Source organism: Gossypium hirsutum, chromosome D08 (assembly GCF_007990345.1).
Source record: "Gossypium hirsutum isolate 1008001.06 chromosome D08, Gossypium_hirsutum_v2.1, whole genome shotgun sequence".
NCBI classification, from domain to species: Eukaryota; Viridiplantae; Streptophyta; class Magnoliopsida; order Malvales; family Malvaceae; genus Gossypium; species Gossypium hirsutum.
Window position 1 is genome coordinate 8,843,236 of NC_053444.1, and position 72,089 is coordinate 8,915,324.

Here is a 72,089-nt window from a genome sequence, read left to right on the forward strand (position 1 = left end):
TCTTTTGTTTATGGCAGCCTTGACTAAAGGAAACGTAAATTACTTTGGGATAAAAAAGCACTTGTTCCTCTGGTAAGAGATGTAATATTTTTGGTAACTCTATTGATTCGTGTGATTTATAGGACTTGGGATACAGTGGGCCTTCCTACACTTGGCAAAGAGGTGGAACGCTAGTTAGACTTGATCGGGCTTTAGCTAATGATGCTTAGGTGTCAGCTTTTTCGCAGTATTTAGTCTCCCATTTGCCACGTATTAAATTTGATCATAGACCTATTATGCTCAATACAAGAACGGATATTAAGCTGGTTAAAGGGAGACCTTTTAGGTTCTTAGCGGGATGGACGAAGCACAACAATTTTCCCACGTTTGTCAAAGAAAAATTGAACTTTGTAGGGAATATGGCAGACTCTTTCAATTCTTTTACCACTTGTATTAAATATTGGAATAAGAATGTTTATGGTTTCTTGGGTTCTCAAAAACAACATCTCATGAGATTGTTTCATAATATCCAAAAGGCTTTGGACCACTCTGATTCCAATCATCTAGCTCAGAAAGAAATAGAGATTCACGACGAGTTGGAAAATGTGTTAAATCATGAAGAGCTACTTTAGAAGCAAAAGGCTTGTTGTGACTGGCTTCAATTGGGGGATCGAAATACAAAATTATTTCATAGTCATACGCTTCAGAGGAGAAAGTTCAACCGTATCATGGCCTTACATCTTGATAATGGTGAGTGGTGCTTTGATTAGAAATCTCTACAAGCTGAGGCTGTGAAGTTCTTTGAAAAATTATATGGTAAAGATCCGCAGAGCATGAGAGACCTTCCAGTAAATATCTTTCCATGTATTAGTCCTTCGGAGATTGTTTTCTTTTTTTTTTTGGAGGAAGGGGTCACTAATGAAGAAATTTAGAGGGCTTTATTTGACATGGCTCTATTGAAAGCCCCTAAAAGTGATGGATATCATGCACACTTTTTCGAAGTCAGTGGGACACAATTGGTAATGATGTCTGCGAGTGGGTAAATGGGGTTTTCTCTGGGAATCGATGTAACAGCCTAATTTTCAATGGTGTCGAAAATAGTGATTTGAGACCACTAAATCTGACTAGTGAGTCTTAAAAATTAATAAATTAATAATTATGGGTCAAGTGTGAATTTAGAAGAATTTTTGAATTAGTGAATTTTGTGATTTAATGAATTTTTGCGATTTAAAAAGAATTTAATAGGTAAACTGGGTCTAAAACGAGGTTTCGAGACCTCGAATTTATAACCAAGCCATAAATATTTTTAAAAATATTTATGGAGTGTCATTGAGTTAGTATAAAAGTTTCGTTAGAAAACTATAACGTTTGGATAGTCAATTAATTAAAAAGGACTAAATTGAGAATAGTGCAAAATTGTTAAAATTGTGATTAAATAGCTTAAGTGACTAATAAGGAGGGATTTAAAAGGAAATTAGGCCCAAATTATATGGGCTGGACGGTTGGGCAAGAAAAATCAGCAGAAAGTAAGGAGAAATAAGGGCAAAATTGGAAATTTTACAAATTAAATATATAAAACAAAGATAAAAGTGAAAAATCTAGAGATCTCTTCATAATTTATCAGAACAAACGCCATAGGAGGTCTGAAACAAGCTGGTTTTTCATATTTTTACACCATTTGAGTTCAATTCTTGCTTTTTCTTTGAAATTTTCATGTTTTGTGACTTTTACAACTAGGTCCAACTATTGAATTCATTAGTTTTTGATTCCATGGGTGATTTTGTAAGTTACTATGAATAAGTTCTGGAATTTTATGATGAATTAATATATATTTAAAGTTTTAATTTCATTATATTATGATTTATTAAGTGATTTTAGTAGAAAATGATTTTTAGGACCTAATTGTGAAAAAGTTAGGAATTGGGGTTTTGTACTAAAATTCTGAGTATCAAAGGCTGTTAAGTAGTCTAAAATGGTTGGATAAGATGTTAATTGAGAAAATTTTGATCAATTGAAGGGTTAATTGAGTAGGGACCAAATTGTAAAAATTGTAAATTTTGGAGGTAAAAGTGTAATTTCGAAAATTGAAAGGCATAAATTGTGAAGTAAATTAGTATTGAATTAGATGCTAATGAATGGAAAAATTTATATTATAGATCGGGAATCCGAAGATAAACGCGGAAAAGAGAAAGTATCGAACTAGTTTCTGAACTTTTACAACTTCTACAAATCGGCCCAGGTAAGTTCATATGGCTGAATTTTTATGATTAATTGTTAATGTGGAAATGATATATTGTATAAATTCGTATATTGTTACTGAATTATGATTATGGTAAAAATGAGAAGAAGATGAGATTGTTAATTCAAATTAAGGGATACGCAGGATTGAGTACACATGTTTGGCAACCAACGACGAATTGACAGATAAGTCCATGGTGGATCTATGGCAAAGTGTGAAAAGTAGGTATGGTGTTTCGGTGAAGAAAACCATACTGAGTTGTGAAAAGTAGGTATGATGTTTCGGTGAAGAAAACCATACTGAGTTATGAAAAGTAGGTATGGTGTTTCAGTGAAGAAAACCATACTGAGTTGTGAAAAGTAGGTATGGTAATTCCGTGAAGAAAGCCATACTGAGTTATGGCAATGTGAAATATTCAAGCAAATTGTGGCACCGGGCAAACGATGTACTCAATTCCGTAAGACTATCCTTAATTTGACAGGTATTTGTAAGTGCAATTGAAGCTAAATGTCGGAATAGAAGTTGACTTCTAATATTGAGCTCGATTGGATATAATTATTATTTGAGATCGTGGTTGGCAGGAAATGTTGAATTTTTATTTGTTTGTTAATGTTGTTAGTGAAATTCTGGTAAGATTTTATTATGAGCCTGTGAACTTACTAAGCTTTCTGTAAGCTTACTGGTGTGTGTTTACTGTTTCTTGTAGATTGACGTGTATATATATATATTTCAGAGGATCGGATCTACAACAACGATCACACTATCCAGATTTACTCCTGTAGATTTTGTTAAACAACTTTTTGGATTTATATGGCATGTATAGGGAATTGAAGTAAAAAGTATTAGTATGAATGACTAAGTATGCAAAATAAATTTGAATGTTATGGTTGTGTTAGATATCGAAGTATATACATGTTTTTAGTTTGAAATGGTTGATTGGTTGAACTTCATTAGTATTTAAATGAAGTAGTTGAAATACTGGAATTGGTTGTGATTTAAATTTGCAGGGAAGGTTAGATAATTATAAAGGGGTTATATTGATTTTTTTTAAAATTTGCAATGGAACAGTTTTTGGATATATGCATTGAGGTAACTTTGAAAAATCATAAAAAATGGTGGAAATTGAATTAGAATCTGAGTGAGATACTAAATTAAAACTTAATGAGTCTAATTTCACATGAAAGAAATAGAGTAAGAAAAAGAGTTGTATATTTTTAGATATTCGAATTTTAGTGAGACAGGGTCAGAATGGTTTTGAGGTCCCCTGTTCTGACTTTAGAAATTCATTAAAAATTTCATAGAAGGAATTATGAGTTATAATTTATATTTATAGATTCCTTGATGAGTCTATTTTTAGGAGAAATAAGTGGAAGCACCATATGAAGTCTGTACAAAGAGATAATTGAATCTTAGTGACGAGAGGTCAGGATGGTCAGTCATTGAAATAGGGGAGACTTTAACTAATAAACTGTACTAATTGACTAAACCAAAAATTCTGAAAAATTTATGGTGAAAATATATATGAGTCTAGTTTCAGGGAAAATTTACAGATCTAAATTTTGAGTTTCTTAACTTGATTTATAATTAAATAAGTGACTGCTGCACAGGTGGACAGATTTGCTGTAAATAGTGAAATAAATTTTCAAACCAAGTTTTTATGCTCCGAATTAGTAAGATAAGCTAAGTAATGTCTCGTGCTCGACTCTGAAAATGGTCTCGGTTAAGAGGTGTTACAATCGAATTGAACCAGAGTTAAATAATATTGATTATTTTAATCCCTAAAAAAGATTGTCCTAAGGATTTCAATCAGTTTTGACCCATCAGCTTGTGTTTTGTCTTGTATAAAATAGTGATGAAAGTGATCATGAATTGGTTTAAATTGGTTTTCCTTACCTTTATTTCACAGGAACAAATAGGATTCATAGCTGGCAGAAATATCACTGATAACATTATTTTGGCACAGAAAGTCATTCATTCTATGCGTTGTAAACATAATGAGAGGAATTGGATGGCTATTAAGCTGGATTTGGAGAAGGCTTATGATAGAGTCAGTTGGGGTTTTATTGGCGCGTCTTTAGTGGCTGCTGGGATTCTTGAATTTCTTCGAAAAGTGATCATGTCGGCCATATCTTCTTCTTCCATGCAAGTTCTCTATAATAGAGTTCTTACTCAAAAGTTTAAACTGGCTCGAGTGATTCGCCAGGGTTGCCCATTATCGTCATACCTTTTTGTTCTATGCATGGAATGGCTCAATCATATTATTTGTTCAAAAATAAAGATTGGCAGGTGAAGACCAATTCAGCTTTCAAGAATAACTTGCAATTTCGCATTTATTCTTTGTAGATGATTTGGTTATCTTTTGTAAAGCTGAGCTTGATCAAGTCTGACTACTGGAAAGCATTTTGCACATTTGCAAATTTTCGAGCCATAAAATCAGCACTCAGAAAAGTAATATTTATTTTTTTAAGAGGCTTGAAGATGAAATTTGCAATCGAATTACACAAATGTTCAACTTTCAGGAAGTTCAGAACCTTGGTACGTATTTAAGAGTCCCTTTCCTACATGATAGGGTGACTAATAGTACTATGGGTTTTATTGTTGAAAAGGTAAGGCGAAAATTACTCAATTGGGACACGAAGAAGCTATCCATAGCGAAAAGAATAACTTTGGCCTAATTTGTTCTCCTCTCTATCCAAATTATTTTATGCAATTCATGTTGATACCAAAAGGGGTTTGCTCAAAAATCAAGAGATTGGATAGACAGTTTATTTGGGGGTGCACTGATGGCCAGTCAAAAATGTCTTTAGTAGGATGGGACTCAATTTGCCAACCACGATTTTAAGGTGGGCTTAGTTTACGACACTTGACGGATCAAAATAAGTTGTTCTTAATGAAGATTGGTTTTAACTTATTCTTTAAGAATAGCGCTTTAGGGGTTTGTGTCTTTTGGTCAAAATATGGTTTGAAAGAGCAACTTCCAGAATCTATTACTAGAAACAATTGCTCGCATCTTTGGAGGTACTTTCTAAGATATGGCCACTGCTTCGTGAGAATTTAGCTTGGTCCATTGGTGATGGCACAAGCATCCAATGTTGGAAAGATCCTTGGATCCCAAGTATTAGTCCTCTACTTTCACAAATTCCTTCCTTTGCTAACCTTGATTTGGATTGTTTTGTTAGGGATTTGGTTAACTTGGATAGAAGCTGGAATTTGGACCTGTTTTGCATTTAGTTTTCTAAAGAATTGATTAACAGGATTATCAGTATCCCTCCTCCACATCCTAATTCGTGGCCGAACAGGGTGATATGGACTCGCTCAACATCAGGCCCCTTTTTAGTTCGGAGTGCTTTCTGGTCTTTAAAGGAAGAAACTTGGAACTCAAGAGAGAGATATTGGAAGACTACTTGGAAATATCAGGGACCGCAAATAGTGAGATTCTTTCTTTGGCTAGCTTTTAAGTAAAGACTTCTCACCAATTCGGAGCGTACTAGGCAAGGGATTAGGTATAGTAACTCTTACATTGTTTGCGGTCATGAATTTGAAGAAATTATTCACGTTATTCGAGATTGTTCGACAACTAAAGATATGTGGTTGCACATGCTCCCAAATGAACTCTAACAAAAGTTCTTTTCTAACACTTTTCAGATTTGGTTTTCTTCTAAATTTTGTTGTCACTTGAGATTGCAAGATAGTGGGGTCACTTGGTCGTGTCTCTTTGGTTCAATCGCTTAGTGCATTTGGAAGAACATGAACCTATTTATCTATTAGAATGTTTCTTGGTTGGCAATTGAAGTAGTCAAAGTCTCTCTTAGTTGGGATCGTCAATTTGAATTAAATTTCAGTGGAGGCAAGAAGAATCTTTCCAATATGGGGCACGCCACGCATTCTAATGATACGTGGGTTTATCTTTTCACTGATGGTGTTGTGGCCAGATAAACGAGCAACACACCTGCAGGAGGTGTTTTACGAGATCAATTTGGCAATTGGATTTTGGGCTTACTTGGGTAATTTTTCTCTGTTTGAGGCTGAAGTATGGGGTATCCTTGATGGAATTCTTCTTTTATTAGATATAGGATACAGATGGGCCATTATTTTGACTGATGACCTTAAGGTAATTCAGGCTCTATCTAAATTTGGAGTGTAGAATCCAGTTATTACTGTGCTTAGAAGGACCCAACGATTGATGAAAGATGAAGGGCAATAGAAGATATAACACCTCTAACCCGTATCCTTTGTCGGATTAGGGTTACGAAGTGTTACTGATCAATCAAAAACCATTTGAACATAATATCATTAATTGTTATAAACAGATCATAAACCAATCATACATACACATATTGTCCCTAAATCGAGCTCTCGAGGCCCAATAAATACCTTAGAAACAATTTGGGACTAAATTGAAAACATTTGGAAAGTCTAGGAAAAAGTTAGAAAAATTTGGATAAAGGGGTCACACGGCCGTGTGCCTCACTAGGCTGAGACACACGTCCGTGTCTCAGGCCGTGTAACCTTCGAACTAGGGACACACGGCTAGGTCCCAGCCTGTGTCCTCACCCGTGTAACTCACTAACTGGCATACTAAGAAACCTTCAAGAGACACATGGCCGTGTCGCTAGACCGTGTGTCACACGCGGCTAAGTCACACGCCCGTGTCTCAGGTTGTGTGGACCTAAAATTCACATAAAACAATTCATTCCGAACAGCAATTCATGCATAATCACTAGAACAATTTGTGTACACCTACAAGGCATCAAACTATACCTAAACATGCATATATTTTCCATTCCAAAAGTCCTAATTCAACTAACCAATATGATATTCAAAGGCACCTCAAACACACACAAGAACACTTACCTAAACATGCATATTTTACCACCTTTCAATCATCAATTACTAGTCTAAAACTTACCAAACATGCCACAAATTGACCATTATAGTACCCATCCAAAAAATACCATATGAGCTATTCCAAACATGCATCATTTTGGTTAACTTACACAAGTTGTACATACCAAATCATCAACTAAACATTCAACTAAATACCATTACAAGTCCACCTATACATGCCATTATAACATTGGCCAAAACATTCAAAAACTACCAATATTTATGCTGGATAGTGTGATAGATCTCCGATGAGCTTCCAAACCAATCGAGCTTCCAATAATCTATAAAACATAGGAAAGAAATTACGTAAGCACTTAATTCTTAGTAAGTTCGTCAAAGATAAAACATAACTTACCATTTCATTTACATAACAATAAGTATAAGCATAATATAACCTAAACCACAAGCTTGGCCTATACATCATCATCAATACACAAGTTAGTGCATTTATAGATAACTCATTTGAATTAACCATATGATAAATCATTTCTATGTGAAAATACATCATTTGATTCATTCATCCTTTCCATGAGCATATGTATAATTCCATTTGGAAACTTACCATATCAATCCATTTTCTTGCCCATTCAACCATCTAGAATTTCATCAAATACTCGGGAAAGCTCACACAAAGTATGCTTATACACATAACCGTAACCTTTCCTTTACATCGTTGCTCACACAAGCTGTGAAATGGGCCTGCTCACACGAGCTTTGGGTCGAAATGTAAGCTACACAATGTTGCTCACACGAGCTGTGGAGTATCAGCAACAAATGTAGGGCCTCAGCCATCAGTAGGACATTCAAGACTAGCACTCGAAACATGAAATCCCTAATGACATGTCATTTGTATCTTACAAATTCCTTAGGTTCAATCAGGACTCAATAATCGTCATTGCATTGATTTGCTTATACATCAATCAAGTTACATGATAATTAACATAATAACATACATTTAAATAACATGAATATAACAACCGTTCATACGAACTTACCTCGACAATTAGGGCGTAGAATTTAAATGAACTATTCTGAAGCTTTTGCTTTGTCTTGATCTAGGTTCGTACGTGGTTTATCTTGATATGTAAGAAATTGTAGTAGCCCAACCTAAGAACCCTAAAAATGGCTATTTTTGCTTTAGATTTTCGGTGGAAGAAGATGGAATACAATAAAACCATTTTAGTTTTATTTATTTTAGCTTTTAATTTCACATTTACCTTTTTAACCTTTAATTAACATCAAAATTTCATTAATACCTTGTCATGCACTTCCACCATCTCATATAAATAGTCTAATTATCATTCAAGTCCATTAGCTTTCTATTCCATAGTCTTTTAGCCCTTTTAGCTAATAGAACTTTACTTTTACACTTTTTATGATTTATTCCTTTTTTTACTTAATTAATTATGCAAACATTAAAATTTCTTAACAAAATTTTAACACGACCCTAATATAATCCCGTAAGCATTAAAATAATAAAATAATAATTTACTCATTAGATTTGTGGTTCCGAAACCACTGTTCCAATTTCACTAAAAACTGGCTATTACAGAATAAAGATTTTATTACCTTCATTGATGATAGCACAAAATATTACTACGTATATTTGCTTAAGTGCAAAGACGAAGCTATAGAGAAATTTATTCTCTATAAGCAGGAAGTTGAAAATCAACTTAATAAAAAGATTTAAGATGGTAAGAAGTGATAGTGGTGGTGAATATGTTGAACCATTTGATGAATATTGTACACAACGTGACATTATTCATAAAGTAATACCACCATACTCTCCTCAATAAAATGGAGTAGCTGAACAAAAAATCGAACTCTAAAGGAAATGATAAATGCCTTGCTAGAAAGCTCTGGGTTATCACAGAAAATATGGGGGGAAGCTTTTCTATCAACTAATTATTTTTTAAATAAGGTTTCCCGCAAGAAAAGGGACAAGACACCATATGAGTTATGGAAAGGTAGGAAACCATCCAACAATCACTTGAAAGTATGAGGGTGTCTTGCTAACGTAATGTATAATGGTAAGTTAAGATCCTAATATCCAGGTTCAAAGGGACAACCTACTTGTATAGACATGTGAGGTCATTGTGGGGTTATTATCCCAAGTCCTTTCCTATGATGTAAACAGTGACTAAAAATGGGATAGGTTAAGCAATGCTTTTAATGACCGTTGTGTGTTTCGGTGAGCCAAGCAACATAAGTCACTTATGTGAGAGTGAAGTGGGGCCACTTCAAGGAGACTATTGGGGCATATCAAACTCTTATAGAACCAAGAAGATGTTCATGGCCATATGAACATACCCATGAGAACTAAAAACCTTACCATGGAGGTAGTTGTGTGAGGTATATCATTGTTTACACAAACGACAAAATAGTTCAAGGACATCGAGTCTACTAGTCAGCTAGTAAAGTAAATATACTTTCACAATGGAAGGTTCAAGGGTGTATACCTACCTATCCTATGCAACTATCGATCGTAGATTCTATCACCACATCGAGTCAATGTTTTTCATTGAAACTATCAATTTTCATTCATAGGGGGATTGTTGGAAAAATGTAATTTTTTGGAAACTTTGAGGCATATTCTTGATTGGTAAAAGTGGAGAGCTTAATCATAAAATTATGGTTTTATATTCTTCTCCACAAGACCTTTACAACGATATATCATATGCTTAAAATGGTTGAGTGATGAATGAGAAATTGATGCTCAAAGTAAGCTACTTATGAATTATATTGAGGAAAATGAAAAAGCATTAGTCCCACATTGATTGGGAATCAAGTGTGGAACTTGTATATATGTGTAAACCAACTTGGTGGTTATTGAATGACTAAACTAATGTTCTCCCTCTCGTGCAGGGGGTGCTAATCTAATCTATTAAAAGCATAAGTCAATGCTTTAAACTATTCTACCTTGACTAGAAAATTAACCATGCATATGACTTATTTCATTTCTAGTCAAAACCAGTTCTAGTCCAAAATTTATAACATAGAATAAAAAATGTGCAATCATATATAAAACTCATTTAGCTAAGTTTATTTAACAAAAAAAAACCAATATTATTTATATTATATGATCATTTACAAACTTTTATTTTTAACAATAAAAATAATGTCTCATCAATATCATCCAAATTTTAGTTACTAATATCATGTTTTGAATAAACAAATAATTTCATATATTAAGTTAAACATATATCATGTAAAAGAAAGAATGCTTTTGAACCAAAGAGTTTCACTTACAAATTAGATGTAACGAGTTATATTTCAATTCTCCAAAAAAAATTTATAAAGCTTTAATAGATGCCTAGGTGATTCTTTAAAAATATATCACTTTTTAAGTTGAACTTTTTGGTTTCAAGAAACCATTCATCCAATCTTTTAAAAGTATTCATTGGACCTAGTGATGCAACTTTTCGATTGGGAAGGCTTACCCAAATGATCATAATGCTTTTATTGAATAGAAACATGTTCAACTAATTTTTTTTTAAAACAATGTCATCACCATTCAAAATGAAAGTAGTTTTTCGAACCATTAATAGACTCTTTCCCAAACATGCATTTTCATTCCATCTTCTTTCTTTTTTTCTTTCTTGCATGACATATAATATATATTATATAATTTTATACCAATTAGAATCATGCATTTCAAAAAGTCATACATACAATAAACTAGCACTTGATTTTTTTGGTCAAGTAATTGATGCACGAGACACCCACATATTTTGCATAATGTAATTTAATAAAACACATAACAATTGAAATCTAACTATGCAATAAAAGTAAAAAAAAATTGACACACCTTTTCTTGCAAGAAAGATTTTTCTAAATTAAAATTTGACAACATCACTGATCTTCATACAACCACAATTGTTGATGTCCATCTTCATAGTACCATGTTTGTAGTGGCATGTGACTGTGTGGTGAACAGACAAACCTTCTTGAATTTCTCATAAATTGCGAAATTAGAACCATAAAATTGTTTCTAGGAATATAAAAGATTGAAGGAGAATAGAAAGAAACTTAGTTTCTATGTTTTTGGGTATATCCTACAAATGAAATTCCTCTTTTATTTATAGGAGGTCTCATGTATCTTCATAGGGACATAACTACCCAAATGGATAGTCATATCTTTAGCCATAAACATAATTTTCAATAGGTATCTACTAGAATAATTATGACATTAATTAAGTGGTATAACTTTTGGTAAAAAGAGACATAATTGATCACTATGAATAGTGACAACTCTTGCTTAATAACCAAGTGACATTATTTTTTAGATCAATTGCACCTTTTCATTTGTAACTATTGAAATGCTATATATATTTTGAAAATGATCCAACAAAAAGTCGTCTCATATCATCATTTTTCCAATCTCTATAGAGAGTAGAAATAAGAGAGTCGACTTTGTTGCAATTATCCAAGAATATTGGAGGAAGAAGATAATCATGACAAAATTTTCCATTAACAATTGCCAATTTATCTCCACTTCTAACACACCAGTCAAGACCTTTAATTAACAGATCTCTACTGTGGAGTAAACTTTTCCATATCCAAGAATCAGAATCTTTTGAATCAACTAATAGGAACTTTGAATTTTTATAGTATTTCCTGACCAAGGAATTCTCCAGCAGAGGTACCTCCTTTTCTAGGATTCGTCAAGCCTGTCTGGATAACAACGCCTGGTTAAAATGCTTGAATGATCTTAGTCCTGATCCCCCAACATGTTTTGGAGCAAAAAGGTAATCTCTTTTGATGAAATGAATTTTTCTTTTCTCCTCATCATACATCTACTAGAAATTTCTCGTGGCTTTATCAATTGAATCACACAAACTTACAGGAGCTTGCAAACAAGCCATTTGGAAAACAGGCATGTTAGATAAAGTAGACTTAATCAAAGTAAGCCTAACACCCGGTGAAATAAGTTTTGCTTTCCACCCCTATAATTTTCTTTGAACTTTATTAACAGATGAATTGAATAAAGAGCTTCTTTTAGTGAGATGTCTCAAATTAAAACCCAAATAATTCTCAAGCATGTCCTTAATTTAGTTTTAAGGATTTGTTTGAACAGGTTCTTGAAACGAGGATGGAAGTTAAGATTAAGAAAAAGTTCCAATTTTTTAAAGTTGATAAGTGGACCTAAAAATGTACATTACCCAAGAACTATCTTCAAAGTAGCACCTTCCTCTAAGTTAGCCCTGAAGAAAATGAAATTGTCGTCCACAAATAGGAGGTGGGAGATGGGCATACTTTCTCTATTAATTTTAATTCCATGAATGAGGCATTGATTTTCAATTTTCAATAGTGCTTTCGAGAGAATATTATGGCAAAGGATAAAGAGACTCCTTGCCTTACACCTCAAAAAGGAGTGAAAGAATTTGAAAGCACACCGTTAACCAACACCTGAAAGCTGATAGAGTTTAAGCAAGTGAGAATTCTCTCAATCCACCAATTGAGGAATCCTATTACTTTAAGAAGACACTCAATGAAAGTTCAACTGAGCCTATCAAAAGCTTTATTAATATCTAACCAAGAATCTCATTCACTTTTGTCTTTTTTTTTCTTCTAATTGTGTTAACTATCTCAGCCCCAAGAATAACATTATCGCTTAGCTATCGTCCACGAATAAATGCATTTGATAGGGGAGAAACTAAATTGCCAATAAATCTGCAATCTTTTCACCATTAATTTGAAGATGATCTTATAAATGGTGCTACAGAGTGTAGGCATTTTTAACCAAGCGTAGAACACAAAGAAATAACATAGTAGATGGAATAAATTGCTTATACATTCATTCAACTTTGTCATTCCAAAAATTACAATATATAACAAAGGGTGATTACAAGTTTTCAACTAATCCTACCTAATCTTCTAAGAAAAGTAAGCATAAAACTCGTACACAACCTGATTAGGTAAATCTATACCAATCAGGGTCATTTCAATAGTAACTCTGTTTATTCTAACAAGTAATCTTAAGTAAGCAGACTTAGACAAAATATCAACACATGCGAACTTTTCTTGCATCACATCTAGTAGTTTGCCAAATTCTATAACAGCTCGCACTTAGCTTATCTCGCATCTCTAGATGAGCTCGCATTTTGTTTTCGAGCTCGCAACTCTAATTGAGCTCACAAATGTAGAGATCATGGGTTTTTTTAAGCTCGCATCTTCTAATGAGCTCGTAGCTTCGCATATTGAGTTTGCCACTACATGAATGGCCACTTCACAACACTCCTCCTTGGCCATAATGATGCAAACTCCAATATCATCTCTCAGCCTCTTGAACCTTATTCTTCTAAGAGGTTTTGTAAGAATATCAGCAAGTTGAACATCTGAACTACAATGAACTAGCTTAACTTCATCTGACTGCTCGACTTCTCTAACAAAATAATACTTTATCATGAAGTAATTTGTCTTTCCATGGAAGACGAGGTTCCTAACAATTGCAACAACAGATTGATTGTCACAGTGTATCTCTGTTGCTTTCACTTGCTTCAAATTTAAATCAGACATTAAATTTCTTAGCCAAAATGCTTGGCTTACTGTTGCAGCTACTGCGATGTACTCAGTTTCAGCGGTTGATTGTGCAACAATTTCTTACTTCCTTGAGCTCCAACTGAATACTCTCGAACCCAAAGTGAAAAAGTACGCTGAAGTGCTCTTTATATCATCAACAAAACCAGCCTAATCACTGTTTGTGAAACCAATAAACTTTAGCTCATTCTCTTTCACATACTCAATACCATAACTCAAGGTTCCTTTAATATACTTGAGAACTCACTTCGTAGCTTTGTAATAAACCACATTGCAGCAATGCATAAATCTTAAAAGTAGACTAACAACGAACATAATATATGGCCTTGACACTATTAAATAAAGCATTCATCAACCTTTTCAAATTCACCTTGGCTTACAAGCTTTTTTCCTTGGACAATGGGAGTGTTCGCTGGCTTGCAGTTTTCCATGCAAAACCTGTTCAAGATCTTTAAAGCAAAATTTTTTTGGCTGATGAAAATTCCTTGTTCAGATTGAAACACTTCCAAACCAAGGAAATATGTCATGTCTCCTAGATCTGACATCTCAAATTCAGCTCGCATTTGTTTCTTGAACTCTATTAAGTGCTTTTTACAACCCTCAATTACCAGTAAGTCATCAACATATAAGGATACTATCAGTGAAGTCTCATTTTCTTCTTTTTTCACATACAAGGTGGGCTCACTGATGCTCCTCTCAAATCCTAAGCTCACCAGTTGCATTTCAATTCTTTCATACCAGGCTCGCGGAGCCTGTTTGCGGCCATACAAAGCCTTCTTCAACTTGCATACTTTGTGCTCTTCACCATCAGCTACAAATCCTTGTGGTTGTTCAACATATACCTCTTCCTTTAGAATGCCATTGAGGAATGTTGATTTTTCATTAAGCTAATGTATCTTCCGCCCCCTTTGAGCTGCCATGGTTAGTAGCAACCTGATGGTGTCCAATCTAACTATTGGTGCGAAGGTTTCTGCGTAGTCTACCCTATATTGTTGATTCTAACCTTTTGCGACCAGCCTAGCCTTGAGTCTGTTTACTGAACCATCAACATTTAACTTGGTTCAGTAAACTCATTTTACTTTAATAAAATTTTTGTGAATAGGTTTGTGAACCAACTCTCAAGTCTCATTTTCCTTAATCATGGCTAGCTCAGCTTCCATAGCCTCTTTCCAGCCATTCTTTTTTACTGCCTTTTCATAGCTCGTAGGCTCCAGCACAGCAACATCATAGCTTTCAAAAATCTCAGATATAGGCCTGGTGCCTTTGATTGGAAAATCATCGACACTATCACCATCTTGGTGTTGAACTTCATAAGTTCACACATTCAGCTCAATCTGACTCTGTTCAACCATTTCTGCTTTTATAGCTTCCAAATTCCACAAGTCTTCCTCACTGAACTTGACATCTCTACTCTCAAACACTTTACTAGTGAAGGGATAAAAAATCTTATACCCTTTCTTGTAACTATCGTAGCCAACAAAGATACCCGGTTGTGCTTTTATTTCCACTTTATTCCTCTTAAAAGCAGGAATAAGTGCATAGCACAAACATCCAAAAATCTTCAAGTGTGACACCGATGGCTTAAATGTAAACCATCTTTCAAAACGTGTCATATCCTTCACAGCTTTGGTTGGCAATTTGTTGAGCAGATACGCAGAGGTGTTCGCAACTTCAGTCTACAACTTGTTTGGTAGCTTTTTCTCAAACAACAGACATCTTAACAAGTCCATCACAGTTCTATTCTTTCTTTCACATACACCATTTTTTATGGGGTGTATGTGTTTGTTAACTAGTGCTTGATTCCTACATCTTCACAAAACATTTAAAACTTTCCAGAAGTGCACTTATTCCCATTATCAGACCTGAGTATTCTTAGCTTACAACAAGCTTGATTCTCAACTATTGGGAAATGTTCCCATATTGTAGTAAACATGCAACTATTCTCTATTTATTTCAACGATGAATAAATAAATAAAGTTAATTTCACATTTCACTATTATGTCTTTTGTATTTATGTCTTTTTATATTTTGCATACATAGTGAAATTGCGACAAGCAAATATTAGCTTATTAATTGTCCAAAGTTCAAACTGAAGATAAGTGGTACTGTAAAGAACGTTTACATTGCAAGAAAGATAACTTACTTCAGTAGATGTTCTAAATGAGTTTGTAATCCCGTAAAAGAATCAAAGTGATCATTTGATTCAAATACTGAGAAGGATTATTATGTCGTCTACAATTCCAGTTGGGGAGATAGCTAGTCTTGGCTATCGAAGCAGTTGACTCCACGAGTAGAGACATAGATGTATTCATTGGTAGAATGATACATTGGACTAGACCCAAGATGAATTAATTCTAAATATGTTTGTGAATTAATTCATTTGTGATGTTCATGGTGTGATTTAGCTAAATCCTGAGTTAGTCACTGACCATGCGTATGTAACTCATGTGTTTTGATATAAGTAAAGGCTTATGCTCTAAAGATGATCGAGCCCATAACCGGTACGTTGGGTACATAACTTGTGTATGTCATGGCTTTACTAGCAATAGTGGAATTCATAGCTTAATTAAATTGTTAATGATATTCTCTCATTGGCATTATATGAATTGATAAATATGGAACATGGCCACGAGTTGCTTGTTCTCGAATGAGCAATTTATCAAAGTCAGTTGTTAACAGTGACCATATTAATCATTAAGAAGACACAATGGTGACAATGAGATAAAATAAGATTGTATTGAGTGAACGGATTTAACTCAAAGGAATCAAAGATTTCATATGAGGGTAACACACACATGACGAGGTCATTGGACAAATTAATTGGATGAATTGCTTTCGTAAAGAGTATACAATAAAGAGTTTTCAGTCATGGTACATATTATAGACTGACTCTATAATTAAGTAATTTTGAATTATCAGAACGATGCTTCTGGACATAATTGCAATCACTAGATCCTAATTGTATATGTCCGATTAGTCCTTTCACTAGCTCAACAAAAGCTCGATCGGACTACATTTGAATCGGAAAAAACTTCTACGACTTTGGGAATAATTTAATTGAGTCGATTTATTCGATGTAAAATTAAATTGGGCAGTCATAAGAATTATTCAACTAGAGAATTTGATTAAAAAATTTTCTTGAAAAATTAATTTGGAAAATCTAAGTGATTTTTGGAAAAATTAATTTTGATCAAGTAAAAGTAAATTAATCAAATCAATTAAAATTAATTTGATATATTTGAAAGTTAATTTTCAAGTTAGACAATTGGACCAATGGATAATTGAACTTGAAATTTGGACTTGAGATTGTAATTTGGGCTCGAGAGCCAAAAATCGAGACCAAGATCCAAAAACTGGTCGAGTCGGGCTCGATATGTGAAACCAAGCCGACGGTCCAACCGATGGCTAGACTGAACTAGTCGGGTCGTCACTGACCCAAACTGGACCAGCTCGGGGTGTCATAAGGGTGTCGCACCTGCACCACCAGACACGGCGGTGTCGGTGGCTGTAATAGCGACGTCCTGGTGGCCGATGACTGTTGGTCATCGGTGGTTGAGTAGTAGAAAAGTTACACTCTTACTGGGGCTATACTAGAGAATTTAATTTCAGATTAATTATTCCAAAAATAATATTATTTTAATAATTTAATGTTAAATTTAATTTAATACTTATTTTAATAATATTTTATTAATTTAATATTAAAGTGATTAAGTTTAATCATAATTGAACTCTCTAAATTCTCCCTATATAAAAAGAGTTTTGGGTCATTATTTACACACACTTGAATTCAAGAGAAAGTTGTAGAGAGAATATTCTCTGAACAGATTATTCCAGAAAATTTCTAAATATATTTTTTGATTTACAATTTGACCCAAAAGTTTAGAGAAATTGCAAAATTACCCCACTGGTAATTTTTGTGAAAAATTTTCTGATTCGAAGCAAGCCCACACTTGACAGACATAAGCTTGGGGGTAACGGAGAAGACTACTCGGTTGAAGCGCTTATCTTAGACGAATCGTGTAACAGCCCGATTTTAGTTAAATCGAAACAGTGATTTTGGTAAGTCCTTGAGGTAATGTTTCCCTTAACTTTTTATGTTTTTTTAATTGTTAAAACTAATAGGAAATTGGATTGGAATAGTGTTTCGAGTTATGTTATTATCGTAATCGTTAAATATGTTCTATAATTAATTTATGGTTGATCAGAAATGATAGTATTTGGTTGGAAAAATTTCTATTTAAAATGTTGTCCGAATAGAGATTAATGTATTGAGCAATACCGAGCCCAGTTTGAACTATAGAAAATCGTAAGATACGAGTGACATGTCACTAGGGTTACCGTTTTGGTCGAGCTCCTGCATTTGTTGCGGACTCACCACAACTCGTATGAGCTTACTGACATATCAACTCTTATGAGCTTACCGTTTCAGCTCGATAGAGCTTACTGTTCTTCAGCTCGGAATGAGCTTACCGATCATAGTTCGAAAGAGTGGAAATTATAATGAATTGACAGATTACCGATTAATTCACATAGTGTGTATCACTCGAGTATCCTTCGATGTTTCGGTAGGTTCAATGGGCATTATAATGTTACCAATTATATAATGAAGAATGAAATGGAATTTGAGCTATGTGAATTGTATAGATGAAATGTGATATGTGTTACATGGACGTATGGAAATGGAAATGAGATATTATGAAATGTATGAATGAAATGCTATATGATTTGAATACTAAATTGAAACCTTCATAGATGAAATGTTAGTTATATGCAGTTATATGCATGTTTGAGACTCTAACCTATTGAGGTGTATGTGTGATAGGCATTTGAATATTCGAGTTGGACATATTGATTTAATTGCTTAAATTATGCAATGTGGTAAGTTTAATTATATTATACGGGCTTACTAAGCTTAAATGCTTACTCTATTTATCTTTCGTGTTTTTATAGAGGTTCGTTAGCTAGCTCGATTCGGAGAAAGTCAGAGATTGGCATCACACTATCTAGATGACTTTTCGGTACTTTTGAACTCAAAGAAATTGTGTAAATATGGCATGTACAGGCTAGACGAAGAGATGATGTTTTGATCACTTAGTTTATAAAGTATATGTATATATGTTTGATGTGTGTAAGCCATGAGATTTGGTTTAGTGACGTAATGGTTAAATGGGTGCAAAATGATATGTTTTGACAAACTCATGAATGAAAGTCTTAATGCATATGCCCATACTATTATGAGATGAATAAGTGAATTGAAAATGCTTTATGAATGTGGCAAATTGGTATGGTATATAATATGTGATGTGTATGATGTTTTATATTTCGAAAATGCTTGATTTAGGCATGTTATGAATATGATTGATTGATAATTACTGAAATGATATGATATTAGTTAAATGTTGATGAATTACTGTTCTGAAATGAGTCACAAGTCCAGCAATGTCTCTTAACCTATTCCGGCGGCAGTTACGGGCTAAGGGTGTTACAAATCGAAAAGGTACAATTTTGATTAAGTGTTTATTTCTTTAGATATCACAACCAAGATCTTGTTTTGGAAAAAAATTAAAAACTCTAGTTTTTTTGTAAATTTATTTTTCGCTACGTTTTCCAAACTCATTTTTCCATCATCTTCACAAAACTTTTGAAACTTTTCAGAAGTGTACTTAGTCCCATTATTAGACCTAAGTATTCTTAGCTTACAATAAGCTTGATTATCAATAGCAACTTTGAACTTCCAGAAGATCTTAGCAACTTCAGATTTAGCCTTTAAAAAATCCACACAACAGTATCTATCGTAATCATCAATAAACAAAATAAAGTACCTACTATTTCTGAGTGAAGCAGTCTTCATTGGGCCACCTGTATTAGTGTGAGCTAGATGTAGGTTCTTAGTAGCTCCCTAAGCCTTGTTCGCAGGAAATAGGAGCCTTGTTTGCTTCCTATACTGACAGACTTCACAAAATTCTTTTTTCTCACAAACTTCAGACATGTTCTCAAACAAATCATGCTTGTACAGTATATCCATTGACCTATAGTTGACGTGCCCCATTCTCTTATGCCATAAGTCAGAATCATCAGTAGAACTAGAGTATGCTTTTAAGGTAATTAAGTTCCAATTTAGAACAAAACTCATATCCTTCATCTCAACTGACATAAGCTCATGACCATGTAAATCAAATATAATACACTTTCTACTTTCAAAAATGAAAAAATAGTTCTTTTCAAAAAGTTGACCAACACAGGGCAAATCCTGATCAATATCTAGTACAAACAAAACATTGGTAATGACTTTTGTACTTGTAGGAGTGCTAACCTAAACTTCTCCCTTTCCTTTTGCTTTAATGATCTGGCCATTTCCAACTCCGATTCTCGAACTGAAGAACTTGTCAATTCTCTTAAACATGCTTTCATCTAAAACCATATAGTTTGTGCATCGACTGTCAATAAACTATTTTTTCCTTGTTTGGTTGTTGACTGCGAAATATGAGGCAGTGCGAGCTTCTCCTAAGCTTGATTTTTATCAGCAACTTGAGCTTGGTTGGTGTATTGTTGTTGTTGTTGTTCTTTTTTTTTTCCAAACTTTTTCAACATGACCAAATTGTTTGCAATTTCTACACTGTACACCAGGTCTGAACCGACAAATCTTTTCTGAATGACCTGCCTTTTTACAATGACTACATGGTGGATACTTTTTCTTCTCTCCGTCTCTTTTTGGTCTATCTTTTTTTTTTCATTTCATTTCTTCTTACCTTTATTACTAAAAGAACTTGGAATCTCCTTATTTCTTGCTTGGAAAGCACCTTTAGTGTGCACTTCTTCTCTGCTTCTTGTTCTTTGTTCCTATGCATACAGAGCATTTATAAGCTCTAATAGAGAGATTGTTGTTAAGTCTCTCGAGTCCTCTAAGGATGAAATCTTGGACTCATACTTCTCAGGCAAGGTTGTGATGACTTTTTCAACAATCCTCCTATCACTGAACTGATCGCCAAGCAGCTTTATGTTGTTGACAATGGACATAATCTTGTCTACATACTACTTGATCATTTCAGTCTCTTTCATCTTCTGGTTCTCAAAGCCTTTCCTCAGGTTGAAGAGTTGTTGTTGCCTTGTCTTCCCAGTCCCTTAAAACTCCTCTTTCAGATTGTCCCAGGCTTGTTTCGATGTCTCATAAGCCATAATCCTTGTGAAGATAACATCTGACACACCATTTTGAAGGCATGACAAAGCCTTGTATTTATTAGCAGAATCATCACTATACTGTCTGATTTGAGCTATCATTGGATTAGCTCACAGAAGTGTTGGCTCTCTATCTGTCTCAACCACTTCCTATAGATCATATGCTTAAAGATATGTCTTCATCTTTACTACCTAGGTGTGGTAGTTTTCGCCAGTAAAAATAGGTGGTAGAGGTGGTGTGAAGCTTCCAGATGACATGGTGACACTAACAAGATACATACAACTTCTCTTTTTTAATAGTGAACACTCACAAAAGGCCCTCAAAGACTTAAGCTCTTGATACCAATTGTAGGAGTTTTTAACCAAGTGCAGAACACAAAGAAATAACATAGCAAATGGAATAAATTGCTTGTGCATTCATTCAACTTTTTCATTCTAAAAATTACAATATATAACAAAGGGTGATTACAAGTTGTCAACTAATCATACCTAATCTTCTAGGAAAAGTAAGCATAAAACTTGTACACAACCTGATTAGGTAAATCTGCACTAATCAGGGTCATTTCAATACTAACTCTGGTTACACTAACAAGTAATCTTAAGTAAGCAGACTTAGACAAAATATCAACACATGCGAACTCTTCTTGCATCACATCTTGTAGTTCACCAAATTCTATAACAGCTCGCACTTAGCTTAGCTCACATCTCTAGATGAGCTTGTATTTTGTTGTCGAGCTTGTAGCTTCAATCGAGCTCACAAATGTAAAGCTCGTAGGCTTGTTTAAGCTCGCATCTTCTAATGAGCTTGCAGCTTCGTTGAGTTTGCCACTGCATGAATGGCCACTTCGCAACACAAAGAATCGGTCAGAAGTCATTAATTGACTCCGGCAAAGCCTTTTTAGGAATAAGGGTGATAAAAGTCTTATTAAGTTCTTTAAGGAGTGCTTTTTCAAAGAAGTCCCTCACCATTCTGATAATGTGTCTTCCCATGAACTCCTAATTAAATTGAAAGACAAGGATTGGTTTGCCATCTACCAGGAGCCTTAAGAGGTCCTATAGAAAAATGGGCATCTTTAATTTACTCATCCAAAAATCTTTGGCAAATCGCTTCCCGCTGTTCATTATCTAAAATAGGCAAGTTTAGATTTTTTAGGTAGGCCAACGTGGAGATTTTAACTTGAGAATTACCAACACCAAAGATGGAGTTGAAATGATCAATTAAGGCAATGCGAATACTGTCATCTCCTTCCAAGTGTATTACCGTTATCAACTTTCAAGAAACAAATTTTGTTGTTAATTATTCTTTTATTAACAATCGTCTGGAGTTTCTTTCACCCTTGATCGTCCAATCAATTCTAGCTTTTTGTTGCCATTGCAAGTTTTCCTGCTTAAGGAGTAATTCCAACTCATTTTTGACAGATTTTTTCTTGATTAAGCATTCCAGAAATTTCAATACTATCTTGAATCAAGCTTAGCTTATTCAACAGCACTGCTTTTCTCAAATTAAGATTGCCAAATTTGTTCTTATTCCAATCTAAAAGGGCCAACTTACTCTGATTTTAGACACAACTTGAGGTTCAATTATGGAATAAGAGAAATTTGAAATAAAAATAAATTTAACCAATATATTTTGAACTTTAACTTCCGACACAACTTCAGTTTCTGCTCTAAAATAATCACGGTTTATGGATTCCACTCCACTCAATGATAAGCCAGTTATAGAGGTTGAGGAACAACCTTAAACCTCCAATTCTTTTGTAGTGATAAATTAACTGTGGGAACAACAAGACAATTAACTCTTGCCAAAAAAACAACCTGAAATTAGCTCCCATGATTTAAGTCTCTGAAATCCTTACGAACAAGAAGAACTCAAATCAAGTCAATAACCGCAATTGTGATTGCCTTTTAAACTAGATCACTAATTAACTTGGCACCACCCAATAGCATCCAATCAAACCTCAATGAGTGACCAAAATGAAAATTTACTAAATTTAGGTGACTAAAATAAGTGTATGCAATGGCAAAATAACAACGGGTAACTAAAATGATAAAAGTATGTAACGATAGTGACTAAAATGATGAAAGTATGTATCAACAATGTTCGTATTGCAAATTTTAAAATTTATATGGGAAAATAAATTTCTCACTTTCTATTACGGGAATCACATTGTCATGTTAACTCCCAAGAGAAAGTGTTTTTAAAAATTACTATTACTTGTTTTTTTAATTTCAATTTTTTTAATTTTTGAACCAATTGAACTGAGAATCGATGGTATAATCGATTCAGTTCCAAAAATATTGATGAAAACTTATGAAATTGATTGACCAATTGTATAGTTTACCCGAACTAAAATGAATGTTAAAAGTAAAAAAAAAACATAAAAAAAAGAAAGATGTTAAGATTAAGATTACATGTTAACAAATAACACTTATGTTTTAACCCACCAAAAACATACACAAAAAAGAAAGTAATATATAACACTTGAGTTTATTTAAAACAACACTTTTTTCTTAAGTCATTTAAATTTCAATATCACCATGGTTAAAATACAAATAAAAAAATCATCATAATTGATATAAGGTTAAAATATGTTATAAATCTCTATACTCTTTTGTAAATTTGGAATTTAATTTTTATACTTTTATTTTTGGGAATTTAGTCCCTCTACTTTTTAGATTTTTAAAACTCAACTCTAATTATTAACACTATTAATAATATTTTGTTAAATTCAATTTCATTACAACATCAATTTTTTTTTGGTTAAAAGAAATAGAAGTAAACTTCTAATTACACGACTCTACTAAGAGTCAAACCTTATTCCAAACTGCTGAATATCGTTCTTTAGTAGATTTTGAACACCCTTAAGTGGCTCAACAAAGTAACATTGCACATTTAAATCTCCATTTGACATCTTTTCTATGTAATTCGTAATCTTATTTTGCTCTCTCGGAACATGCTGAAATTTAACTTGACATTCCCTCAAAATCATAGCATGTATAAGTCGAATTTTCGAAAGATTACTGTCAACAACATATCCATTACTAACCACATTAATCAAGATAGCATTATCACTTTCCACTTCAATAACCCTTCATGCCAAGCAGCCACAAGTCTCTCATAAAGTGCCCTTGCTTCCGTTTGAAAAAGGCCAGATCTACCAATTCTCATGCCAAAGCCAAATAACCAATTCCCCTTATAATCCCAAATCACACCACCCACAGCAGGAGATGATGTATGTTTTGGTACACTATCATCAACATTAACTTTAACCCACCCCACAAACGGTGGCTGCCAATACTCTTTTTGGTGGAGTTACTGCAGCAACTGTTATTACAACATTTTTTAATTACATTGCTATAATGTGAGTATTTTATTTATTTCAAAATATTATACCAACAAATATAACAATATTAACAGGTAGATTTATATTTTGAAATCAGTAAGATAATGGGACTTATAGTAAATTTTAATATTGGTATAATTTTCACTGAAATCAGCGGCCAATATTCCTCGTCCTTAACATTATTCAATGGATGAGCCACCACCGTTTTCAATCACCCCCCCGGCTTTCTCGCGGTTCAAATTATCATGCAAAAATGCAATCCCAAAGACGAGTAAGCCATGCAAATCTAGAATCCCATATCATAAAAAGAATAACATTAAATTTCTTTTGTTAATTATACAAACATTAGAACCTGAAACGAACCTTCAAAACCAATTTCCTCTGTAAAGACCGGCAAACCCAAAATCCAAAAGAACAAAAAGAAATGAAGAAATAAGAAACACTACGTTTTCATTTCGAACATGTGAAATGTCTTTTACGGAGAACACTTAAGAGAGTAAAAGGAAACTCATCAAGCCAAGAGTTTTTTTTTTTTTGAAATTTTCTCTATCATTTTTATCTATTGATGAAGCAGCGTCATCGACGGCAGAGGATTCTGATCCTCTCTTTGTTATCTTTCTCTTTGTTTGCTCCAATCGTCCGGTTGTCTCCGAAACTCAAAACTCTCAATTCCATAGGTAATCTTCTTCAAATCTTTAGATTTTTTGAAGGTCATATATATATATATATATTTTTTGCTGAAAAAGTCGGATGCTGTTAACGCTAATGGAGTAGTTGGTCATACTAGAAAGCCAATGAGGATTTCTTAGCAGTACATATTTGCTTTTCTTTTCTAAATGAAAATTTTCCCTATATTTTATTTTAACCTTTTATGATTTGATTTCCTTTTGTGTTAATTAAAATTTTGAGAGGCTGATTGATCTTTTTTTTTTGTCTGCATTTATGATTCTATAACACCAGGACTGTACGAGGTTAGAGAGGATTTGGCCAGTGTTGTATGGATCTTTCTACCTTGAATCTATGGTATTATTATTTTTTTTGTTAGATTTCTTATGGGGTTTAGCTTTGTTCCATGCAGAAATATAGGACAGATGATTTTAAGTTGAATGCAATTGAACAGGTAGCTTTAAGATTTATGAGTTTATTGTATTTTGCTTTGGGCATTGTATCTCAAAGTGTTTTTGACAGTTAGGTATTTGTTGCTTAGAAACGTGCCGAGGACTTAAAAGGGCCAAAACTAATTGTCTTGAATGAGAATGAGTTTAGTTCCGTAGTTAGTCGCAGTTCTGATGAGAATCCTGATTCAAATCAATCTAAGGTTGCTCAAGATGTGTCCAAATTGTTAGCAACAAATGGTTTGTATTCTTTGGGTGCCTGTAGTATCTTCTATCATTGACATTTGGTATATCGATTTTGTTGCGGAAAGGATCGATTCGAGAACTCCGATATGACTACAAGTAAATTGACCGGAACGAAAAATAAAGTGAACACAAGGATTTACGTGGTTCGGCTTTAATGCCTACGTCCACGGGCAGAGGCGAAAAGAAATTTCACTATAACAAGATGAAGATTACAAGTGTTTTACACTCAAGACACAACCCGAGAACCTCACAACTCTCAACCCCTATAGAAAACCCGAAAGCTAAAATCCTAGCTTTCAAAGAACAAGCTTTGCTCTCTCTTGGTTTGGGATGATTAATATGGCTAATGAACCTCTCTATTTATAAGAGAGTTCAAGGACATAATTGTCCAAAACTTTGGCAAAGATTTGTGGTTGAAAATGGACACCAACAACCATCCACTAATCCACTACCACCAACAACCCACTACCAACAACAACAATCCACTACCAATTTTAAGCCATTTCTTAACAAATCTCCACCTTGGCTTGAAATTTACCAAGCTGAACATCATAGTGAATTCCTCGAACTGGATCACCTCTTCCAAACGCCTCTCTGGCGCTAATCAATCCCGAATACCTATCAAGTCCAAGCAATGCTTGAACTTATATGCAGGGATCACCTTAGTTAACATATCTGCAGGATTCTTCTCGGTAGCAACCTTGCTGATAACAATGTCACCTTGCGTAACATGTTCCCGAACAAAATGATATCTGACATCAATGTGTTTGGTCCGTTCATGAAACATCTGATTTTTAGTCAGATGTATGGCACTCTGGCTATCGCAAAATACAACAGTGAAATCCTGTTGTAAACCCAAACTGCTTACTAGACCTTTCATCCACAATGCTTCTTTCACTGCTTCTGCTAACGCCATATATTCCGCCTCAGTCGTAGATAAGGCTACGGTAGACTGTAACACAGCTTTCCAACTAATGGCTCCTCCAGAATAAGTGAAAACATAACCCGTCAGAGATCTTCTTTTGTCCAGATCTCCAGCATAATCAGAGTCCACATAGCCCGTGACACTGCTAGTGCAGTCACTCTGATCATATACCAAGCATAAATCTGCAGAACCTCTCAAGTACCTGAGAATCCATTTCACGGCCTGCCAGTGTTCCTTGCCAGGACAACTCATGTATCTGCTGACCACACTAACTGCATGTGAAATGTCTGGACGAGTGCAAACCATTGCATACATCACGCTTCCAACTGCACTCGAGTATGGAATGTGAGACATTTGCTGCTTTTCTTCATCAGATTGTGGTGACAACTCTGCAGAGAGTTTGAAATGTGGTGCCAACGGAGTACTCACAGTTTTCGCTTTATCCATGCCGAAGCGTTGAAGAACCTTTTCAATGTAGTTCTTCTGCGACACACGAAGCTTGCCCGCCTTGCGATCTCTGTGAATATCCATGCCCAAAATTTTCTTGGCAGCACCCAGATCCTTCATCTCGAACTCACCACTCAACTGCGACTTTAACTTGTTGATTTCCGACATGTTTTTGGAAGCAATTAACATGTCATCAACATACAGCAACAAATAAATGTGCGAACCATCTGAGAGCTTCCGATGATAGACACAAGCATCATAGTCACATCTTGTGTAACCATGCTGAATCATGAAGCTATCAAACCGCTTGTACCACTGCCTTGGGGATTGTTTCAATCCATATAAAGACTTCTTTAATAGACAGACATGGTCTTCTTTACCAGGAACTGTAAAACCCTCTGGTTGACGCATGTAGATTGTTTCCTCGAGCTCACCATGCAAGAACGCCGTTTTTACGTCAAGCTGCTCAAGTTCTAGATCAGACTTGGCCACCATGGCAAGTAATACACGAATGGAAGAATGCTTTACGACTGGGGAGAAAACTTCATTGTAGTCAATCCCCTCTTTCTGAGTGAAGCCTTTAGCAACCAATCGTGCCTTGAATCTAGTTGCTTCAACCCCTAGGATGCCTTCCTTTTTCTTGAAGACCCATTTGCAACCAACTATCTTCTGGTTACTTGGCGGCTTAACCAACTCCCAAGTATGGTTCTTGTGAAGAGATTCTATCTCCTCACTCATAGCAATTGCCCACTGTGCCGACTCATCACACGTGACAGCCTCATTATAACTGGAAGGTTCTATACCAATGGACGTAACGCGGATTTGGTTTGATTTGTCTCTTCGTTCTTCCAGTGGCAATGCTATATGGTTTTTCTTGAGGTGACTCATCTTCATCGGAATCTTGCACCTCAACTTGATCATCCTGGACTGAAGTACCTTCCGTAGGAATTGGAGCGTCCACCTGACACTCCACCTGCTTCTCAACACCGTGATCTCCCATTCTATCTGACTCCTCCTTTTCCCGGGAATTTGTGGTGGATCGAAGCATGGATGACTCATCAAAAGTCACATCTCTGCTGATGATGAACTTGGACGAAACCGGATCAGGACACCACAACCTGTATCCTTTCACCCCTTGGCCGTATCCAAGAAATATGCATTTCTTCGCCCTCGGTTTGAGTTTTCCCTCATTTACATGAGCATACGCAGGGCAGCCAAACACTCTTAAACCAGTGTAATCAGCAGGAGAACCAGACCATACTTCCTCAGGAGTCTTCAGCTCAATAGCTGTTGACGGAGATCTGTTAACCAAATAACAAGCAGTATTAACAGCTTCAGCCCAAAATTCTTCACCGAGCCCAGCATTTGATCGCATGCAACGAGCTCGCTCCAAGAGAGTTCTATTCATGCGTTCTGCAACTCCATTTTGTTGTGGTGTTCGACGAACAGTGCGGTGTCTCACTATTCCTTCATTTTTGCAGAACTCATTGAATTCACCTGAGCAAAACTCCAAGCCATTATCCGTCCGGAATCGCTTGATCTTCTTTCCTGTTTGATTTTCGATCAAAGCTTTAAATTGCTTGAAGTTGATGAGAACCTCATACTTGCTCTTCAGAAAATACACCCAAACCTTTCTCGAGTAATCATCGATAAAGGTAAGCAGATATCTGTAACCACCTTTAGAAATTGTCGGAGAAGGCCCCCAAAGGTCAGAATGGAAGTAATCCACTGTGCCTTTTGTCTTGTGAATCCCAGTGCTGAACTTTACCCGAGTCTGCTTACCGAAGACGCAGTGCTCACAGAAATTCAACTTTCCTGTACACTGCCCAGACAATAATCCTCGTTTGCTTAGCACCGATAAGCCTCTCTCGCTCATATGCCCGAGCCGCATATGCCATAACTTCGTGGTGTCAGAATCTAGATCATCTGATGATGACACTCCCGCAACACCTGTAACCGAGGAACCATCGAGGAAGTAAAGGCCCCGCTCCAAATTACCACGTATCACAGTCAAAGCACCCGAGAATACCTTGAGAACTCCACCTTCAGCAGAGTACCGAAAGCCTTTCTTGTCCAACGTACTCAAAGAGATCAAATTTTTCTTCATTTCTGGAATGTGCCGAACATCAGTTAGAGTTCTAACAATACCGTCAAACATCTTTATACGAACTGTGCCAATCCCCATGACTTGACATGCGTGGTCATTTCCCATTAGTACTGAACCAGAATGCTTCTCGTATGTTGAGAATGCATCTTTCGAAGTACTTATATGAAATGTAGCTCCCGTATCAAGAATCCATCTCCCACCAGCGTAAGAGTCGGATACTGCAAGAACGATCTCGGCATCACTTGAAGAATCTGCATCAGCTACATTCGCACGATCATTTTGTTGCTCCTGTGATTCTGATTTCTCCTTCCTTTTCGGACAATCTACCTTCATGTGCCCGTACTTCTTACAGTAGTAGCACTGTATTCTCTTCTTGGACTGCGATCTAGGATGGCTTTTACTTGAACTTCCACCCTTTGCCTTGGATCTTCCTCGAGCAACCAAGCCTTCGCCTTCATTGTTTTCGACCACCTTACCAGTGATTTTCTTCCTCAACTCACTGGAACTTAAGGCATTTTTCACCTCCTCTAGAGTCAGGTCATCACGACCGTACATCATTGTATCAACAAAATTCTCATACGAGGGAGGCAAAGAACACAAAACAATTATTGCTTGGTCCTCATCATCGATTTTGTTATCGATATTATTCAAATCCATGATAATGGAATTGAATTTATCCAGGTGCTGGGAAACAGGTGTACCTTCCTCCATCTTCAGGGCATAGAGTCTTTGCTTGAGGTAGAGCCGGTTCGTCAATGACTTCGTCATGTACTTGCTCTCTAACCGGAGCCACAAACCGGACGCGGTTTTCTCCTCCGCTACTTCTCGTAGCACTTCATCTCCTAGACATAGCAGAATAGCACTATGTGCTCTTTCTAGCATGTCATCCTTTTGCTCTTCCGAAAGCGTGCTTGGTAATTTATCTTTACCAGACAATGCTTTTAGCAATCCTTGTTGAACCAGCACTGCCCGCATCTTGATGCGCCATAAACTGAAACTATTTTTCCCGGTAAATTTCTCGACATCATACTTAGTCGATGAAACACTTGTAGCCATAATTTGGAACCTTTGAATGAATGATAATATTTTCTTCCTGATGTGAAAGATCAGACAAAGCTGCAGTCACAGGGCAATTCAGAAAATATTATCACTCCTTCAACTACGCTCTGATACCAATTTGTTGCGGAAAGGATCGATTCGAGAACTCCGATATGACTACAAGTAAATTGACCGGAACGAAAAATAAAGTGAACACAAGGATTTACGTGGTTCGGCTTTAATGCCTACGTCCACGGGCAGAGGCGAAAAGAAATTTCACTATAACAAGATGAAGATTACAAGTGTTTTACACTCAAGACACAACCCGAGAACCTCACAACTCTCAACCCCTATAGAAAACCCGAAAGCTAAAATCCTAGCTTTCAAAGAACAAGCTTTGCTCTCTCTTGGTTTGGGATGATTAATATGGCTAATGAACCTCTCTATTTATAAGAGAGTTCAAGGACATAATTGTCCAAAACTTTGGCAAAGATTTGTGGTTGAAAATGGACACCAACAACCATCCACTAATCCACTACCACCAACAACCCACTACCAACAACAACAATCCACTACCAATTTTAAGCCATTTCTTAACAGATTTGATTGTGACTCTGAGTTGCTCCACTTTCTAGATTCAGAAACTAATGATGAAGGCAAAGATGGGTATCAAATTCAGCAAAAGAAAATGCCAATAAGGTCAAGGAAACAGGTTTGTATGAGTGCCTGAAGTATGACAATATGCTATACTTTTAAATGAAAGTTTAGATTATAGATGGTTGCAGTGATGTCTACTTTTAATCTTAGTGAGGGAAAACAGATGTTGGAGATTTAGCTCTCTTATTGGTTTTGAAAACTATATGAAGTGGAAGGATTTGTTTAGCTTACACCAAATAGTACAGTAAAACTGAGGTGGTATTGAAATTTTCAGCAGATGATGCTCCCTCTATCCATTTATGGCACAGGCCCCTGCCGTGATATTTTAATTTGCTTCCAAATAAATTGAGTTTTTGACATTGCGCTTTCTTTTTGTCTGAAGCAATGGCTCTTCTCTAAAATCTGAGCAATATCAGAAGAAAGTATGAGAATAAAGCCATAGGTCTGTCTTTTACCAAAAGTTTTTTGGTAGTTGGTAATATTGACATCACCTGGAAGGTTTATATTATATCTGATATGCATATACATGTATGTATTAATGCTTATATATTAGGGTGGGGTGGTTGTTTGTGAGAATGGTCAGTGCCGGAGCAAGTCATGTTAGTTTTATATATTCAGCACTAATTTATTGATTGCAGGAGCAATTCAATCAAGAAGCAGGTAGACATCATAGAAACTCGCAATCTCAGTCCCATAGGGTAAAGGATAAGAAGCTAAAGAAGATAAGTTATCAGCTCAGTAGAGCAAAAGCGTATTTAAGTCTTGCATCACCAAGTACTCACCCTGAATTGGAAAAAGAACTGAGAATGCGAATCAAAGAAGGGGAACTAGCAGTTGGTAAAGCTAGCAAGGATTCAGAATTGCCAAGGAGGTAAGAAAGAAAAATATTTTTGCTTTGCAATGATTTCACCAATGTATTTTATATTCAATAAGAAACTTTTTTTGGTCAATAATGCATTTATTTACCAAAGAAAAAAACAGAATACATCAGACAACTAGTAAATTAACTCAACAAACATTAGCTCATCAAATATACATTTGGTTCTAAAATTTTTTTTCTGTTGATTATACAAGATATAGTAGTTAGCTCATCATAAGAACAAAGTAGCCCAATTGCGAAGCCGAAATGCTGGACAGTTTACGTGGATGGCTCAACAATTAAGATGGGGTCATGAGCGAATGTTCTCCTTATAGACCCTAATAAGAATGAATGGCAGCATGGACTCTTAATCCGCTTCCAGGCATCTAACAATATTGTAGAGTACGAGACATTAATTTCCGACTGCAACTAGCTCTACAGTTGGGCGAGGGACTTGATAATATACACTAACTCTAGCTGGTAGCAAAGCAAATGAATGGAGAATATGAAGTAAATGAGCCTAGCCTAAAGAAGTACCATGCCATAGCTACCCAGTTGCTCACCAAATTTGACAAGGCAAAAGTCAAACAGTTATCCAGGACAGAGAACACCAAAACTGACGTTTTATTTAAGTTAGCATTCTTTATAACTATCAAGCAAAGAGGGAAAATTTTGCTAGAACATAGAGTCACCCCAAGCTATAATAGCCATCATGTGCTTAATCTAAATCAAGAAGAAACATGAATGACCCCCATAATACAAGCCTTGCAAGGGCACAATCAGTAGCTTAAGAAAAAAGAGTTAGCTAAAGTGCAAAATAAAGCTGCAAAGTATGATGTTGTTATTTACATATAATGCACCTTGATATGCATAAATTATTTAATTTTCATTCGATTAAAACTCTTAGCCACTTTTGAGATGTCTCATTCCCACTGAAGTTGAATATGTCATTAGAGAGATAAATGAGGGAATATGTAGCGAGCCCCACATTAACTATACCAAATTTAGCTAAAGCCACCTGAAGAGATAGTATAAGTTATTTTCAGGATGATTCTTTCACGTAGCTAGATGATGCAGAAGGAAAAATATGCTCTTTTGTTTTTTGAGGAATAGAATCTTTTCATTGTCTGCTTACCTTAGTAGGGAAATAAGGAAACTTCTGCATACTCAAATGCTCGCGCTACGGAAATAACGTTTGTGGTTCACCACTAGTAGACATGAACTTCATTGAACCTCTAAGAGGGTCGTGTTGAACAATTACACCAAAAGAGTCACCGGTTGGTGGCCTTGGTGGAGGTGGGGATGCAGGAGGAGAAGAAACTGCAGGAGGGACTATAACAGTGGTCGTCGCACCACCAGATGATGTAGCGCCATCCTTTTCCTTCTTTCGGCGAAGTTCCCTTATAGGGCTACCCTCGTCTTCGCTGCTTTATAACATTGGTAGCCGTAGTAAGTCTTTTGTTTTTTTTTTTTAATACTTGTACTTTCTTCCTGGTAGAAGCACTAGAAAAACCCCTTCACACATTCTGCATAAAAAGATCGAATGTCCATTTATTCGTGTGGCCACATGGAGCCACACGAGTTATGCCTGCTTCACCAATAAGTCTATTATCAACACCAATAGAAATCATAGGAGGGTTTGTTCTACCTTCTTGATCCCTTGTAGGTTTAGAGGACCGTACTTTAATTTACAAAAGACATAAAAATAATTTTTAGGCTCCTTTTTTTCCCTAACAGAATAAGTCACAACTCATTAGTAGCTCCATGTAGCCACACGAACTGCGCGGGCAAGACTAACATAGTGTCCGCACCATTGTTGTCATCAATTGGCCGTCATCCATTAGGACTCAGATCTATGAGGCAATAGTGAAACACATTTCTGAAAGTTAACACCTCCTCCAGATTCAATACATGACCTCGACGAAGCCTATAAAATTGAGCCCACCCAGCCTCTGATATAATTTCTTGTCGTCGTAGGCACACACGCTAGATGTGAACCGTTCAATGGAAATACCAAAACAAACTCCAAATTTATTTTTTACCAGTATATATTTACAGTGATTCAATCGAAGGTTCGAAGACCAGTTGGAAACAATTGATTCCAATCCATCGTGAGGAGTAAAATAAAACATGCTCAAAGAACCTCTTCAATTGCAGGCTTTGAGTTGGTATAGATTATGGAAAACAGAAATCAACAGCGTCTCTTCTTGCCGACCACATTAAATGAAGTAGGCCACTGCAACCCACCATGAGAACTCGGAGCTATTCCATACTTGTCAAGAAGATGGCAGAAGAAAGGGTGAAGTGGAATATGAAAATCTGCTTCTAGTACGTGTAAGAGAAGTAGAAAACTTCCATCGGTGGTGTCATTCAATCGTCTCGATCCTTCAACAATCGAGAAGTCATAAGTAAAATTAGCTGTTTGAGTCCCTCGAGCAGCCAGGTGACGACTCATCTCTTCATGCTTGGTGGTGCAAACATATGCGTTCGCCTCCACGAGAGTATTTACTTCACAGCATTGTGAAGGCTTACTCCCTAAGCCACCACAATTACCTTGAATATACGACCACCTTTTCTCGACCCAACCATTATGCCTAATAAACCCAGAATAACTATAAAGACATCTTAACAAATTTACCTCTGAACCATGATGATCCTTCTCGACAGCAGCTCCTCAAAAATTTCAATTTCAAACGGTTTAATATTTAGGGTTAAGGTAACCTCCTTTTAAAGAGTTTCACACCTTGACTATTCGTGTGTTCGAGAATGAAGGCACAATCAATTTTATACAATTGTACCTCTCCTCAACACACGGTGAATCACATATGACAATTTAAAGCAAAAAGCGAATGCAATACGTTTCATTCTCAGATGTTCCCTACTTCGTGAAGCCAAGTTCTCAGAAAAGTCACTTTATAATTCTTCTTGATTTGGGTGGGGAACAGTTTGTTATGGTGTTTATCATTACTGGCCTACTACCTGGTTACCCGAATGAGACTGATCCGTAGCCAGCATAGTTCACATCTTGGGGTTTGCATGTGATGAGTTTGCATCCTCTCATGAACTCACCCCGAGTGAGTTCACACCACTATTCAGGCAAACCCGCACCTAGAGAACACATATTAATCCTAGAATAGGATACGTGTTGGCATGCATGGGGTTTAACTAGGACGTCGCATCCAGAAACAGGGACCGCATCATATAAATAGAGAATTTAACCCCCTTTGAAAGACAAACATACAAAAACACTCAACACGCATCATTCCAAATATGAGAGTAGGTGAGAGCAACAATATTCCAAATCTTTTCCGTAGTATCAAGCAGCAAATAAGTTTTGAAAATATGAGATTGCATAGAGTTGATAAACCATACCATAACAGAATTCGTTGAATCCCATTAACTAAAAGTTGAATCAGTCAGTTTAAGTTTCGTCGTGGTACCAGTGATGTATCCCTACAATCCACGAGCCTTGACAAACAACAAGCAGGACCTTGACCAAACAAGATAATTATGGTCATCAAGCTTCACAGGACTAATTTGCAACGAGGGATGATCGGTTGGAGTCACGAGCTTCTCGTCCTTCTGACATAATGTTGAAAAAGACAACTAATACCCCAAAATCTGCTTCAAAAAATTATAACAAAGATCCCTCCAAGAAAGCACAAAAGAGATCTCACACAAAAAAACTAAGGTCACGTGCGACATGTGAAGTAAAGAGGCAGAACCTTGTGACATCGTGTGAGGCTCACGTGCGGGTCTTCTGGTAATCGAACTCCGGGGTTTCGCCGGAGATTGGATTCCGACTCCAATGGTACGAGCAGTGAGAGAAAAAAATAAAGGGTTAGGATGGATAGTACCAATTTAGTGTTTCTAGGGTTTTTGGAACAAAACTTTGATAACCAGAAAAAAATTATCCCTAAAAACGGATCAAAAATCTAATACCATGATGAAAGTAGAGATGAATACTCTAATTGAGGAAAATCCCAATTTCTCAAAAGTATGTATAGGTATATATGCATGAAGCATTGAATCATGTAAGGAAAGAATATCTCTAATCAGAATTTCTAAAAGTCAAGTATAATCAGTAATAATTAGCTATTCAATGTTGTCAAATAAGTCAAAGATTCTCAACATATATCATTACCGGAAAGGCGCATCTTCACAGCTTAGCCTTTAGGCATTCCCAATAGCTTTCTTGAGAACCAGTTGACTTCCCTTCTCTAATTACTAGGTCTTCTCCCAATATCACACCTAGGCATCATGTTCTTTCAAATTTGGGCAGAAAAATTGCACTAAAAAAATAAATGGTCTACGTTTGTAGTCTTTCAACAGAAGCAACAAAGCGTCATCCTCTATCAAATCCCATCTCTTCAGCCTCTGCTTCATAGCTAGTCTATCTTTAATGGAAAGCCAACCAATATAACTATGACTGGGGATGTGTGTTTCGGCCCCAAAGCAGCTTACCCCAGCTCACCTTTTGCCTCTTATCATGTAGGATCTCCCATTCAAACTTAATAGTGTACTGTCCAATTCGAGAAAGGACCCAAATTTTCTCATCATCATCACCAGTAATATTTCTTACCATAGTCCATGCCTCCTCTATGTCCTCACTCAAGGGGTCTGGCTGCCTCCATCTACTATCTTTCCAAATTTCATTTACAACTAATGCTCTTCTAATATCAGAGTCACTTATACTAATGTTTGAAGGTGCCCATCTACTGTCCGTCAACTTCGAAATTCCCTAGAAGTTGAGTTTACAAAGTTTAGTCTTTTTCACCCACACTACCCACAAAGAAGTCTTGGAGGTAAGAACCTTCCATAATTGTTTTCCCAGGACAGCCTTATTCCAACTCTCTAATGCTTTGATCCCTAAACTGTCCTCACTCTTCGACAAACAAATATCTTTCCAGGCAACAATTTCCTTGCTCCCCTCATTTTTGCCCCTCCATAGATAGTTCCTGCATTTTATATCAATGGCTTTACTTATTGACATTGGGAGGATGAACACAGAACACCAAAACACTTGTATGCTTCTCAACACAGCCAAAATGAGTTGAAGTCGTCCATCATATGAAAGGAATTTTACAATCTACTTATTAATTCTGGCTTATATCTTTTCAACATATTCATCACGATTTTCCTTTTTCAACCTAGTAGAACTTAGCGGGATGCCCAAATACTTCACAGGCAATTCGCCTTCTTGACAACCTATTTGCTGATGAGTTTCATGCTTCAAGAGATCAGTACCACCGGAGAAATAGAGATAACTCTTTTTATCATTTACCTGCAAACCACAAACTACATGAAAACGATTCAATGTATCTTTTATCCAAACAACAGACTTGGCATCTCCTTTGCAAAATATGAATAGATCATAGGCGAAACGTTGGTGATTTAACCTCATGTCTTTACAGCCCTTATGAAACTGAAAGTATCTAGGAAATTTAGTCAAGCATCTAGACAAATATTCAGCAACTAATATGAACACAAGTGGCGACATTGGGTTTCCCTGTCTAAGGCCTTTCCTTCCAGGAAAGAATCCCTCCAAACAATTGTTAATCATAATAGAAAAGGTCACGCTTCAAACACACTCAAAAACCCAAGAAATAGATCTCCTTAGGAAGTTTAAACCCAGGAAAACCTCTTCAAGGAAGTCCCAACAGAGAGAAACATATGGCTTTCATAAGTCCACCTTAAATGCACACTGCATATCTCTAGTTTCTTTGCAGTAGCCCCTTGCAAGTTCATGAGCCATAAGGCTGCTACCTAATATATTCCTCCCAGCAACAAATGCAAACTGCATTTGTATATCCAGAACCCTGCCCAACCTTGAAGCCAAAATTTTAGTAATGATTTTACAGTACAACGGGCAATAGGCCTATAGTCAGATAACCCCTTTGGATTTTGACATTTGGGTACGATGGTCAATTAGTAGAGTCCACCTGCTTAGGCATTCTTCCATTCTAAAGTCTGGATAGCTATAGTAATCTCATGACTGATAATATTCCAAGCTTTCTTGAAAATGAAACTATTAAAACCATCCCCTCTAGGTGCCGTGTTATTCTCTATGCTCCAGAGAGCCTCTTTAATCTCCATTTCAGTAACCTGACCACAGAGAAAAAGACCTCTTCAGTTACAATATGAAAGCTGAAATTCAAATTCTTAAGTACCATTAAGTAAATAAGTTTATATTTAGGGTTTATGCTTCCATAGAACTTTATATCTGAAGAACATTTGAATTTCAGTGCATCGCAGAAAATTAGATCTATGGAGGTTTTGTTGGCCAAAGCAAATCATGCATTCACTGACTGCTTTGAAATAGCTGAAACCCTTCGTGCCATGGCTAATGATACTGAAGAACAGGTTCAAGTAGAGAAGAATGAAGAGTCATATCTCATTCAGCTTGCTGGAAGGACTACCCCTAAAGGTCTTCATTGCCTCTCCATACGGTTGACAACTGAATATCTTTTACTTCAACCTGAGGAAAGACAATTCCCTAACCAACATAAATTGCAAGATCTAGATTTTTATCACTATGCTGTGTTCTCTGACGAAATTCTGGCTTGTGCAGTTGTTGTTAACTCCACAACTGCCTCTGCAAAGGTAAACTGACTTTGCCCCTTGTACACTATTTATTTTTAAAATTTTTTTTTATCATTTTCATTAACTTTCAATCTCTGCTTATTTTAGTGATGTTAAACATGTTTTTGCTTGTTGAAAGTGATTTTCATTATTAACAGTTGTGTTCAAAATTGTGTGCGTAAAATCATGCCAGAATGCCTTGTCGTATTACGTTGCTGGAGCCTCCAAATCAGTTCCCTTTTAGAGAGATAATAGTCTTCGGTCATTATTCTCCTTATTTTTTATAAGTTAGCTAGTTAGTTCAGGATTTTGCCAAGATTCCTGTTAGTGATGTTATATATCTAATAAATAATATTGGTTCTGTAGGAGCCGGAGAAAATTGTTTTCCATGTAGTGACCGATTCTCTTAACCTTCCAGCAATTTCAATGTGGTTTTTATTAAATCCTCCTGGAAAAGCTACAATTGATGTCCAGAGCATAGAAAATTTTGAATGGCTGTCAACAGAATATTCTTCAGCATTGAAGGAACAAAAGTCCAATGATCCTAGATATACATCTGCCCTTAGTCATCTTCGGTTCTATCTGGCAGACATCTTTCCAGCACTGGATAAGATTGTGCTCTTTGATCATGATGTGGTAGTGCAAAGAGATTTAACTGGACTTTGGAGTGTTAACTTGAACGGAAAAGTACATGCAGCAGTAGAGACTTGTCACGAAAGTGAAGCTTCATTTCATTCCATGCATTTGTTTATGAACATTTTAGATCAATTTTCAGCAAAGAGGCTTAATGCTAGTGTTTGCACATGGGCATTTGGTATGAATTTTTTTAATCTCCAAGAATGGAGAAGACAAAATTTAACCAACCTCTATGGTGATTACTTGCAACTGGTATAGGCATATCCTTCCCTCTCTCTCTCTCTCTATATATATATATGTATATATATTGCTTCATGCTAATATAATAACGTGCTTGTTGGTTTAATTCCCAGAAATTATGGTTAACAATATCATATGCACAGACTCATCTTTGTTGATTGAAATTTGTTATCATTTGAAGCAGTTGAGATTTTACCTAATGATTCTCTGTCTAAATTTTCAATATAGACCATCTTTCTTACCCCTTTCTCTTTCTCCCACAGTTCTATTTTTGTCTATAGCAAATTAGCAATAGCTTTGTCTTAGTTTGGCCTATGAGTGATACACAAAAAAGTTAATTGGAACTATTCAACTCTTTAAATCTTGTAGGAGGTGTAAATACTCTGCTTTAGATATATACATTACATACCAGTTTCTATGAGATGTATTTTGCATGTTGTATCTGCTTTTAAAATCTTCCAATTATACTTTCTTTCCCCTAATTTGAAGTTCTGAAATGAATTTTATGATTGTGAAACTTGTGCTATATGCATCACGAGCTATTTTACTCGGATTTGGGTTTGAGTGTCAGATATAAATATAGTTAGATTTTTTTTAAATTGTATCATTTCTTCTTTTCTCTTATTAATTCTTTACACTTATGTTGCTTGGTTGTCTAGATTTATTATGAACTTTTTTCATGTTTATATACTTGATGTGATTTTATTTTATCATAGTACTGCACCTTATATGTGTTTCTAAAGCTTATTTTCCTGGTGTCTTGTTACAGGGACTTAAGAGGCCATTGTGGAAGACAAAGAGCTTGCCTTTAGGTTGGATTACCTTTTACAACCAGACCGTAGCTTTAGAAAAGAGCTGGCACGCATTTGGGCTAGGTCATAACTCAGGTCTTAGTCAAGGTGATATCGAGCATGCAGCAGTCATACACTTTGATGGAATCATGAAACCCTGGTTGGAAATAGGAATTGCTGAATATAAAGGCTATTGGAGCAAACATGTGCAGTATGACCATCCTTACTTACAAGAGTGTAATATCCATGAATAATTGAAGATCCAGCAAACAAGTGGAATTCTTTCATTCATTGGACCTCCCCAAAACTGCCCCAAATCGTTTTTGTAAATTTCAACTCATTTTTTCCCACAACTTTCCCAGCCATAATCTTTTTGGGGATTAGTTCAATTTATGGCAGTCCCCAAAGGGCAATAAGTTTATGCAGGGAGGCTCCATTGCAGTTATACATTGTACATTTCACCAAGTTTGATTTTTTTCTTTTATTTATTTTTGGTAAAAAAAGAAGAAGGGAAAAATGTTATGGCCTTATGGGATTTTTTAAAATTTATTTTTTATCTTTTCTACTTTTTCTTGTAATTACAAAGTTTAATTTCAAGTTTAGCCCAACTTAGCGTCAGGGTCATTGTTCTTTGTTTATATACAGATAACATGACAGGTGGACGAAATTGATTGGACGTATGTAGATAGGGTGTTATGAATAAACCCGTGGCTGTTGAACCAGGGAACCAAACCGAGCCTCCATCCGAAACTGCTAGGGCTACGAGTCAAAGAAAGCTTCCTCCAAAATTCTAGGATTTTGTCATGTAGACTACGACAGCAAGGGCATAACGACAGAAGGCTTATGGCTGCAGCATGCTTATTGTCACTTGAAATTTGTTTCTTTTTTCTCACCTTTATTCTCTGAGTGTACTGCCGGTTATATTCACTGGAAGAAATTCATCTTCAGCTTTCATCAATTTCTGCTCATCTCATTTTAGAAATTATTAGATTCTATTGTAGGAATATCTGGACACAACATTGGTGGTTTCATTGACCACCGACAGATATGGCAGATGGTACCCGACTCAAGTTACTCGATGAAAATGTCAAAGCCATCCAAGAATCGCATGCGCAGCTCCGCAAAGACGTTGATGGTATTACTAAATCCTTTGCTTCTCAACACCAGATGCCGTAAGAAATCCTAACTTGTCTGCCAGTTGTTTCCACGGATTCACCTCCCAAAACAGGGCCACATATCGCATCTCTACCAACTGGTTCTTCCATTGGCTCTCACAAACCCGTATCGATTCAGTTTGCCCGGTTTTCAGGTACGAATCTGGGTCGCTGGGTTTTGCAGGCAGAACACTATTTTACTTTTTACAATATCCAGGAACAGGATAGACTTACCATTGCTTCATTCTATCTTGATGATGATGTCGCGGAGTGGTTTGATTGGATGTATAGAAACAAACAACTTTTCGGGTAGATTCATTTTACGACGGTCTTATCAAGCGTTTCCGGTCTTGTGACCTGGGGTCACCTGAAGGACAGCTTGCCAAGCTGCAATAGACTTCCATGGTTCAAGACTATCGAGCACGGTTAGAGTTTGCGCCCAGCGCTAGTCGGATAAACCGACAAATGTATTTAGTGAGCGCAGCTCTAATTTGATAAACCAACGATATTTGCACCTAGCGCTAGTTGGATGAACCAACAAATGTATTTAGTGAGTCAAGCTCTAGTTAGATAAACCAACGATAGTTGCACCCAGCACTAGTTGGATAAACTGACGAATGTGTGCCCAGCATTAGTTAGATAAACAAATATAAATTGCGCCCAGCGCTAATCGGATAAACCGACGATATTAAATGTGAGCCCATATCTAGTTGGTTTAACCAACAAATTGACACTATTTCATTTCACAATTTCCTCATTCATTAAATATCATCTTCATTCAAATATAGACAAAATATTGTATATCAAGTATTCAAATAACATCTAATAATAGTCAAATAAATAGACAAAAGGTTAAGTTCAAGACTATGAACTTACCAAAATACGACGGATGCTACGAATCAAATACATCTACCTAGTGATCCTTTCCTTCCCACGGTTGATACCCGATCTATTCTTTTCTTGATCAAATTAACAAATTAATTCAATTACTTAATTTGAATACCATACTTGCTTTTAATTAAATCAATTAACCCTAGATCATAATTTATACTTTTACCCTCAACAATTGACATTTACTCAACTAAATCATTAACATCAAAATTAGCTTGATTGCATCTTCATCTAATTTCCATAACTAACCACATATACATATAATTTATTAACAATCCCTAAATTCTTGAATTTTATAACTTAACACCATGCTAGTTTAATTTATAGCATTTAACTCCTTGAAAGCTAATACTAATAAAACTCTTAATACAAAATATTTTACTTGCTCACTAAACTTAGTAATTCAACTCAAAATTTCCAACACAAAGAACAATCCACCAAGACAGTCCCTAGACTTCACAAAAATTAACAATTCAACCCCCAATTCCATCAAAACGATTTCAAAGATTAGAGTTTTTCAACAATGGCCACTTCCACAAATATCATAATTTCTCTAAATTTCTACATGGGTAATCTACTACATGATTTTAAGGTTCCAAAAATCTACAGTTTAATTGAAAATTATCAAATTATACCATTAAAGTTAAGCTTCAAAAATGAAACTTAAGGGCCGAATGGTGCTAACCTTTTTCTTCTCCAAATCGGCATGCAAAAGAGATAAAGCTTTAATTTTGTTTCTCTTTCCTTTTTCTTTCCCCACTACTCTATTTGTTTCTTTTATTTTATTCATATTTTCGTTTCATTTTCATTTTTATTATAACTTAACATGGTTACTAATTAAGCATTATTATACCATTAACATACATTACATATATATATATAATTCCCTCGTAATTATCCACTAACCATAACTCATCAAATTAATGGACTAATGATTTAAATAGTCTCCTATTCTAATCCCATTTTGAAATTTAATACTAATTACCAATTAATCACCCACTTATTTAATTAAAATCAAGAAAATCCCATTTCAACCAATTATTCCACAAGATCCAAAATAACTCATACTTTCAACTAATTCACAACTTAATCCTTGAATTTACCATTTCCATAATTAATCCTCTAAACTTTAAAATCATCAAGAATCATTTAACAAAAATGTCTATTTAATTACCAAACTTAATATCAAACAAAATAATACCAAGAATTTAATTTCCCTACAATGGCAATATTCACAAACTTTACTAAATCTAAGAATTTGAACATGGGCACATTAACTCATGCGATTAAGACTTCAAAAACATAAATTTCATGTAAAAATAATCAAAATCTACTAACCAAATTAGACATGCAACATTAGCTCTTGGTCGTGCGTGACTTCTCCCCCTTTCCTTTTGTTTCGAAAAGAAGAAAATTAAAAGAAAAATATGCTTGGCTTTCTTCTCTCCACTCACTAATATCTAACATTACTATTATTAACATTTATATATTCTTTTATAACATAATTATAATTTAAGTATTATAATAACTCAACATATAATACTTATAATATTACCATAACCGTCCACTATCACATACCTATATAAATAATGGCTTATTTACTTAATAAGTCCTTTAACCTAAATCCACCTTATAATTTAGTATTAATTCCTACTTTTATCACTTATTTGATTTAGTCCCTGAACTCAAATTACACACTAATTCAACGAAATTATCTAATTGAAATTTAGTTCATTTCTAAAATAACTCTGTAAATATTTAATAAAAATATTTACGAGTCTGGTTTACGAAAATAAAGTCCCGAAACCTCAAATTTTTGAAACCATCGACTTTAAGACCGATACACTTGTACCCCATCTAACTTCCAAATAACCAAAATTATTAGACCAAACTTCAATATAATACTGTAATATCCTCGTAAATATTAATAAATAATATTCACTGATCTTATCCTTAGAAAACAGTATTCCGAAACTATCGTTTTCAGCTCCACTAACTTTTAGGTCGTTACACTTTCAAAGTCATCAGTCGCATTGGTGCAGTTACTTATAAGTTGGACCTATCCGCAGATGCCAAAATCTACCCTGTCTTCCATGTTTCCATTCTTCGCCAATGCAAGGGCATTCTCGATCAACAAGTTACACCCCTCCACTTAGTCGACTCAACAAACACCTTCATTTTGAATCCAACAGCTGTCATAAACAAACGAGTCATCGAGCGCTCCGGCCAGTTCATTGATCAGTTTCTAGTTCGTTGGGAAGGTCTTTTCAGCGAGGATGCCACCTGGGAAGATAAGAACCACCTTTTGAAAACTATTCCTGACTGGAACCTTGAGGACAAGGTTCCACTTGAGCAGGGGTAATGTTGTGAATGAACCCGTGGCCATTGAACCAGGGAACCAGACCGAGTCACCATTAAAAACTGCTAGGGCTACGCGTCAAAGAAAGCTTCCTCCAAAATTTCAGAATTTGTCATGTATCCCACGACAGCAAGGGCATAACGGCTGGAAGGGTACTATAAGAAAAGCAAAAGGCTTATGGCTACAGCATGCTTATTCTCTGAGTGTACTGTTGGTTATATTCACTGGAAGGAATTTCATCACCAACTTTCATCAATTTATGCTTATCCCATTTTAGAAAATGTTAGATTCGGTTGCAGGAATATCTGTACACAACATAGGGGATATGAAACTAATGGTTGTCTATCAGTCTAGTCTGATTGTGGACCAACGGTATTAATTTGTAAATTCCTTACAGAATTATATGAAATAAACTGATAACCTTTGGATCAGAGACTTCCATTGTAGCAAAAAAAAAAATCACTCTTGTCGTCTCCCAATTGAAGAGATGGATATGGCAACCATTTCAGCTTGCAACCCTGCAGTTCTTTCACACAGATCATCATCACTAAGGATGGCATCTCCATTTTCATGGGTAAGTTCTTTTTTTCTTTTTTTTTTCTTTTGCAATCTTTATGTTAAAACAATGAGGGGTCATTTTCTTTTCTTTTCTTTTTTTTTCATCTGAAACTGTAAAATCGACTTCCAGGGTTGTCCGCAATGGCATAGAAGGGGAAAGTGATGTGTTCCATGCAGAAGAAGGCTTTTACATAGTAGAAAGGGTGAACAAGTATGGGGATGAGTGCTTCATTGTTGGCAGCAGTGTGTGCAACTACCATGTCAAGCCCAGTCATGGGTCTGGTGGACGATCGAATGTCCACAAAATAAACTGGACTTCCCTTTAGTATGAGTAGCAACCTGCTTAGGTGGATCCTGTTGGGTGTATTCAGTCTGATTTGGACACTTTACATTGTTTACACTTCCTTCCTTGATGAAGATGAAGGATCTAAATTGTCCCTCTAAGCCAAACCTTACTTCCTTTTGGTGTTGTTTTGCAAATATCATGTTCCAATGAATGCAGTAAAACTACCTTCTTCATGTCCAATTTGTATTTTTTTGTGAGGGACTTATGCTTCCTTTTAGCAATTTCTTAAGGTCATCCTCCGTCTCTATTGTTCTTGTAGAGAATTTGGGTTCTCGCAGTCTACTCTTAACAATGGCATAATTCATCAATTGGTACCTTTTCTTTTTAGTTACCAAGCAATTTAAGTAGGAAACAATGCAAGATTTTGATTCTCTTCCTATATAACTCATACTGGAATTTTGTATGACTACAAAAGATCAACATTTTGAATATTGAATTTCAAACTACTCAATTTTAACTTTGCCAAATTAAAACTAATGACATTATCATGAGAAGATTTTGAGTTCTAAGCAATTATGGTCACGAACAATTGGTTTAGCTATTTGTCTTATTCCATTACCTATAGGAATAATTTTTTGGGTTAATTACACCAACAACCACTCAACTTTCAAAAAATAACAAAACAGTCACTAACGTTATCGAAAAGTGGCAAATCAGTCACCCATTAAAATTTTCCGTTACAAACCTAAAGGGACAGGTGACATAGCCAGTTAACTTGCCACATTGGACAAGGCAAAGTTGAGTGGCTGTCTTTTTTCTTCATGCCTTTTCTCTTTTTAATAAATGACCCAATATTTTTTACTTTTTGAGTAAATGGCCCAATATGTTTATACTTCTTCTCCATCCTATGAATCTTGTCGTCAATGCCTCCACCACAACCATCTTTGGCATCGCCATCGTTGACCTCCAAACCACCACCACCCTATCCTTCTTTTTCTTTTTCAACCCCCCAATAGAGGAGCCATCATGGTTGGAATCTGACTGTCTTTCTCTGCTGCCCAAAGTCATTAACTTTGAAAAAACCATATCAATATGGGATTTGAGACAATTTGGGATCAAAATATCAATACCCAAAACCAAATTGTTGAGGGGAAAATCCTCCAAAGCAACAATATCAAGTCTAGGATATGATATGATATAAACAAAAGGGGAACATCTAGACAAAATTAGAAGCAAAACAAAATCAAAAGAAGAAAAACAAAAGAGGAGAAACTCTATTGCAAACATTATCAAGTTGCATAAAAAATTCAGAAGCAAAACAAGGGGAACATCCTGACAAACCAAGCAATCAATTGAACCCATAATTTTTGGGAACAAAGGAAGTGGTTCCTCCAAAGGGACAACCAAATGTTGACAAGTGAAATTACGGGTTGGGTCAGTGATTAAGAGATCCCAAAATCGAAATTGGACTAGGTATTGTAGCAAATGAGGATGAGATATGGATCAAAAGAAGAGTAGCGGAGATGGTCGACTACAAAAGCTAGGGTCGAAGTGAGGTAAGCCCAGTCCTCAGAAAGGGATTTGAATCAGGTCACGGGGTCGGCATCTCCATTTCTTCTCCTCCCTCTTTTTCTTCTTCTTCTTCTTCTTCTTCTTCTTCTTCTTCTTCTTCTACTACTACTACTACTACTTAAACCCTAAACTAGTGCTAAAAGGGGTTGTTTAAATTGGTGCTAACCGTCCAATTGGCCAATTAATGACAACAAGGACTCTGTTAAATGCCATGTCATTTTTCTGTTACGTCTATAATGGAAAATGGTTAAAAAGACTATTTTTTTATTTTTCGAAAGTTGAGTGACTAAATTGAAACCAAAGTGATTGTTTTGTCATCTACATCAAAGTTGAGTGGTTGGTGGTGTAATTTACCCTAATTTTTTTAATGAATTGGTTTGTGCATATTGTACACTGAATGTGAATGTGTCGTATTCTTCGAGTGCACTTGAAGAATTACCATATTCTCTATGTTTTGTTTTTGGCTTTGAAGAGATTTTATAATTATCTCTTAAAGCCACTAAAAAGTGGGAATTATTGTCACTTGAGGAATGATACTGCATGATGTGATATTAAACTCTAGTTGCTAGGTTTGAAACATATTGATACATGCACGAATGGGGTGAAATTTTTTAAATTCCATTCACCGAAACTGCCAATTTTTAAGTTTGAAAAATCAGTCCACTTGCAAAGACTTATTGAATAGAATCCAAACATTTCTAGGTTGAGATCTCTTAACTTCGAAACACACTTTGAATTACTCGATTTTGAGTTTGGGAACTCAAGCTATGACCGTTTTAGTGAATATTGTACAAGTACAATTTTTAAACAAGATTATTACAGAAATTATGAGGTTCAAACTTTTATTTCGAGTTTAAATCATATCGGGTATGAGTTTTAGGCTTAATTTTTATTATATATGAGCTCAATATTGTATTTATTTATTCTGAATTTTGGATTTTTTTTAAGTATTTTAAGTTATTTAGGAGTGTGGAATAGGATCATAAATTTGTACAAGTCGCGGATTTGGTCTAGGGTTCTTGACGAATGAATGGGAACTTGGAGTTTGACCCAACCTGTAACGCAAACAAATCTAAGTTAAATTTAAGAATTGAAAGGGTAGAAATTAAAATAAGTAATAAAATATAGAAAAAGAACAATGAATCCAAATTAAAGTTTAAAAACAATTAAATAAGGACAAAATAAAACAAAAACAAATAAATGAAACAAGATAGATGGAAAAGATGGAAAGTTCCGTGTAAAAGTCCTAAGGAGCCTTGGAAACTAGATGAATCTACAACTCCTTTTAATCGACTCTAATTTTCTCTCCAAGAAAGAAAACTTGACAAGAAAAAGCTTGAAGATGATCCCCACAATATAAAAAGATTGTTAAAACTCTTCTAAAAGAAAACTCAAGAGAAATTCTTAAAAAGAAAAACTAAAAGAGAATTTTATTAACTAAAATAGAGAACTTGTTGAAGGAATTATGAATTGTGTACAATGAAAAGGTCTTTATATAGACTAGCTAAGTAAATCCAAATAAAACTCTCAAGTATACTGAAACTCTAATTAACCTAAACAAGAAGTAGTTTTAAATTAAACTTTCTTGTAGACATAAAATTCCTAAATAACTTAAAATATTTAAAAATATATCCAAAATTCGGAATAAATAAATAATAAAATAACAATACCTAAGAAATATAATATTGGGATCATATATAATAAAAAATTAAGGCTAAAAAATAGAGCTAATATGATTTAAACTTGAATTAAAGGCTTGAAACTATAATTTCCATAATAATCCGGTCCAGAAATTTTGCTCACGCGGTCTTCACTAAAATGGTCATAGCTTAAGCTCTCGAAATTGAGTGATTCAAAGTGAATTTCAAAGCTAAGAGATATATCTTCGAATACTATGAGAAATCTCAACCTAGAAATGTTTGGATCCTATCCAAGAAGTTATCACAAGTCGACTGATTTTCCAAACTTGAAAATTGACAGTTTTGGTGAATGAAATTTAATAAATTTCACTCCATCCGTGCATGTATTATATATTAATGTTTTATTGGCCTTAAAAGACATTCTAGACTATTTTTAAAGTTACAAATAAAACAACCTCTAGGGATATCTTTTAGTACTAAAATGAACATAATACTTAGGGTCACGTAAATGATATATTGGGTTTTATCACACAAATCGCCCACTTCTTGGTATTGGATTTTAGTGCCCATTAGAGGTCATTGCCTTGGACGAGTTTAATCCATGATAACATCGATTAGACATCTTTGAATGCAGGGAAGAATTTCTATCCCACTTTTGATTTTCCCTAAATGATATTGGTTCATTCCTTTTCCCAGTCAGAGATATCAAATACCTAAATTTGTTGTTTCCTCAAGAGGAGTAAAGTAAGTCGAAGAATAAGAATTATTACCTATAGCTTTGTGAGAACTTAAAACATTTACAAATTATGAATTGAACTCCCACCCTACTTTGAATAATGGTTTCTCCTCTAAACCATTCTCGTTCATTGCTTTGGACAATATAGAGACATATTCTCCACTTTGTACCATCCCTATTACAGACTGAATGTATAGGTAGATTACTCTCCTCTTGGTATGACTCTCGTCCTCATGTCCACGAACCCTCCCTGCCAAAAGAACCCATTATTAAGGTACATAGCTCACTAAGTCTTCAAATCGCACCCATTGAACCAAGGTTTGTTTTGTTAAAAATAACTCCATTCATGGCATTCCAAATTACAAAAAAAAAAGATGCATGTGAATGTATACAAAATTCCTTTCCTCCTAACTATCAATGTCCTTAATTTGTAGCCATTAAGAGATCTAATCTAGTAAATAAGTCATATTTAAAAGATTAATTCGCATAGTAAGCGAACTACCATACCAAACTATTTTTGTAGAGGGGCATTACACAAAAAGATGTTTAGGTTTTTCTAGGCTACATTGACATAGAGGGCATCCCACTTTTGAGACAATGTTTCTCTTCATGAAATCTACTCTTATGGCCAAACAATTCTTACAAAATTTTCCAAACATTACAAGTTTGAAAGGAATTTTGAGCCTTTGTAGAGTTCTCTAATTCCTATCTTTACTTTTTTATGCTTGTTCCCCATTGTATTGATCCTTCCGAGGTAAATAGTATGCATTTTTAATTAAGATTTTTCCTTCATAATCCTCTCTACATTGACTGCACCCTGGCATACATGCATCGGGGTTGATAATCAACACTACCACAATAAATAATATAGCGGTATCTACAAGTGTGACAAGTCAGTTGTAATATTTGTAATGTTCAATGAAACACTCGAGTATTCTAAGGATCGAACCCACAAAAGTTTATCGTTAAGCAAATTCCTAGACTAAGGACATGTGAATCAAGGAGTCTAATTAACTACTCGCTAAATACTATAGTACAACAAGCCATTCAAGAGTTTGATTATACCAATTAATTACCTAAAACGAGCAAAGGACTAATTTGTAAAGAAAAAAACTAAACAATTATCAAATACGACTGAATACGATAATAAAGAGCGATTGGTTGATTTCCATGTGGTTGGTTGACTTTCAAATTGGGGATCTAAATTGCTATCACTTCTAAATTGGCTTCGTTTTACCTTTTGGCCTCAACTTACCAATTTCGATAAATTAGTCTGGTTTATCTCTTGAGCTCACCAACTAACACGGGACTTACCAAATTGATGCCTAATAAGATCTCCTATTAGTCTCACTTATCTTGATTTCTCCTTAAGGGCATCAATCCTAAGTTTTTAAGTCTATTTAATTTAGTCCAATTTTGTAATTTAGTCCCTAAACCCAAAAATCATATACCCAACATTTCCATCTACCAACCCCTAGATATTTAGTCATTCGTGCTTGTATTAAAACCCATTTGATAGTAAGAAATTAAATGAAAGGAATATTAACTTAAACCCTAAGCAAAGTAGCAAAAATCCAAGCTTTATTGCAAAAGATTGGATAGCACAACAATGGAGGCAAGAAAAATAAACTAGAATACTAAAGAAATTATTTTGAACAGAATAAATTAAAGAAACTGAACAACACTGACATTGGATTAAAATGTAAGTACAAAAGTAACTAACTTAACTACTAGCTATGAACTACTAGCTACAATAGTAACTAACTTAACTATTAGCTATGAACTAAAGAAAACAAGAAAATGTGTAGAGAAAATAAAATCCTAGATTATGGAAAAGAAAAGAGAAAACTAAACCCTAAAAGATAAAGAGAAAATCTTAAAAAAACTAAACTAAACTAAACTAAGGCTTGTGTCTAATGTATTTCTTTTAGCCAATTTTGGCTTCTTTTAGCAATGTGCTGACCCAACCTGTTATGCCCAAAATGCCCCTAAGCGTATGTTTTTAATTGGTGGACATGTAGGACAAGAGCTACCCTTCTTTTCATGTTTTGTCTCCCTTCGACAATGATATCGCGATGCCTAGGACTTGATATTGTGATATCTTCGTCAGTCTTGAAATGGGGTAATCCTTAGGAGTTGTGTATTGCAATTCCCATGCTTGGATATCGTGTTACCACTAGGCAAGGTGTAACACCCCTAACCCCTCTCCGTCGTCGAATTAGGGTCACGAGCATTACAAACCAATCAGAACATCTAATTACATTGCAAGCTGTCGAAACCATTTTCATGTTAAATCAAAAATTTTAGTTATCGACTTATTAAAAATGAAAATTGGAGTCACCACCGATCTTTATTGTGGTGTGATCGGATCACCTTGAAAATAAGGTCTGCGAATTTTGAGAAAAACAGGTTCGGGAGTCGGTTACACATGAGGAAGGGTTAGCACCCTCGTATTGCCCAAAATTGGTACCGAATCGATTGTTTAATGTCTTAATGTCGAAATTTTGAAAAGATTTTAAAATACGATCCCTTTATTTTGAATAAAATGAATTGGAAGATAAAACTCATTTATTTTAAAGAAATAAATTGTTACACTCAGTAAGTTAGAGTGCAACATTTCAAATCCTCAAAATTAAGCTTATCCTTTGATTTTTAAAACCTATGCATTTTGAGAAGGATATCCGATTATTTGGGTCAAATGAAAAAATCAAAACCCAGTAAGTTAGGGTTCGATTTCACAAAAATCCTAAATATCGAACATTGCCTTTATTTTTAAAATCCTCGTCTCGAGAAAATAATATGTCATATCCAATGCGTTAGGACACAATGTGTCGAATTCCCAAGAATGAGTTTTTATTTAAAATTTGTATGTTTGAAAAAATTTCGATTATTTAGATTCGACGAGGAAAATTGGAACTCAATACGTTAGGGCTCAATTCTCTCGAGGATGCCAAACTTCGAGTATTTTGAAGATTTTTGAATAATTTGGTTTTAATACTTAAATGATGTGAAACATAACCTTTTAAGTGAATAAAATGCAATAGAATAATAATGTACAATGCGAATTAATTATTCGTAAATTTAAATATACGCCGGCGAATACAAACAATCAATCGATAAATACAAGCAAGCATGGTAACAATAATCTCAATTATGTCAATATCAACATCAACATTCCAAATAAATACTATAAAAAAATAAATCCACATACATTTAATCGTACACCTATATTAATTTAAGTAAAGAATCCATGTGGAAAGAAAAACTTAATAATAATATATAAAAGTTGAAATAAGCAAAATATATCAAAGTAAGTTTTTGTTTTTGGTTTTTTTTAGAAAAGAATAAAAAAGAAATTTTATGTTTGTATAAATAAATAAAAGATATAATATAAAATCAATAATATATTATATACATATATAATCAAAATGGTTTAATATAAATCATATATATGTATAAAATAATATCGTATATAAATGTTAACACCTAAAATAATATTATATAATAATGTACATACATAAAAAATGTAGATAAATATGTAAACTAATATAAATAATAATACTAATAATAATGATGATAACTAGGATAATAAAAATAATTTAATAATAATAATAAAGGGCAACAAAGGGGACTAAATCGAAAGTAAAACCAAATTTAAAGGATGAAAAATGCAATTAGAGATGTCCACGGGCTGCGTTGAAACGCGCACGTAATATTAAGGATCAAAAAGGGAAATAATCCCTTTCCCAAAACGCAGCCGATTAGAATGAAACCAAAACAAAATGAGAGATTAAATCTAAAAAGAAATAAAAGGATTGGATTGAAGCGCATTTGAAAAGCAGAGGGACTGGGGTTGTAAATAACCCATTTAACAGGAACACGCGGATCCCCCATGGAGCGGGTCGGCTCGCGCGCGGGCTGCTGGGCAATGGTCAATACGGCACCATTTTGGAGCCACTGATCAGGTTCCAAACGGTGCCGTTTAGAGTGCCACTTAAAGGCCATCTGAAACCCTAAATCAGCAGCCTATCCCTTTTTTAAAAACAAACCCTAAAACTAAAATCCTCAGTCATTTTCAAAGGGAAGAAAAGAAAAAAAACACTAGGCTCCTTGCATCGCTTTGGAACTCACGTCGTTTTGAGGCTTCTCGAACCTCGCCTAGGCTTCGGACGCCAGGAGGAGAAGAAAGGCTTCATCGGCTCACCCACGAAGGTAAACCCCTTTCCTTTCTTCTCCCTTCAAAATTTTTTAAAGTAAAAAAACGTTTGAAGCAAACCAAAATGAAAAATAGCAGAATAACAAAAAAAAGATATCAAAATCAGAGAATCACCTATGCTATTTTTTCTTTTTTTGAAAACTTTCTCCTTTTCGTATTGATTTTTTAGGGTTTCTTTACAATATGCTTGGGTTCCTTTCTCAAATACAGAAATGGGGTTTTTATAGCCCCGAAAATACATACATTTCTCTTTTTTTTTCTCTTTTTTCTTTTCTGTTGTTATTTTGCTATATTTCTTTTTTTCTTTCTGTTTGCTGCTGGTTTGTTGTGCAGGTACTGGTACGGAGGTGCGCGGGCGCGCATGTATGGAGGCTCGCGTGAGTGGCAGTGGTTGATTGCGGCTTGGTGGCTTACTGGAGCGGCGGCTGAGGCGTACGAGGCTACAGCAGCAAGGCATTCGGCTAGGGTTCCAAGGCTCCTCTCCTTTTTTGCTGAAATTGTTTAGGCTGTGGGCTAATTAATTGGGCTAGGCTAGTGGGTTAAAACGACTTGGGCCTATGTATTTGGGTTTGGTTTGTATTTTGGGTCTGATGAGTTTTTTGTAATTTTGGATGGGACTTTTATATTTTTATTTATTTGGTTTTTTATTTGTGCTTTTGGGCCCAGGCAAATTGGGCCTATTACACAAGCAGTAGTATACCTAACTAATATCGTCATTATATTTAGGGGCAGGTCATGCCAATCAATTACTTTAATATCAGTGTCTTATATAATCGAATAATGTATCATACTATTTCATTCCAATTCAGAGTAAAAATATTCTTACAGGCCTTAAATCGAGTCTATATATCCCCAAAAAAGTCTATGAACAAGCAAGGACTAATTTGGAATAATTTTGAAAGTTTTAGGGCAATATAAAAAATACTCAAAAATAAGGGACACACGGTTGTGTGGCCAGGCTGTGTGAAACGCCCCAGACCGTATGACTTTTGTAGTTGAGACACACGATTGTGTCCCAGCTCGTGTCTCTGCCCGTGTAACTCACTAACTTAGGTCACACGGATGTGTCACAGGTCGTGTGTCAGCCCGTGTGGAAACTACACCTATACTTGTGTCAGCCCGTGTGGAAACTACACCTATACTATTTTTCAACACATTCAAGGCACACGCCCCTATGACAGACCGTGTCCTAGGTTGTGTGTACCTAAATGTAGCTTAGAACTCAAGTTTACCAAATGGTGATTACTTGGACACTAAGCAATCAATTCACCAGCCATTTAACTTATCCAAAAGACAATTAAACATGCTCGAATCATGCCAAAATAACCATCTTAAGTGCCTAACCAATGTACCTTCATTGGTACCACATTTTATATCTTCAAACACATCGACAAGGCATCATTCATTCAAGACTTTCATCCATACTAATTTTACCAATATTGAACTAACACTTATATACTTAGGCTATTAAGCTTTAAGTTAAAAACACATACCAAAACATAGCTTCTACCACAACCATATATACAAGTAATTATTATTTCATTTCAACCCAAAATAACATCACATTAACAAGCCAACTATCAACCAAAGACTTCCTAGGTACATGCCATTACAATTTAGAACATCACCACCCTTGAGCTCGGGATCATTGTTGGATGCTGAGTCGATGCTAAGCTTAAAAGTACCTAACTTGTGCATAGAAAATAAAACTGCACGTTGAGTAAAAATTAGTGGTATTTCTATAATCCGAATAATTTAACTTGATATAAGTAATTAAAATGTAAGAATGCAAAAGGTATTGTTATGAACATATGTATCAAATCAATAATGCCAACTTACTCATTCTTTATTCACATTCAATAGAGTTCACAAATTTTAGTACATGGCAATAGTATTTCATATGGCATTTGAGAAACCAATTCATTAAATGACATATTTCATCTCTATTTCCAATTTATGATTTCATTACTCATAATTCAATCCATACTCACAATAGTCTACCATTTCATATTTCATTTCACATCTCATTTCCATTTCTCAACCATGTCATTTCAATATTGAACACATCAGTTTTATCGTTTATTTTCCCTGTTAACACAACCCAAATTTAGATGGATACACGAATCCAACCAACACACTAATTTGGCACCCAGTGCCTCATTGGATAGATCCAAAGTAATAACTACGCTCAGTGCTATATAAGTTGACACCCAGTGTCTCATCGGTTAAACCGAAGTAAATTGGCACCCAGTGCTTCATCGACTCGAGGTCAAAGAAATCCCTGAACTCTTCCTATCCTATGGCATGCCATCTATATTCGACTCAGCCCAAAACAGTTAATAGGGTTTCATTTCACTTTTCAATACAACAAATGTCTCGATTTCATATATATTTACATTATCATATATAGTTAATTCAATATTCACATAATTAGTACATTTCATAATATACAAAATCAATCCATTTCAAATCAACTATGAATTCAATTCAATCTCAAAGTACAAAAGTACTCACCTCAAATGCTCACCATACATAACAATGCAATATGTAATAGTTTATAACTTAATTCGGATTATAGAAACAAAAATTGTATATTCCGAGCTTCTCAACGTCGACCCTGTCTTTCCCATTCTTACTCGAGGATTCTAGAACGACGTTTGCTAGGGAATAAAATAATTATAAGTAATTAATAACATACCACTCAATTCACAAGAATTTCAAGTTTTCTACCATATTTTGCTTAATCCTCACTTTAGTCCCTAAACCGAGATTAAATTTAATATCCATATTTAACCTCAATTTTTTATATTAATTTCACTCTAAGCTAAATATAGCTCCCTATTTTAAATTCTACCCCTTAATTTTGAATTGTTCTCAATTTAGTCTCTATTACTCAAAATTTACAATTTACTCCTTTTCCATTTCTAACTTAAAAATCTATCAATTTAATCTCTACAACTCTAACTAATCAACAATGGTAACATTATCAATCTTGAACAATATTAAAAATTACAACATGGGTCGGCTAGCCCTAGGTAACGAGATTCCAAAAACGTAAAAATTACAAGAAAATTGACTAAATTAACTAACCAATTGAAGTTGGAAAGCTTAAGAACCCTAAGGTGTCGTCCAAGCTTCTTCTCCTCTTTCTTTCTTTTCTTTTTAATTTTGCATGCATTCTCCTCTTTTAACTTTCTTATTATTCTTTTATTATTATATAATATATATACATTAAGTTTTCATCTTATTAATTTATTATAACTTATATATAATAAGTTAACATATATAAATATATATTCATCATTAATACCGTCAATTTCAACAACAATAAATGTATATTTACCATTTTATTCCCTTTAATTTATTTAAATTTATAAGTTAACTTTTAACCTTTATGCGGTTTAGTCCCTATTCCTTAATAGCTCTTAATTCATGCAAATTACTTATCCAAAATTTAATTCGTCTCTAATATGACTCCGTAAATATTTAATAAAAATATTTATGGGTCTAGTTTGAAGAAATGGAGTCCCAAAAATACACCTTCCAACACCCCTGACTATTGGGTCGTTACACAAGGTCTCGATCTTCTTCAATTTAGCACTATCAAAGGTATCATGACTTTCAGGATTTGATATCGTGATACCCCTTTTAGGCGATGATTTTGCTCATTTTTGGGCCTTCAATGACTCCCTATAAAACTCAACCAAATATTAGGTCATCGATAGCAAATTTGGCCATTTCGAGTCTCAAAAGTAATATAAAATACACTAATTTACTTATTAACGCTAAGAAAGAAAATTAAGTAGAAATATAACTAAAACATGTAAATTGCTTGGAAACTAGCTCCGTAAGTGTAATGGGGAGCCTAATTTTACATATCAAATCATGGTAGATCAAACTCCCCCATACTTAAGTTTTTGCTTGTCCTCAAGCAAACACACAGAATATGCACAGAAAAAACAACCTTTGGACTACATTGAACAAAAAAGCAACATGTCGGTGCATTACTGAACTTGTATAAGGACCATATTACGTACAACTTAAGGGTGGGTTTGGATGGGTAGTGCGTTTACCTGCGGTTAGTGTAAAAATAACGGTGCTGGCGAGATTAGATACTATTGTGTGAGACAAAAAGTAAGCCAAACACATCGCACCACATCTCACCGCCCATCCAAACTCACCCTAAGACTGATATTTAGCTAACTTGATTATTCTTAAAGCAAGCAAAAATAGTTTAACAAATTAAATGGCTAAAAATTCTAAAGGCAATCCAAATGAATGTATGCACAATTGTGTTATCCGTCAAAATAGACTATGTATATACATGATAGACACTTAAAGTGAATTGAATGTGTTCATCTGAGTAAATGAAAATAAGTAAAAAGAATTGTGCAAATGCAATATTCGGGTCTCAAAGGTCTTCTAGGCTTGTAACGTTCTAAGGTTTACGACGGTTTGGAGTTCAAACAAAAAGGTAGCTCAAAACAGTTTCAAGCATTAGAAATAATAAAGCACACGCCATTGTTCCTCATTCGTCCTTAATTAATCGTAAAGCTCACCTCATTATTTCTCCTTCTCTCGCATTCCTTATCTCTCTAAAATTTTAAAAGTTACTAAATGGTATCGGTACGTACAATAAGCAAGCAAATATTACACATTATGAACTGAAAGTTTTTTGTTTAAACAATTTGATTTTTCATTTGAGCTTTCTTTTTTATGATTTTTGCACCTTTTCACTCATAATGCTTTTAACCATCACCTTGCTTTTATTTCACTTATACATATTTTTCTTTTTCATATTACTTTTACTTAGCAAGAATCTATACATACCATATCATACAATGTAACACCCCTAACCTAAGTTCGTCGTTGGAATAGGGTTATGGAGCATTACTAAAATTTACAGATCAAATAAACATATATTTCACCTCATATAGCATTTATATCAGAAACCATTAAAATCAATCATTTTGTCCCTTATGTGAGCCCTTGAGGCCCAAAATACACATTAGAGCAGGTTGGGACTAAATCGAGTACTCAGAAAATTTTTCAAAAAACATCAAAATTTTTCAAAGGTGCAGGGGACACACGCCCGTATGGCCAGGCCATGTGTCTCACACAGTCAAGAGACACACCCGTGCCTTAGGCTGTATGGACATTTGAAATAGGGATACACGGTCGTGTCCCAGCTCGTGTCCAAATTTATGAGCTCTCTGACTTGGGTCACACGGCCAAGCCACACGCCCGTGTGCTAGGCCTTGTGAACATTCTATTTTGCATTAATAAAAAATACTGGGGACACACGGTCGTGTCACATGGCCGTGTGTCACATGTACAAGCCCAATTTTGACCCAAGGCCTAAAACCCAAACACCCGAGCCCCAAAACCAGCCAAAATCACCAACCCAAACCCAAACCCAACCTAAACCTAACCCTAATAAGCCTAATCAGCCCAATAACAGAAAACAACAATCACACTATCCATCGAATATCGGGAAGCTTAGGAGAGCCATTAATCGGGAAGCTCGTTAGAGCCATATAGTGTGATGCTCATAAAAGCTAAATAACGGGACGTTCTTTGTGAGCTTTGGTGTGTCTGCAACACATGCAGGACACAACCAATTCGGGAACCCCAATGACATGTCATTTATATCCATCGAATTTCCAAGGTTCAAACGAGATTATGTACTTGTCGGATATGTGATTAGTATTTTAAATGGAAATTACACATTTCACACACATAATAATATTCAATTAAAAAAACTACAAATATGCAATTTAGTTACACGAACTTACCTCGACAAGTGTACGTAAATTCGTAGGCTACTAATCCGATACTTTCTCTTTTCCTCAATCTAAATCCATATTAGGTCTATCCGGATCTATACGAATGAATTTAGCTCAATTTAATATATTCACATTCAATTCAGTCTAATACACATCTTTAGCAAAATTACTATTTTGCCCCTATACTTTTAATTAATTACGATTTCATCCTTATTCCAAGCCTAATCAATTTTCATATATAACAATAACAGCCCATGCATTTCATAAAATTTAGAATTTTTCCATGAATTTTCCATCTTTTCAATTTAGTCCCTAAATTATAATTTCATCAAAATTCTCTTTACAAAAGTTGTTTATCTATCAACAACCTATCATTTTCTACCAGAAAACTTCATAATTCAACTATAATCATCCATGGAAAAACCTTAACACTTTAATAGTTTTGCAAATTAATCCTCAAGATATCTAGATTAAGCTATTACGATCTCGGAAACATAAAAATCATTAAAAATGGGACAAGAATACATACCTAATTAAAAAAAAAGCTTGCTTGAACTCAAATTTCATAGCTAGGGTTCCCATGTGTTTTTGATGAAAAGATGATGAAAATAGGTTATTTAATTCCTTTATCATCTTTATTTTATTAACTTTCCAAAATTAACCTTAATAATTTACTAAATTCCAATGATGAATAATCATCCTTATCTACTAAATACTTAAAATGGTCTATTTTCCATATAAGGATCTCCAATTTTGAATTCCATAGCTATTTGATACCTTTAGCTACTAGAATTGAACTTTTGCACTTTGTGCAATTTGGTCCTTTTCATCAAATACGACATGTAATTGGTAAAATTTCTTAACAAAATTTTCATACGTTATTTCTATCATACTATATATCATAAAATAATATTAAAATAAATTTTCTTTCGACTTCGGATTTGTGCTCCCGAAACCACTGTTCTGATTTCACTGAAAACGGGCTGTTACTTACAATCTCTTGTTTTTCTACCAAGCCACATGAAGCCACCATAATGTCTTTACCTAACCCCTCAATGTCCATGGTTCGATGCCCATTATATAGTGCCTTTTTTTTAGTGCCAGGGACAAAGAAGGTTCAAGTTTTCAACTTGTTTAGTCTCAAGGCTTCAAACATGAGGCTCATCAAGAAAGGATTATTCGAGGCTCAAATTATGGGAACTAATGATCAATAGCATAAAGGTAAGTCTTTTGGGCTCTAGGCTACGTAAAAAATGCCTTAGGTCCTTCATGAAACATTTCACAAAACATGCGTCCTATCATGCATACATTTATTTGAATGAACAATAGTCAATTCAAGCTTTATTTATCTACAAGTATCCACACAATCCATTTATTCTATGACACAATTTACACGTTTTTCATTACAAGTGTTTGTCTCCAGTCTATTAAGCAAATTAACTTATTGAACTAATTAGTCTATTTCTAAGAATACCAAATTATCTAATATCAATCAAAATTTACATGCTCGATAGTCCAAAACACTTACTCAAAATCTACAACTAGTGACCTATTGTCTAATTATAAGCCAAGCACCATGCAAACACAAGAAAATCAAAGAAACAAAAATAAAAATATTTTTGGCAATATTTGAAATTTTTTGAAAAATAACATAAAAGTTAAAAACATGCAATTAAACACACAAGAACAAAGAAAACTAAAATGATGTGCATCCCCCCACACTTAAACAACACATTATCCCCAATGTGTACCCAAAACAAGAGTTAAGGAGCTTATTGGACTTCCCTAAAAGTGTTGAGGTGCATCAAAAAGGACTAAAGTCGTCCACCTCCTTGTTTCAGCTTAATATTGTAGTGTAGTCACCGAAAAGAGTGGCTGCACAAAATAAAAAAATAGAGACACAAAAAAAAATCAAAAGCAAATAATAAAAATATAATAAAAAACTAAAACAAGCAAGTCCAAATCTGTCCTAAAAAATAAGTTTAGTAGTTTATAGTTACATGCCACATAAAAATAAAAGAAACGAAAAATAATCAAAGACATGCACTAATCATGGTTTCTGGAGTCTGGCTCTGGTTTCGCCCTCTCTTTTCCTTTTCCCTTCACGACTGACCTTTTGCAGGACTAACGCGTTGCTCAGTGACATGACTCCTCTTCACTAGGGCTGCGAAAAGATACCCCCTTTTTATCCTCATTACGTCATTTGTCATTCACTCCACTTCCTTCTTGAACAGATGCAAAAGTTGGCTTCACAGGCTATAGTGTGTGTCCCCAATTCTTTAAGTTGCTTCTGAATGCCATTGAGAATTTTCTATAAGCGAAACTTTTTTGGAAGCGTGCATGACACCTCCCCCTCGTTTTTATAGCCATGAGCCCACTCCTGAATTTGTTTTTGCTATAGCTTCTGGAATTCCTAGAGCATTGAATCATCTATCATGTATATCAGGGGGTTATGGTACGATTCGACGGAATCCATACTCACACATATTCAACGGCATAGGTCCGCAAGCAAATGTGGGAAATAAATTCCATCCCCACCTCCTATCACATAACATCACATATGTTGATAAATCCAAGTCGCCAAACATATACACTTTCTTTGCCAAAATGGAGGTTAACTAAATAGCTCTAAAATCATTAACTGCTTTAGCGTTAAGCACTGGGCTAACACGGGTACAGATAATTTACATCCACAGTTTCGCTATCGGGAATATTAACGCGTGACTAAATGAATGGGGCAATCCTGTTACAATTTCTCGTTGTTATTCTTCTCTACCTTCCGTTAGGTAGCTCATTATGGCATCCATATCTATGTCGTGGTGACTTAGTAAGTCAAGAAATTCGATGTCATCGTTTCCATAGAATGGGACGTCATAATATGCACAAATTTCCGCAGGGGATGTCTACGACCCGGTTCCTAATATACACCTAGTAGCTTTCAGCCACTTTCAAATTCGAGTAAAACTCTAGAACCACAGGTATAACTATAGGAGCCTTAGGCGAGGGACAAAAGTCTTGCCAACCATGAAATCCATCCAAAACTTCACTGTCGAACAAAAAGGTAGGGTCAAAATCGTAGTTATTGTTAAATGGTTGTCCACGAAGCGTAAGAAAAAAAAATTCAGTCTCTTTAGATATGAATTTTCTTTAGTCTTGTTTTGATGATGATGTTGGTGTCGGTTGGGATCAAGTTGGTTTTACCTTTCTTTGGGGCATATTTGTACCCCTTTTAATTTAATCGCGCAAAAGAAAAAGCAAAAACTTAGTCAACTTGTAACAGCCCGTTTTTAGTGGTGTCGAAAACGGTAGTTTTAGAATCTTTTTTTCGATGATCGAGTAATTAAGTTATAATGATTAAATCGTAAAAATTATAAAACTTAATCGTTATTGATTTCTATTAGTTAAAATGCTTGATTAGAAATTTTTTAAGGGTTTATGTGACAATTAGACCCTAATGCTTTGACATGAAGGGTTGGTGCTTGTTAAATTATTAAATTATATGTTATAATTATGTTAAATTATAGTTAAAATATATTAAAACATAAAAGCAAAGTAAGTGACCATTTTTCTTCATCTTTCTATCCTCTTCTCCACCGATTCCACCATTGTTATAGATAGAAAAAAATTGGCCAAGGTCTCATCTTTGCATGTAAGTGATTTCAAAACTCATTTTTCGTAAATTTTATGTTTTTGATATCGTTGTAGCTTGATTTAGCTAATATGGGGATTAGATTGTAAAATTGTTAAAGTTTTGAAATGTTTTTATTGATGATTTTTGAAGCTTTTGGTGTTAAACGGTTTGGTTGTAAGTTTAGATGTGATTAGGGACTAATTTGTAATGTGAAATTTGTTAGTTTTGATTATAGAAACTAAAATAAAAATAATTTAAAATTAGCATGAAATTTTTGTAAATATGAATATTAGAGGACTGTATAAGGATGTGATTGAAATCAGATTGTAAAACGAATTTTAAATGTGAAAGATATGATTGTTTTAAAATTAGAAAGGGCAAATAGTTCTCTTTTGCCTCTAAGTACCAGTTGAGGCGGTTGCTTGCACTTCCGCTCGGGAAAGTCATGTCTAGTTTCAGGCTACCGTCTAGCTATTTCCACTGTAACCTTAGATACTTTACATGTAACATATTACAATTTCTAAGGTTTAGATTATATGTCCTCTTTTATTATTTTGGTTTAGTTTTACTTCTATTCCAACAGAACTTCATTCCAGGTGTCTGTCTTCCTTATCTCTCTTGTTGATCACGCAAATGCCAGGCTTCTTTTTCCACTATCCCTATTTTTTCATTTTTTCCAAAAAGAAGAAAAAAAATCTTTCCTAGGCCTTTCACTCTGCACAATCATGATGGTAACCCTGTGTTCCCACTCCAGAGTTCTGTACTTTTTTGTACCTCTATTTAGATTTATTTGATTTTATGTAGGGGTGGCTGAGGTTGTTTTTCGATTTATTTGGCGATTTGATGATGAAAGGGGACGGAGGGGGGTGGACTGGGGTGCTTAAAAGGATCAAATATTTGGTTGGACAAAATTTCTAAAGAACTCACAAGACAAATGAGAAAGGAAAACAATAAACAGTATAGTCTAAGTTGGTTATAACAAGACATGTGGTACTCATCTAATGTGCCTTGGAATTTACCCTGGTAGAGATATAGTTGATGGAAGCTAGATTCCAATTTTGCTTGTTGTCAAGTGTCATTAATGTCCCTAGATTATGACCTTGGTCCCACAGAATATAGTATCATATTCAAATTTTTTGGTGATTCTGGGATAGAAAGAAATGGATTTAGTTCGCATTCAATTGCCTTTTGACTTTTCTTCGCATGCACTTTGAGTAGGGCTGTACCCTCTGCCGTTTTTTCCCTGCCACCAATTGGACAAGTTGGTCTTACTGAAGAACTGGTGAGGAACTGTTTGGTACATTAGTAACAGCTGAAATTGGTTTATTTTGCTTAAAATTCAACGGTTTTGCAGGCTATAAAAGAATAGGGTGATATTGATGTCTACACTGCAAACTTCAGGCCACACTATCTGGGCTTCCTGATTGGGTTTTCATGAAACTTATAGCCTGTGCAAAGACAAACAAAGTTCTTGGTCTGCACATGTGTGGAGAAGATTCCGCCGAAATTCTGCAGGTTCAAGCCTTTACCTAAATTAGTGCTTTCCATTTCAAGTTCTGCAGTTTTCTCTGATGTGGAGTTGTTTGCCAGGGATTTGCAGTTGCTATAAAAGCTGGGCTGACAAAAGCAGATTTAATGCCACGCTAGGTATTCATCCTCCATCAACTGAGGAGTTTGTCACAATGCGTACTCCTACTAGGAAAATACGACAGAGCCTTGAGTCTGAGGTTTGTCTCAACCTTCTGCATCGAAACTTGTTGTCTAATATGTTTAATTACCTCTAATCTTGTAACTGAAAATCACTGAAGTCAACAAGGTTACTGAGAAACTGGCAATGCCTTTGCCATACAAGAGAAATTGTTTTTCAGCAATAGTTACCTAATTTCCTTGCTGCTATTTAACCAACTGATTTCCAAGCTGCTGGTTTTTGTTACTTTTTGACTTAAACAAACTTAAATGTTCAAATGGTTTATTTGCTTTGAGTTTATATTTTTGCAATCTGTTAAGTTTAGTTCCCATGCAAAAGGTGGCCATGCACGACATACAAAGGTGGTCATACTCCAGGAATAGCAGCAAGAAGTGGTGCCATGGTGTGCAGCAACTGAAGTTTGAAGCTGCCAATCCACTTGCTGTTTTTTAGTTCCATTTTGATTGTTTTGTAATCTAGTTCATGTTGAACTAAGTAGGAAAATATTTTGATAGTGATTGACTGAAAAGTCAGCAATGCAAGTTGTACAAGCTAATCTTGTAAGTTTCAATGCAAATTAGTGGAGTTAGGTAGTTGATTAGGTGATTGCTTGTTTGTTTTACTTGTTGACTGATATATGTAATGGCTTAATGCCTTGTTGATTTGTTAATGAAAGAAATCAGCTCATTTTTCATTCAATCTTCTTCTCTCTTTTCTGTTTTTCACTAGCTAGTTTCATCTTTCTGTTTCTGCTTCCGAGTTTGCTTCTTCACCAAGGCTCGAGGCTTACTACTCAAGCAAGACAGAAAACAGCCTGTTGCTACCTCTTGCACCAACAATTGGTATCGAGAGCTCTTGTCTTAGTGGACCTGTTGCTTCAAAACAAGGAACTTGATGGCTTCTTCAGGATTTTCACCAGCAGCCCCACCAGTCTTCAATGGAGAAGGCTTTCACATATGGCTGGTCAAGATGAAGACTTACCTACAGGCCTTCGATCTGTGGGAAGTTGTTAACATAGATGCTGAGCCAGCACCACTGAGGGCTAATCCCACAGTAGCTCAGATCAGACAACATGCTGATGAGAGGACCAAAAGGCACAAAGCCATGTCCTGTATTCAGAACTGTGTATCAGATGTCATCTTTACCAGAATTATGGCCTGTGAGACTCCAAAACAGGCCTGGGACAAGCTTAAGGAGGAGTTTCAAGGCACTGAGAGAACAAGGCAACAGCAGCTGTTGAACTTGAGAAGGGATTTCGAGAATTTGAAGATGAAGGAAGAAGAAACAGTGAAGCAGTATTCAGATAGAATTATGGCAGTGGTTAACAGCATAAGGCTCCTAGGTGAGCACTTTGATGAGGCAAGAATTGTGGAGAAAGTCCTCTCCACTTTGCCTGAGAGATATGAGGCCAAGATATCCTCCCTAGAGGACTCAAGAGACCTTGCTAGCATCTCTTTGACTGAGTTAATCAACACCTTCTATGCTCAGGAACAAAGGAGAGCTAGCAGAGCTGAAGATCACCAAGAAGGTGCATTTCAAGCCAAGGCCAGAGAAGCCTCGAGCACCAATGCTCAAAGAGGCAAAAAGCCTTGGAAAAACAGGCCTAAGCCTGATGCTGCAAGGAGCAATGACCAGCCCTGCAGATATTGCAAGAAGCCTGGCCATCCAGAAGACAGATGCTGGTTTAGGCCAGATGCAGTATGCCAACACTGCAAGAAGAAGGGCCATGTTGAAAGGGTCTGCAAAAACAGGAGTAAGCCAAGGCAGAATCAATTTCAGCAGTCAAAGGTTGAAGCTCGAGTAGCTGAGGACAGTAGTGACCAAGAAGAACAGGTCTTTGCTGTTTCCTGTGTAGCTGCTGAGAAGAAATGCTCAAAAGGCTGGTTGCTGGACAGTGGTTGCACTAACCACATGTCACCAGATGCCTCCTTGTTTAAAACCTTGGACAGAAGTTATAAAACCAAGGTCAAGGTTGGAAATGGTCAGTTTATAAGGGCTGAAGGAAGAGGAGAAGTGCTGATATGTACCCCCACAGGCAACAAGATCATTCCAAATGTGCTGTTGGTGCTAGAGATTGACAGAAACCTTCTCAGCATAGCTCAACTGCTCGAGAAAGGTTATTCTGTTGTGTTCAAGGACAAACAATGCCACATTACTGATCCAAGTGGATCAAGCCTTATGACAGTCACAATGACTGATAAATGCTTTGAGGTTCACTGGGCAAATGACTCAAACTCAGCATACACAACTTCAGTTGATGACTTCAAGCTTTGGCATCAAAGGCTTGGACATGCCAACTTTAGATCAATGGCTCGATTGGCCAAAGAGGGCATGGCAGAAAACTTCACCAGCTCAGTGGAGCATGATGATGTGTGTGAAGTTTGCCAAATGGGGAAACAGGCAAGACTGCCATTTCCTACAAATTCAGCTTGGAGAGCTACTGAAAGACTGCAGCTGGTGCACTCTGATGTATGTGGCCCGATGAGGACTGAATCACTCAGCAAAAACAGGTATTTCATCCTCTTTATTGATGACCTTACAAGGTTTTGCTGGATTTTCTTTTTAAAACACAAGTCTGAGGTAGCTCAAGTGTTTGTGAAGTTTAAAAATGCTGTAGAAACAGAAACAGGTTGCAAGCTGAAATCGATAAGGACTGACAATGGCACTGAGTATACTTCAGCTCAGTTTCAAGCCATTTGCAATGATGCTGGTATCAAACATCCGCTTACAAATGTCTACACACCTCAGCAGAATGGGGTAGCTGAAAGAAAGAATAGAAGTCTGATGGATATGGCCAGATGTCTTCTGTTTGAAAAGAAACTGCCCAAGACCATGTGGGCTGAGGTAGTAAACACTGCTGTTTATCTTCAGAACAGGCTTCCTATTAAAGCTCTTGCATCCGAGACACCTTTCGAGGCTTGGTTCAGTTTCAAGCCTTCCTTGGCACATCTGAAGGTGTTTGGTTGCCTGTGTTATGCACAAATACCAGCAGCAAAGAGAGACAAACTCTCTAAAAGGGCTCAACCAGGTGTTCTAGTAGGCTACAGCTCAGTCAGGAAGGGCTACAGGGTTCTGGATCCCTTGACAAACAAAGTCCAGGTGAGCAGAGATGTCATCTTTGATGAAAAAGCCTGCTGGAATTGGGAGAAAAATGAGCCAGAAGCAGTTTCAGAAGACCTAGTGCCTAATCAAGCTGAACTTGAGCAGCTAGGATCTGAAATGGATGTTGATGATGTGCCTGTGAGAGGCACAAGGCCCCTAGAAGATATTTATGAAAGGGCACAGGTTGCAATAGCAGAACCTAGCAGTTTTGAAGAGGCTGAGGCAGATGAAGGCTGGAAACTAGCTATGGTCAATGAAATCAACATGATTGAGAAGAACCATACATGGGAGCTAGTTGATAAACCTATTGGAAAGAAAACCATTGGAGTAAAATGGGTCTATCGAGTAAAACAGAATGCAGATGGCAGTCTGAACAAGCTAAAAGCCAGGCTTGTTGTCAAAGGATTTAACCAAAGGTATGGTCTAGACTACCTGGAGACATTTGCACCAGTAGCCAGGCTAGACACAGTTAGAATGATAGTTGCCTTGGCTGCTCAACATCAGTGGACCGTTCATCAGCTTGATGTTAAGTCTGCATTTCTCAATGGTTTCCTGGAAGAAGAGATCTACATCGAGCAGCCTCAAGGATTTGTGATCACTGGCAAAGAACACATGGTGTCCAGACTGAAAAAGGCTTTATATGGCCTAAAACAGGCCCCTCGAGCCTGGTATGCTCGAATTGACTCATACTTGGTCAGTTTGGGATTTGAAAGGAGTGCTAGTGAACCAACACTGTATGTGAAGAAGAACCAAGCTGAAACTCAACTTATTCTGTCACTCTATGTTGATGATCTATTGGTAACTGGAGGAGATAGAAGAATGCTGGAAGATTTCAAAAGAAAAATGATGGAAATGTTTGAAATGTCTGATTTAGGCAGAATGAACTACTTCCTTGGAATGGAAGTGAAGCAAACAGAAAAGGGAATCTTTCTTTGTCAGAGTTCTTTTACTATGAAGATCTTGGACAAGTTCTCTATGAAGAACTGCAAGCCAACAAGCACACCAATGGCTGTTGGAGTGAAGCTTTCGAGGCAAGGGAGTGGTGAACCAATTTGCGAGACCATGTATAAGAGTCTCATTGGTAGTCTGTTGTCTTTGACTGCAACAAGGCCCGATATCATGTTTGCTGTTAGTGTGCTATCGAGATACATGAATTGCTGCAATGATCAGCACTTTCGAGCAGCTAAAAGAGTGCTAAGATACATCAAAGGCACCATTGATCATGGTGTATTGTTCAAAAAGGCTGAAAACATGAAGTTGGTAGGCTATGTTGATAGTGACTGGGCTGGATCCAGTGATGACATGAAGAGCACATCCGAATATGCATTTAGTCTTGGCTCAGGCATGTTTTGCTGGAGTTCTAAGAAGCAAAGTCTGGTGGCACAATCAGCAGCAGAAGCTGAATATGTTGCTGCTGCATCTGCTGTGAATCAAGCCATATGGCTTAGAAAAATCTTGGCTGATTTAAACCAAAACCAAAAGGAGGCAACAGAGATTTATTGTGACAACAAATCTGCTGTTGCAATTGCAAAAAATCCCATTTTTCATGGCAGAACCAAGCACTTCAATATTAAGTTGCATGTTATAAGGGAGATGGAACAAGCTCATGAAATCGAGCTGATTCATTGCAATTCAGAAGTGCAAATTGCTGATATCTTCACAAAGGCACTCAATGTGTCTAAATTTGTTAAATTCAAAAGGGAATTAGGTGTTACTAGCATGAAAACTAAGGAGTGTTAAGTTTAGTTCCCATGCAAAAGGTGGCCATGCACGACATACAAAGGTGGTCATACTCCAGGAATAGCAGCAAGAAGTGGTGCCATGGTGTGCAGCAACTGAAGTTTGAAGCTGCCAATCCACTTGCTGTTTTTTAGTTCCATTTTGATTGTTTTGTAATCTAGTTCATGTTGAACTAAGTAGGAAAATATTTTGATAGTGATTGACTGAAAAGTCAGCAATGCAAGTTGTACAAGCTAATCTTGTAAGTTTCAATGCAAATTAGTGGAGTTAGGTAGTTGATTAGGTGATTGCTTGTTTGCTTTACTTGTTGACTGATATATGTAATGGCTTAATGCCTTGTTGATTTGTTAATGAAAGAAATCAGCTCATTTTTCATTCAATCTTCTTCTCTCTTTTCTGTTTTTCACTAGCTAGTTTCATCTTTCTGTTTCTGCTTCCGAGTTTGCTTCTTCACCAAGGCTCGAGGCTTACTACTCAAGCAAGACAGAAAACAGCCTGTTGCTGCCTCTTGCACCAACACAATCCGTGTTTTGAACCATTTACTAATGATATATTTTTTTTATGTAACCAGTAATGTTATTCCAATTTCATCACCATTGCTCCCATTGAGTGCTGTTACTCTATTTAACGACATGTGGAAAGAGTGAGGCAAACGCTACGGCAGGGGTTTAGCAAGAGTGATTGACTGGCAGTACATTTTGGGAGTTACTTTTAAGGTGCAAAGAATTGGCATGCTGTTCTTGTGACTAATAGAGAATGAATTTTTGCTTTGCGGGTGTTGTTTTGAGTTCTTACAACATGTACCAAATCCTAGATAATTTCAGAGTTCTTGCTGGTCAAATTGATTCTTTTTTTTTGGGGGGGGGGTGGGGTCATAGGATATACTGATTCACTTAGGATCTTAGAGACAAACTGGGCGGTCATAGGATATACTGATTCACTTAGGATCTTAGAGGCAAACTTTTGTGTTTGACGTGAAATATGGTCTCTGTATGCAAAAAGAAGCTTAACCGCATAAATTATTTGTTCAACTCTAAAATCAAGTGAAATTACCCTTGTGTTCTTGCTGCAAGCATTATTCCTGCTTTGCTTATTCCCTCTCTGGTTTTTCGCCCCTTAAGTGAACCCTTCAAGTTGTGCAATCATCTCAAGCAACTTGTTGGGACTACTGGTGTCTGTCCATCTTGCTTATGGTTGATGGAACTCAGATTTTGACTTGTTGAATGAATGATCATATGGAGCAAAGCTATCCTTTGGGGTGCCACTCATTAAAGCAAGCTACAGAAGGAGATTCCTAAACACAAGATTGTACTGTGAATTTGTTCTGAGAACCTTAACATAGGATCCCCATCCAAGAATCTCTCAATTTTGCACTAAATAATCCAACCCCTATATTTTCTCTTTTTTTTAAATGATAGCCGTAGTTTTTAATTTTCCTTTTCATCAACTTCAGTCATTTACATTAATTTTTTTGCGGGAGAGAAAGAATATCCTTGTTTGTTTTCTGGAAGATGACTTTGGCATTCATTAATAGCTGGCTTGTTTGACCCACGTTTCGCAAGAGTTAAAATATCAAATAATCAATGGGGCCCTATCATGGTGGGCAAGTTAACTGTAGACTATTCTAGATGGCTTGATGCTGATTGTTCAATCTCCATTACCTTGCACATTAGCTTAGTTGGTGGTGGATGAGTCCAAAAAATAGTAGTTCAAGGAAACAGAGAGACACTGTACAACCTATGTATTTGTTCATAGAAGAAGAACCATACATCATCTATCATCTATGAAACTTCAATCTTTTATACAGGTTGCTGTGATGCCATAGTAGATGCTTTGGTCAACCTATTGCATCACTTGTGTTAGCAGTATCATAATGCAAACTGGCTAATGATTTGATCTTTTAACTATAATGCTCAGTTGCCTGACCTAATTGCTTGAGATGGTGGTGGGTATCTTCATGGTGATGATCAAGTATAGGCCGTTCCTGTTGCATCCAACGACCGTCTTTGTTCCTCACCATGCCCTTGTTCTCATCTTGCCTCCAATATGGTGGAACCAAGTAATGGTCTTTCAAAAAGTCACTGGCCTTGTTCACCAAAGCAGGGTCCCTCCCGCTTGCCAGTACAAATCTACGGCCTTTCCCATGGTATCTGCCACACGTAAAAATTACCACATCAAATGAAAATCCAATTAATTTGATGATTATCTTTTTCCTATTATACAAATCTTCACTACAATCATCATCAAGTTGCTTCCGAACTTATCTCATTCAAATCTTATATAATACTTTCCAATTCCACCATCAGCTACCGTAATCATGACCACCATTAATTATGAATATATCCATGTGATTATAATTATTTATTGCAACTTTGGTATCAACCACTGAAAGTGGGTAATGTCAAATATGAGAGTATTTATAATTATTTTTAACACCAAACATCATATTGGGTCCTAGAAAGCACCATATTCAACATCATTATCAGCGGCTGGTTGCTAATAAGAAAATGACCAACTGATGAGGTGATGAAAAAGGAGGTTCATTTCATTTATGGTTAATTTAACTCACAATGCAGGTTCATGCTGAACTATGGTTTGAGCATAAGAAACTAACCCGTCAAGTAAGTGCAAGTGAGCTTCCAGGTTATGAGCACAAGTCAGATCCCCGGTCTGCTTCAAAAATGGCGAGTGTGTATGATCTAAGGCCAGTTCAACTCCGACATGGGAATAACTCCAAGGCAATCCCTCAGCCAGCTTCATCAACACAGGCGACACGTTTTCATTGAAAAACAGTCCTGGAGATTTAGGGACTATATCATGCACATTCACCACCCTCAACACCTTAACTCCCAGCGATTCCATCCGTTCCTTGAACCTCACGTTACCAACCCTAGGACCCGAAAACGAGAACACGCTAACAGGC

At 35.7% G+C, this 72,089-nt stretch overlaps 3 protein-coding genes and 1 long non-coding RNA gene across 4 annotated transcripts in view; 3 read left to right on the forward strand and 1 right to left on the reverse strand.

Annotated features, from left to right (window-relative positions):
- The first annotated feature begins 24,730 nt into the window (after positions 1–24,730).
- Positions 24,731–32,650, forward strand: LOC107915157 (probable galacturonosyltransferase 6). Its single transcript, XM_041099966.1, has 6 exons — positions 24,731–24,842; positions 25,126–25,160; positions 25,244–25,285; positions 25,373–25,520; positions 30,679–30,755; positions 31,339–32,650. Exons 1-6 carry the CDS (start codon positions 24,731–24,733, stop codon positions 31,573–31,575), a joined length of 651 nt encoding a protein of 216 aa, XP_040955900.1. The 3' UTR covers positions 31,576–32,650.
- Positions 32,651–37,826: 5,176 nt separating this feature from the next.
- LOC107908269 (probable galacturonosyltransferase 6) lies at positions 37,827–40,062 on the forward strand. The gene is made up of 3 exons (XM_016835499.2): positions 37,827–38,162; positions 38,508–39,029; positions 39,787–40,062. The coding sequence occupies exons 1-3, from the start codon at positions 37,827–37,829 to the stop codon at positions 40,060–40,062; spliced, it is 1,134 nt and encodes a 377-aa protein (XP_016690988.1).
- A 22,526-nt stretch (positions 40,063–62,588) lies between these two features.
- Positions 62,589–64,909, forward strand: LOC121220257 (uncharacterized). The gene is made up of 5 exons (XR_005917472.1): positions 62,589–62,655; positions 63,856–63,919; positions 63,992–64,152; positions 64,228–64,364; positions 64,664–64,909. It is a non-coding gene; the product is annotated as an uncharacterized lncRNA (long non-coding RNA).
- A 5,948-nt stretch (positions 64,910–70,857) lies between these two features.
- LOC107915159 (phospholipase A1-Igamma2, chloroplastic) overlaps positions 70,858–72,089 on the reverse strand; it is a 2,215-nt gene continuing 983 nt past the window's right edge. Inside the window, exons 1-2 of the mRNA XM_016844322.2 lie at positions 71,781–72,089; positions 70,858–71,316 (exon numbers count right to left, since the gene is read on the reverse strand). The exon at positions 71,781–72,089 is cut by the window's right edge and continues 983 nt beyond it. Of these exons, the coding sequence (XP_016699811.2) occupies positions 71,067–71,316; positions 71,781–72,089 (559 nt within the window). The 3' untranslated portion in view covers positions 70,858–71,066. The remainder of the gene's footprint in view (positions 71,317–71,780) is intronic.

Coding starts and splice junctions, on each gene's coding strand:
- LOC107908269 (XM_016835499.2), top strand. CDS start 37,827: ATGGAGGTTTTGTTGGCCAAAGCAAATCATGCATTCACTGACTGCTTT. Junction 38,163..38,507: donor CCACAACTGCCTCTGCAAAG/GTAAACTGACTT, acceptor TTGGTTCTGTAG/GAGCCGGAGAAAATTGTTTT. Junction 39,030..39,786: donor ATGGTGATTACTTGCAACTG/GTATAGGCATAT, acceptor GTCTTGTTACAG/GGACTTAAGAGGCCATTGTG.
- LOC107915157 (XM_041099966.1), top strand. CDS start 24,731: ATGAAGCAGCGTCATCGACGGCAGAGGATTCTGATCCTCTCTTTGTTA. Junction 25,161..25,243: donor GAGAGGATTTGGCCAGTGTT/GTATGGATCTTT, acceptor TGTTCCATGCAG/AAATATAGGACAGATGATTT. Junction 30,756..31,338: donor CAATAAGGTCAAGGAAACAG/GTTTGTATGAGT, acceptor TATTGATTGCAG/GAGCAATTCAATCAAGAAGC.